The sequence below is a fragment of the Oncorhynchus gorbuscha genome, linkage group LG02, assembly GCF_021184085.1.
Source record: "Oncorhynchus gorbuscha isolate QuinsamMale2020 ecotype Even-year linkage group LG02, OgorEven_v1.0, whole genome shotgun sequence".
Classification (NCBI taxonomy): Eukaryota; Metazoa; Chordata; class Actinopteri; order Salmoniformes; family Salmonidae; genus Oncorhynchus; species Oncorhynchus gorbuscha.
In genome coordinates, this window is record NC_060174.1 from 99,073,185 (window position 1) to 99,145,273 (window position 72,089).

General features: G+C 44.8%; 1 protein-coding gene across 1 annotated transcript; it reads right to left on the bottom strand.

Moving 5' to 3' along the window:
* Positions 1–30,913: 30,913 nt before the first annotated feature.
* LOC124014123 (protein sprouty homolog 4-like) lies at positions 30,914–39,103 on the bottom strand. The gene is made up of 2 exons (XM_046328852.1): positions 38,943–39,103; positions 30,914–36,191 (listed from the first exon to the last, which is right to left on the bottom strand). Exon 2 carries the CDS (start codon positions 36,157–36,159, stop codon positions 35,200–35,202), a length of 960 nt encoding a protein of 319 aa, XP_046184808.1. The 5' UTR covers positions 36,160–36,191; positions 38,943–39,103; the 3' UTR covers positions 30,914–35,199.
* Between the last annotated feature and the right edge of the window lie 32,986 nt (positions 39,104–72,089).

A 72,089-nucleotide genomic window follows, 5' to 3' on the forward strand; every position in this document is an offset into this window, starting at 1 on the left:
GTCTTGAATGAAAAGGTCATATTTTGAAATCTCCCAAAGTAAAAGTGATCTCTGATGAGAGAAAGGCTCTCCTCGATCTTGCATTACGAACACTACACTTGTCAGTTCAGTTGCAAGGCAAGACTCAATGAAGATGACTGGTGTAATGAAATACATCACAATGTATACAGGGCATGAGTGTTTGCTCGCGCAATGATGATTCATCTTGCTCTCATGTGCCATCTCGCACCCATTCGACTTTTGAATTGGATTTTATTCCATACAAAGTGGGTGTGTCCATTAATTCACATTTTCAGCGTTTATTGGCTACATGTTCAGTTGGCCTAGCTACGTTTCTTGTAAATTCCACCATAAACTAAATAATTTCAGTATAATTTTTCAACAAATAGCTGGAAATAATTATTGAAAGGTGCGTAATTGGTGGGCTTCTCCCACATAGCCTGCTAGTTTGTCACTCTCTTTTAGGTGGGCTTCTCCCACATAGCCTGCTAGTTTGTCACTCTCTTTTAGGTGGGCTTCTCCCACATAGCCTGCTAGTTTGTCACTCTCTTTTAGGTGGGCTTCTCCCACATAGCCTGCTAGTTTGTCACTCTCTTTTAGGTGGGCTTCTCCCACATAGCCTGCTAGTTTGTCACTCTCTTTTAGGTGGGCTTCTCCCACATAACCTGCTAGTTTGTCACTCTCTTTCAGGTGGGCTTCTCCCACATAGCCTGCTAGTTTGTCACTCTCTTTTAGGTGGGCTTCTCCCACATAACCTGCTAGTTTGTCACTCTCTTTCAGGTGGGCTTCTCCCACATAGCCTGCTAGTTTATCTCTCTCTTTTAGGTGGGCTTCTCCCACATAGCCTGCTAGTTTATCTCTCTCTTTTAGGTGCGCTTCTACCACATAGCCTGCTAGTATATCTCTCTCTTTAAGGTGGGCTTCTACCACATAGCCTGCTAGTATATCTCTCTCTTTAAGGTGGGCTTCTACCACATAGCCTGCTAGTTTATCTCTCTCTTTTAGGTGCGCTTCTACCACATAGCCTGCTAGTATATCTCTCTCTTTAAGGTGGGCTTCTCCCACATAGCCTGCTAGTTTATCTCTCTCTTTTAGGTGGGCTTCTCCCACATAGCCTGCTACTTTATCTCTCTCTTTTATAAACTCAGCAGTTGCCCATATTTCTTCAACGTTCATTCAACCAATTCATTATTCATTGTACTTTCTATAGGAGAATAAAAAGAAAATGATAATTGACGCGTGATGATATCATGTTGCCCACATTGATAACACTTTTATAAATCTACGTAGCTTCTGTTTTACCACAGAAACTTGTGTGTTATTTTCACCCGGTGTTACTTTCATCCTGGCTCTCCCCTAATAGTCCATCGTTGACCTATTTTCCTCAGCCCAGTTCAATAGTCCAGTCCTACATCTGATGTACATCGTCTGTCGGGAGGCTGTCCTGTCCTGTAGTCTATAAAGTTCATTCATTGCAATTTCCATCGTTCTCCTTGTCCAGGATGTCCAGGAATCTGGTAGCTTCTTTTGCTGATTTCAGTGTGATATCTACTTCCTTCCGTTTGACCCATAGTTGTGCTGGGTACACCAGAGAGAACGGGATTTGTTTTTCCCATTTTCTTTGTCCCCTGCGATGATGCCTCTTGGTTTGTTGCTCGTGTCCCCCCTCGGGCCTCCTGTTCGATGTGCTTGTGGGAGCCCGTGTGAAGTTCTCCTGACCCAGTAGTTGTGGTATTACCTTTTCCAGTAATTCTTCCATTCCGGTTGTATCCTGCTTTTATCTTTCACTAAGCCCCGTAATTATGTATTTAATGTTCAGCCACGGTTTTCTGGAGCTTTTCCCCTGCGATTATCTCCAAGGTTTACCTGGTTTTGGCCTCCACACATTTGGCCAGTTCGGTGATATCAGTTAAGATTTTTTGGATATCATCAAATATTTTCTTCAGCTGCTTACACAGTTTCTCATTGCCAGTGCGAATGTCTATTAGTTGGATCTCCATACTCACTTTAGTCGAGTCAGCAGCTACTTGGTCCATGGTTTCGCTGTGTTTGTTTTTCTCTGTTTCCCGATCTAGTATTTGCCATAACACGCAGTTGCCAACATTATGTTTTAGTTGTTTCTTTAATTTAGAGTCAAGTTCATTTCTATTTAAGAAGCATATTTTAGTAAATAAAGAGAATGTGAAATGGACCAATTAACAAGCTAGAAGATAGAAGGAGTTTAGTTGACACTGAGAACCAGTGGTGCCTAGAATTTCGCAAACAGCCCGCACAGCAAAGGAAAGGTGCCCAGTGTACATAAAAATGTTTAAAAAAAAGAGAAACAGTGACATACACTCTGAATGACAATTATGAATCCAATATTGTTTTTTCACAGTCAGGTGAACCCAACTGTACTGTACATGTTGGCCTACAATTGAAACAGATATTTGAGGCTGTCAACTGAGTCAGAAATTCACAGGTTTTCGCTCTCAAAGTCAGACATTTAAAAAAAAATTAAAAAATAACTTGGATGTTCTAAGTCCACAAAAATGCTTAAACCACATCAGGAGACCACTTTTGAGTTTTGGGCAAAATCTAAGAAATTAGTGTAGTAATTCAAGTTTGCAGGTACCTAGCACTGTTGTTTGATTAGTGTTTTTTATGTAGCACATACGATGGAGTTTACAAAACAAATCTCCACTGGATTGATGCAAATAAATAATCATGATATCATTCTGCCAGGTAGGCATAGACTACTTTGTAGCTAGTTAACATTTATTTGACAAAATTTTGAGAATGCCTTTCCATCTACCAGAATATTGTTTCCTGTTCTTTAATAGCTTGAAACCTGGACATTTTACTTCATATTATGAGGCATGTCTTACCTTGCCTCAAAGTTGCCTATGGCCAAAATCCCACCATAGAAATGTGGAGGCAGTTTTTACAGACTTCCTGAAATGCATTCTCTTGTTCTATTGGTTTTCTTTCTATTTCACCATTGTCTAGCAGCCAAAGGCATTATCCTAGTCATATTAGCAACCCATGATCATTACTGCATCTTTAGATCTCCCCTCTCTACATTTCTAACAGATATTTCCATCTTTGTCCATGAAACCGCTCGCATGTGGGGTGCACATTTTGGAACTGTGTTGCACCATTCTAGGCCTACCGCCGTGTCCACATTGCTGCACTGAGCATTTGGAGGCAAACATTCTAATCTGTTCCATTAGCCTTATTAATTGATACAGTGTATCCCTCTGCTACACTACTTTGATACACATCCTGGCTGTTAATAAGTGGGTATACAACATATTCCTGCATATACCATCCACTACACCACTGCTGAGAATGGAATGGAAATGTTTTTAAATAACATTCTTTGAACGTTACCAATGTTTTCTTTTGTTTTTTTTTATGGAAAGTTTTCTTAATGTTCTTGAGGACATGACTTCAAAGAAAACCATGAGGAAACCTGCAGAAAACGTTATGCTGAAGTACTGAAATTCCCACCTAAGAAACATGTGGTCCTCAGAGCGTTATATGCTAGCTGGGAAGTAAATGCTGTCTCCTCCTCTCCTTTCTCATCCTCCCCCTAATTCTCCCCCACCTCCTCCTCCGTAGGCATTGCTGAAAATGTGTCCATTTGAAATCAGTTTAATAGATCTAGTCTAGGGAATTACATTATGACACTGTAAATCCATTACCTGAGGAAAATTATTTCTGATTGCCACATCACCCGTGAAACATGTTCCAATCCTTATCCCCAGGAAGAGAGAGACAGACCGTTGGTGCTTATCAGACCCACTCTTGAGGATGTACAACTGGCTTTAATGACTGAAGAACGGCTTGGCTCCAATCAGCACTGCATGGCCTCCTGGCTTTTATTTTCCAAAATCCATTTCAATCATATCTCTCACCCCAAAAAACATCATGATCTGAACTTTAGAATTCTGGACAGTGTTCTGCTGCATGTAAAATAAGACGATCTGCAGGGACCAGATTCTGACTGCGGAAATTATTCATTATCAAAGGTTTTATGGTCATATTTTTCTCATATAAGCTGTGGGAGAGAGGGATTGCCAGAGGAAACATCTTGGCTCTGCTTGTGTTCCCACTGAAAGGGTTGGATGGTTTAAAGAGGAGATGACCTGCTTGGACAGTTCTCTCTCTCCCCATTTCTTTATCTATCTATCTATCTATCTATCTATCTATCTATCTATCTATCTATCTATCTATCTATCTATCTATCTATCTATCTATCTATCTATCTATCTATCTGTCTATCTATCTATCTATCTATATGTCTGTCGTTCTCTCTGTCTCTCTATCTCTATCTCTGTCTCTATCTGTCTCTGTCCCTCTCTGTCTCTATCTCTATATCTGTCTCTATCTCTATCTCTGTCTCTATCTCTCTTTGTCTCTATATCTATCTCTGTCTCTGTCTCTGTCTCTCTCTGTCTCTGTCTATATCTGTCTCTATCTCTATATCTGTCTCTATCTCTATCTCTGTCTCTCTCTCTCTGTCTCTATCTCTATCTCTATCTCTGTCTCTCTCTATCTCTATCTCTGTCTCTATCTGTCTCTGTCTCTATCTCTATCTCTATCTCTATCTCTATCTCTATCTCTATATCTGTCTCTATCTGTCTCTGTCTCTCTCTGTCTCTCTCTGTCTCTATCTCTATCTCTGTTTTCTGTCTCTGTCTCTCTATCTCTGTCTCTGTCTCTGTCTCTGTCTCTGTCTCTGTCTCTGTCTCCGTTTCTGTCTCTGTCTCTCTGTAGCAGCAACAGGATAAGGTTAAAAAGGGAATAGTACAAATTGCACAATGAAACATCTCTTTGTGTGATGGAGTGGCTACATGGTGTTTATGCCTAGTGAGGGAGGCCTCTTCTCCGCTGCTCGGCTCTTGCCTGACCGTGTTTGTCCTGGTCCAGAACCCGCCCCTTCTGGGACCACAGCCATGTGCTTTGGAGGCCCTCAGTAAGGAAACCACACAAGAGAGACATAGCAGGGGGCAGAAGGTTCCCCCAAAATCCCTGCTGCTCCCATCCAAGACACCAGCAAGAAAACCAAACTGGATGTGGTGAAAATGTCAAATTACTAAAGGAAACTAAAGGGAAACCTCAGGCAAGTTAAAAAATACGGACGTTTGTGTTTTACAACATACTGTTCAAAGCAATGGAGGAGAAGTAAGCAAGAGCGGGTGAGACTGATATGGGGAAAAATAAGATGCTATGATGGTATGGATAGAAATTCAATTGCAATATGAGCTTGTATATTCATACCATATTGAGTGTTTCAGTGCTGAAAATGGAAGTGTTAAAAGAGGCTGGTGTTTGCTGGGTGTGTTTGAAGAAAACAGTGTCTGCCTCTGCACTGGGCTGTCTCCACAAAGGCTCCATCCCCAGCAGTTATGGAGGACAGAGACCGCTAACAGCTTCCTGCTCAGTCCATAACAAACAGCGAGAGGCCAGGCCCCCGAGGCTTCCTGTGTCCCACACACAGCCCACAAATAAACACAATCACGTTATTTCACCGCTTGTCTCAAACCCCCCCCCCCTCCATACACACACACACACACACACACAACCCCTCGCTCCACGCTGCTGCACGGAAAAAGAGCTAAGCCCAAATTGGTAAACACTATTTATTCTCTCGTTAAAAGGGAAACGTTACATGCTGATCCTCTAACAAAACTCTAGGTGGACTCTACATGTCCCAGTGTTTTATGTAGCTGGTCCTATCAGGGAAGTAGTGTTTCTTTCTTCTTCCAAAGATAGAGAGAAGATAGAGAGAAGATAGAGAAAACAGCGATGATGATCTGTGATTATGTTCTGTTTCATATACATATATACTGTATATAAAAATAAAATCTGTGAGAAGTAGGCTGTCACGCCCTGACCTTAGAGAGACTATTTTTTTACCCCTTTTTCTCCCTCATTTCATGGTATCCAATTGTCTCATCACTACAACTCCCGTACGGGTTCAGGAGAGACAAAGGTTGAAAGTCATGCGTCCTCCGATACACAACCCAACCAGCCGCACTGCTTCTTAACACAGCGCCCTCCAACCCAGAAGCACCAATGTGTCGGAGGAAACACCGTGCATCTGGCAACCTTGGTTAGCGCGCACTGCGCCTGGCCCACCACAGGAGTCGCTGGTGGGCGATGAGACAAGGATTTCCCTACCAGCCAAACCCGGACAACACTAGGCCAATTGTGCGTCGCCCCACGGACCTCCCGGTCACGACCGGTTACGACCGAGCCTGGGCGCGAACCCAGAGTCTCTGCTGGCGCTGCAGTACAGCGCCCATAACCACTGTGCCACCCGGGAGGCCCTAGAGAGCCTTTTTAAGTCTCTATTTGGTTTGGTCAGGGTGTGATTTGGGTGGGCATTCTATGTTCTTTATTTCTATGTTTTGTGTTTCTATGTTTTGTGTTACTATGTTTTGGCCGGGTATGGTTCTCAATCAAGGACAGCTGTCTAACATTGTCTCTGATTGGGAATCATACTTAGGCAGCCTGTTTTGCCACCTTAGGTTGTGGGATGTTTTTTTTGTTAGCTCTGCGTAGCCTACGGAACTTGATGGTTGTTTTGTTTGGTGTTTGGATTTAATAAAGAATCATGAACACGTACGACGCTGCACCTTGGTCCACTTCTTCCGATGAGCATTACATAGGCATTGGCCCATAGTTGAAAAATAAATTAAATTCACGAGCACAACAATGCCTACTCCACCCATGCTCTACCAAGGTTTTCCAGCACACAGCTTTGATCTACTACAGTAGCTATGTTGGTCTATTGTCCTTCAAACAATGTGCATGCAATTCATACTCTTAGAGGAGTTACTCCCACAATAATGTGATTTGTACCGAATACAAGTTCATGTATTTGCTACGTCACACACCACACTAGTCCTATTCCACTACCATTTAAAACTTGTTTTTGATTATGTGAATGCAAGCTTTGCTTTTATATTTACAAGACCATCATGCTTGTAAGTCGCTCTGGATAAGAGCGTCTGCTAAATGACTTAAATGTAAATGTAAATGTAAGTTGTTTTGTTTTGTGGTGCCTGCCTGTATTTCCTTAAACCTTTATTTTAGCGATACGTGTCATTGAGAAAAACATGTTTTTTTGTCAGTATTTGCCCAACATAACAACAGGTGATCACTCATATATAGAGGTCTTTAGAGCCTGTCTGTATTCCTGATTTCTGTAACCATTAGTTTGCCTGTGTAATATTGACATGAGCTCAGAAACACTTGTTTTGCCAACATGGTCCTGTTTTATCAATTTTTGTGCTGATCAACGGGCAGTTTATTACCTCTGTCAAATAAATATGTCGCTTAAAGTTACGTTTGTATTTGTATTTATTTTTGCAATAAAGATGACGACGCTACAATAATACATTTACAATAGGCCTATATCTTAAAATACATATAGCCTAATGGTATATACACTATATATAAATGTATGTAGACACCCCTTCAAATGAGTGGTTTGGACTATTTCAACCACACCCGTTGCTGACAGGTGTATAAAATCAAGCACACAGCCATGCCATCTCCATAGACAAACATTGGCAGTAGAATGGCCTTACTGAAGAGCTCAGTGATTTTCAACGTGGCACCGCCATAGAATGCCACCTTTCCAACAAATCAGTTTGTCAAATTTATGCCCTGCTAGAGCTGCCCCGGTCAACTGTAAGTGCTGTTATTGTGAAATGGAAACGTCTAGGAGCAACTACGGCTCAGCCGCAAAGTGCTGGGCCACACAAGCTCACATAAGCTTAAGGTCACCATGCACAATGCCAAGTGTCACCTGGAGGAGTGTAAAGCTCGCTGCCATTGGACTCTGGAGCAGTGGAACCATGTTCTCTGGAGTGATGAATCATGCTTCACCATCTGGCAGTCCGAAGGATGAATCTGGGTTTGGCAGATGCCAGGAAAACACTACCTACCCAAATGCAACTATAAAGTTTTGTGGAGGAGGATAATGGTCTCGGGATGTTTTTAGTTAGTTCCAGAGAAGGCAAACGTTAATGCTACAGCGTACAATGACATTCTAGACCATTCTGTGCTTCCAACTTTGTGGCAGCAGTTTGGGGAAGGCCCTTTCTTGTTTCAGCATGACAATGCCCCAGTGCACAAAGTGAGGTCCATACAGAAATGGTTTGTTGAGATCAGTGTGGAAGAACTTAACTGGCCTGCACAGAGCCCTGACCTCAACCCCATCGAACACCTTTGTGATTAATTGGAATTCCGAATGTGAACCAGACCTAATCGCCCAACATCAGTGTCCGACCTCACTAATGCTCTTGTGGCATTCCTGGGTCAGATGAATAACACAGAGGCACCGGTGGAGGAAACCTGGCAAGTGCATAATTAGCAGACAAAATCAAACACTGTTTACAATCACTCCCCCGATTAGCAATTGCAATGTATATACGCCTCTGCTAATTTAAGCCAATCATTTGGCATGTCCATGTAGTGTTCACTTCCTTGTATCCGTTCGCTATTCATTTCCAGCTGGCCCTCATCGGGGTGCCATTAGAGCAGGCAGGGGGAGAGTTTCACCCACCGCATGGGGAAAGCAGAGAGAGAGGCTAATAAGAAGTCATTAGGAAGACAATCACTCACTCTCTTTCTCTCTCTCTCCCTCTCCCTCTCTCTCTCTCTCTCTCTCTGTCTCTGCCAAAGAACCCTTTTGGAACTAAAAAGTTCTTAAAACATTCGTATTAGGTCTTCCCTGTTTTCTGGGTGTATTTTGTGTAAGTGCTGCCCAACCTTTCCTCTATCTCAGTGGACCATCCTAATAACATCTGTACATGTGTGTATGTCTTTATGCATGGCCAGTGCTGTTTGTCCTGCTGAATGTGTTTTTCATCTTGATCTGGTTAACCTGCGACCTGCCTCTTTTTACCCATTGAAAAAAACATCCTGTCTAAATATTTGAGCAGGCTCTCTGTGTGTGTGGGCATTTGTGTGTGTGTGTGAGCGTGCATCCGGGCGTGTGTGCGTTTGTGTGTGTGTGTGTGTGTGTATGCGCGTGTCCCTGTGTGTGTGTGTGCATTCAGAGCTCTTCCTGGACCATGTCAGCTGAGATTAATGTAGATTCACTAATGCATAGAGTGGGAAGCATCCAGGCACACATATGAAACCTTGAACAGGAGCTCCAGTGAGAGGCAGACCTCAGCTGAGTGGAAATTCCTTCATGCATTATTAGGAGCTGCTGCTCAAGAAGTAGTTTCACCACCACTTCAAAACTAGAATCAGTGGCCAGAAATCTGTTCCCTGGTCTGCTTCTGCCCAGCAGAGTCTTTGAATCCAAACAAGGGGGGGTCAGACATCGAGACAGAGGGGTCTGACAGAGAGACAGGGAGACGGAGAGACGGAGGTGTCAGACAGAGGGACGGAGGGGTCAGACAGAGACACAGAGGGGTCAGACAGAGAGACAGAGGGGTCAGACAGAGAGACAAACAGAGAAACAGAAAGACAGAGAGAGAGGGGTCAGACAGAGAGCTAGACGGGTTAGACAGAGTGACAGATAGACAGAGGCGTCAGACAGAGAGACAGAGGGTCAGACAGAGAGACAGAGGGGTCAGACAGAGGGGTCAGACAGAGATACAGACAGAGAAACAGAAAGGGACGGAGGATCAGACAGAGGGACGGAGGGGTCAGACAAAGACACAGAGGGGTCAGACAGAGGGGTCAGACAGAGAGCTAGACGGGTTAGACAGAGTGACAGATAGACAGAGGGGTCAGACAGAGAGACAGAGGGGTCAGACAGAGGGGTCAGACAGAGAGACAAACAGAGAAACAGAAAGACAGAGGGGTCAGACAGAGAGATAAACAGAGAAACAGAAAGACAGAGGGGTCAAATAGAGATACAGACAGAGAAACAGAAAGACAGAGGGGTCAGACAGAGGTGTCAGACAGAGAAACAGAAAGACAGAGGGGTCAGACAGAGATACAGACAGAGAAACAGAAAGACAGAGGGGTCAGACAGAGGTGTCAGACAGAGGGACGGAGGTGTCAGACAGAGGGACGGAGGGGTCAGACAGAGACACAGAGGGGTCAGACAGAGATACAGAGGGGTCAGACAGAGGGGTCAGACAGAGGGGTCAGACAGAGATACAGACAGAGAAACAGAAAGACAGAGGGGTCAGACAGAAGTGTCAGACAGAGGGACGGAGGGGTCAGACTGAGAGACAGAGGGGTCAGACAGAGGGGTCAGACTGATAGACAGACAGAGAAACCGAGAAACAGAGAGACAGAGGGGTCAGACAGAGAGCTAGACGGGTTAGACAGAGTGACAGATAGACAGAGGCGTCAGACAGAGAGACAGAGGGGTCAGACAGAGGGGTCAGACAGAGATACAGACAGAGAAACAGAAAGGCAGAGGGGTCAGACAGAGAGACAAACAGAGAGACAGAGGGGTCAGACAGAGGGGTCAGAGATAGAGAAACAGAGAAACAGAGAGACAGAGGGGTCAGACAGAGAGACAAACAGAGAGACACTCTATGCCAGTCAATCAGACCATCAGCTCTCTCTCATGCCGGCCCCGGGCTCCAGCCAAACTGCGTGGGGTCACCACCAACCATTCACATGACAGTCTCCACCAGTAATAAGCCTTTTCTCTACCATGAAGAAAGGGGGTTTTTGGGCCAAATATGGGGGACCCTGGGAACAACAGTCAGCCATTGTGTGGGAACTGTGGAGGGGAGTATACACTCAGACTGTAAGGACAGCTTGCTGTGGGGCTGCCAGAGTAGGCAGGCAGGGGGAAAGGACCCTGGCCACCATTGTGCGGCCTGGACAGAGGTGTCTTTGTCTGGGGCATCGTCGCCTAGCAGGTGCTCTTTCCCCCCCCCCTCCTCTCACTATGGGGAGCTCCTGTGTCCAGCACCCTGGGGGCAGGAAAGAGCCATGCGGGTGGGCGGATGAGCGCCCCCTCTCTCCCAGCTGGCCCCCCTCTCCCATGGGATAGAGCGAGAGATGGGGGAGGGGGGTAGAGCGAAAGATAAAATAAGATAGAAAGATGGAGAGAGCATGACAAAGAATATAGGAGATCGAAAGAGAGAGAGATGCTCTGACCGTCAGACAGGAAGGGCATTATTGATCGTCTCTCTTCCGCAAAGGAAGGAAATCCTCCATTAACTAAACTTTATAAAACTGATCTCCCTTTGCATTCTATGAGAAAGGGAGGAGGGACAGGGATATGGAGTGAGGGAGAGAGAGACAGAGAGAGAGCGAAAGAGAGGGAGCAAAGGATGGGTTAAGGAGAGAGAAAGACACAGAAATAGAACGTGAGAAAACTGTGAGGGAGAGATTAACACACTAATCCAATATCCGATGCTCCTGGACGACAGGGTGGGCGCTGAAGGATGTGTGTCGTAAGCATTTCACCGTGACCCACCACATCCTATACACGGCGCCACAGCAGCCCGGGCCAGGGAAACATGCTGCCAGCCGGCCCTCCGACCAGCTCCAGCTCCAGCTCCAGACCTGACCTGACCACCACTTGCTCATACACAACACCTCCCCTCCCCTACTCATGTCCTGGCTTTACAAACCTCTCTGTGTTCTCTGGAAACCAAGCATCTCTCTCTCTCTCTCTCTCTCTCTCTCTCTCTCTCTCTCTCTCTCTCTCTCTCTCTCTCTCTCTCTCTCTCTCTCTCTCTCTCTCTCTCTCTCTCTCTCTCTCTCTCTCTCTCTCTCTCTCTCTCTCTCTCTCTCTCTCTCTCTCTCTCTCTGTGTCTGAGCAATGACCACTCCCACACTCAAACAGGGCCGGGGCTATTTTTAGACATGTTATGTTATGAGACTTCAGGAAGATTTGTCGTCACAGACCCAGTTATTTTAACAGTGGTGAGAAAGACAGACAATCACCACTATAACAGGGGGGATGAGGCCATAAGACAGGAGCGCTGGGAGTACATAGGAATCCACATTAAAGAGGCTCACGTCTAAAAGCAGACTTAGACCCATGATGAGACATGCCAAGTTAGCCCTCTCCTAGGTGCCATAGCCCCACACGCTGTCGCTGCTGGCAGAGATCTCATGGATCTGAGGTTGGAGAAGATGAAGTGTGGTATTATGCTCAGGGAACGTCTGGGAAGTCTTCTCGTGGTATAGTTGTGTTACCGAGGTGTGTTGGGTCTTAAAAGGGCTGTTGGCATGGCGATGATCATTGTAGCTTGTGATATTCTGCATCCTAACAATGTACCCACTCTTGTGCTTCATTCTATACCCATTCCATTACACTTCAATGTTGTGGGGTAAAACCAAAAGGAAGCATACTAACTAACCGATGATCATTCATCAGAGAGCAAGTAGAAAACTATCCCACATGAACGGGAACTGACTAGGCAGGTGTGTGTTGTGTGTGTGTGTGTTCAGCTGCTCCATGAGTCCTCTTAAGTGGTGTTATCAAAAGCTAGGTTTACCTAACATCCAGCCCTCATGCCAGGTTATCCTTATTGTAGGGTAAATCCATTTCAATTCAATCATTTTTTGACCGGACCTCAAATCAAATCAAATTTTATTGGTCACATACACATGATCAGCAGATGTTAATGCGAGTGTAGTGAAATGCTTGTGCATCTCTTTTAATTTGAATGAAATCTTTCTTACATATTTGGCAGGTTGACATTTATTGTTATGAGTATTTTCCTGGTTGCAGAACTGAGCAATTTCCCCTTAGATAGGCCAGCTGCAAAGTCCAAATTGGCTATATTGTAAAACTTTATGAAAACAACAACGTGCTTTGGTCTTAATGTAGGGTTAGGTATTAGGGTTACGAGTGTGGTTAAGGGTTAGGATCAGGATTAGGTTCAGTGGAGGCTGCTTAGGGGAGGACGGCTTATAATAATGTCTGCAACCGAGCAAATGGAATCATCAAACACATGGAAACCTTTCCACCCATTCCTCTCTAGCCACGAGCCCCTTCTCCCTAATTAAAGCACCACCAACCTCCTGTGGTTGTAGAAGTGCTCAGAAAGGGACTTTTTAGACCTGAATGCCAAACCATTCAAGAGATAAATGTGCTGAAAGTTAACCCCCACCATACCATGAGACATTTTACATCACTGTAAAAGATAAACAGTTGAGATTGATATCATTTAAAAGCTTATGAACAGGGTTGTCAAACTCATTTCTTATTTATTTATTTTTTAGTATTTTTTATTTTAAACTTTATACATCAATTATCTTAAAATGTGTAAAAACTTTGAAAAAATCCGATACACATATGTTGCAGCTTAGACTATTTTACATTGTCTGTAGTTTTTGTGTTGTGCCCACTATTGGTTGTGATTGTGGTAGTAATGGAATGTAGAAATGCCAATTCAATTGAAATGTAAATGGTGTACCAGCCTAATTTCAGTGGTCTGAAGGGTTGAGTTCATTCTATGAATTCTATTTCTATGATTGAAATAAGAATTTGCATGCTGTGTCTCAACTGATGGTACAAACACCTCAGATGATTTCAATCATGGTCTAAGCTGCAACATGCCCTGAATATATTCTACCATGCCCAGAAACCGGCTCCTCTTATTCTCTGTCCCCAACGCTCTAGGCGACCAGTTTTGATAGCCCTTAGCCGCACCCTCATACTACTCCTTCTCTGTTCCGCGGGTGATGTGGAGGTAAACCCAGGCCCTGCATGTCCCCAGGCACCCTCATTTGTTGACTTCTGTGATCGAAAAAGCCTTGGTTTCATGCATGTCAACATTAGAAGCCTCCTCCCTAAGTTTGTTTTACTCACTGCTAGAGTACACTCTGCTAACGCTTATGTCCTTGCCGTGTCTGAATCCTGGCTCAGGAAGGCCACCAAAAATTCAGAGATTTCCATACCCAACTATAACATCTTCCGTCAAGATAGAACTGCCAAAGGGGGAGGAGTCGCAGTCTACTGCAGAGATAGCCTGCAAAGTAATGTCATACTTTCCAGGTCCATACCCAAACAGTTCGAACTACTAATTCTGAAAATTACTCTCTCCAGAAATAAGTCTCTCACTGTTGCCACCTGCTACCTACCACCCTCAGCTCCCAGCTGTGCCCTGGACACCATTTGTGAATTGATTGCCCCCCATCTAGCTTCTGAGTTTGTTCTGTTAGGTGACCTAAACTGGGATATGCTTAACACCCCGGCAGTCCTACAATCTAAGCTAGATGCCCTCATTCTCACACAAATCATCAAGGAACCCACCAGGTACAACCCTAACTCTGTAAGCAAGGGCACCCTCATAGACGTCATCCTGACCAACTGGCCCTCCAAATACACCTCCGCTGTCTTCAACCAGGATGTCAGCGACCACTGCCTCATTGCCTGTATCCGCTACGGTGCCGCAGTCAAACGACCACCCCTCATCACTGTCAAATGGTCCCTAAAACACTTCTGTGAGCAGGCCTTTCTAATCGACCTGGCCCGGGTATCCTGGAAGGACATTGACCTCATCCCGTCAGTTGAGGATGCCTGGTCATTCTTTAAGAGTAACTTCCTCACCATATTAGATAAGCATGCTCCGTTCAAAAAATGCAGAACTAAGAACAGATACAGCCCTTGGTTCACTCCAGACCTGACTGCCCTCGACCAGCACAAAAACATCCTGTGGCGGACTGCAATAGCATCGAACAGTCCCCGCGATATGCAACTGTTCAGGGAAGTCAGGAACCAATACACGCAGTCAGTCAGGAAAGCTAAGGCCAGCTTCTTCAGGCAGAAGTTTGCATCCTGTAGCTCCAACTCCAAAAAGTTCTGGGACACTGTGAAGTCCATGGAGAACAAGAGCACCACCTCCCAGCTGCCCACTGCACTGAGGCTAGGGAACACGGTCACCACCGACAAATCCATGATTATCGAAAACTTCAACAAGCATTTCTCAACGGCTGGCCATGCCTTCCGCCTGGCTACTCCTACCTCGGCCAACAGCTCCGGCCCCCCCGCAGCTCCTCGCCCAAGCCTCTCCAGGTTCTCCTTTACCCAAATCCAGATAGCAGATGTTCTGAAAGAGCTGCAAAACCTGGACCCGTATAAATCAGCTGGGCTTGACAATCTGGACCCTCTATTTCTGAAACTATCCGCCACCATTGTCACAACCCCTATTACCAGCCTGTTCAACCTCTCTTTCATATCGTCTGAGATCCCCAAGGATTGGAAAGCTGCCGCAGTCATCCCCCTCTTCAAAGGGGGAGACACCCTGGACCCAAACTGTTACAGACCTATATCCATTCTGCCCTGCCTATCTAAGGTCTTCGAAAGCCAAGTCAGTGGACCATCTCGAATCCCACCGTACCTTCTCCGCTATGCAATCTGGTTTCCGAGCCGGTCACGGGTGCACCTCAGCCACACTCAAGGTACTAAACGACATCATAACCGCCATCGATAAAAGACAGTACTGTGCAGCCGTCTTCATCGACCTTGCCAAGGCTTTCGACTCTGTCAATCACCATATTCTTATCGGCAGACTCAGTAGCCTCGGTTTTTCGGATGACTGCCTTGCCTGGTTCACCAATTACTTTGCAGACAGTGTTCAGTGTGTCAAATCGAGGGCATGTTGTCCGGTCCTCTGGCAGTCTCTATGGGGGTGCCACAGGGTTCAATTCTCGGGCCGACTCTTTTCTCTGTGTATATCAATGATGTTGCTCTTGCTGCGGGCGTTTCCCTGATCCAACTCTACGCAGACGACACCATTCTGTACACTTTCGGCCCGTCATTGGACACTGTGCTATCTAACCTCCAATCGAGCTTCAATGCCATACAACACTCCTTCCGTGGCCTCCAACTGCTCTTAAACGCTAGTAAAACCAAATGCATGCTTTTCAACCGATCGCTGCCTGCACCCGCTTGCCCGACTAGCATCACCACACTGGATGGTTCCGACCTTGAATATGTGGACACCTATAAGTACCTAGGTGTCTGGCTAGACTGCAAACTCTCCTTCCAGACCCATATCAAACATATCCAATCGAAAATCAAATCAAGAGTCGGCTTTCTATTCCGCAACAAAGCCTCCTTCACTCACGCTGCCAAGCTTACCCTAGTAAAACTGACTATCCTACCGATCCTCGACTTCGGCGATGTCATCTACAAAATTGCTTCCAACACTCTTCTCAGCAAACTGGATGCAGTTTATCACAGTGCCATCCGTTTTGTCACTAAAGCACCTTATACTACCCACCACTGCGTCTTGTATGCTCTAGTCGGCTGGCCCTCGCTACATATTCGTCACCAGACCCACTGGCTCCAGGTCATCTACAAGGCCATGCTTGGCAAAGCTCCGCCTTATCTGAGCTCACTGGTCACGATGGCAACACCCATCCATAGCACGCGCTCCAGCAGGTGTATCTCATTGATCATCCCTAAAGCCAACACCTCATTCGGCCGCCTTTTGTTCCAGTACTCTGCTGCCTGTGACTGGAACGAATTGCAAAAATCGCTGAAGTTGGAGACTTTTATCTCCCTCACCAACTTCAAACATCAGCTATCTGAGCAGCTAACCGATCGCTGCAGCTGTACATAATCTATTGGTAAATAGCCCACCTACATTTTCACCTACCTCATCCCCACAGTTTTTATTTATTTACTTTTCTGCTCTTTTGCACACCAATATCTCTACCTGTACATGATCATCTGATCATTTATCACTCCAGTGTTAATCTGCAATATTGTAATTATTCGCCTACCTCCTCATGCATTTTGCACACATTGTATATAAACTCCCCTTTTTTCTCTACTGTGTTATTGACTTGTTAATTGTTTACTCCATGTGTAACTCTGTGTTGTCTGTTCACACTGCTATGCTTTATCTTGGCCAGGTCGCAGTTGCAAATGAGAACCTGTTCTCAACTAGCCTACCTGGTTAAATAAAGGTGAAAAAATAAATAAATAAATAAACATACGAGAATGTGAAAAAAATCTGAGTTTACGCATTAATGGTTTAAAAATGATGAAAAGGTTTAAAAATTGTTATTAAAAATCTTTTTTAATTACATTATAAAATATTTTGAGACAACCCTGTTCATCAGCTTTTAAATGATATCAATCTCAACCGTTTATCTTTTCTAGTAATTAAGACATGGATGGTGCCGGAAGAAATGGCAGCAGTTTTACAGGCGCCCAACACACCAAATGTGTTTTTTGTGTGTTATTTGTAACTTATTTTGTACATAATGTTTCTACCACCATATCTTACTGGAAAAAGAGCTTCTGGATATCAGGACAGCGATCACTCACCTCGGATAAGACAAAGATTTTTTCTTCAACAAGCAGGACGCACAGGACATACTCCGAACACCAGACAAGGCCAACATCCCAGTAATTGGATAAAGGAAGAGATGCAGGTACAGAAGACACAGAGCGGTGTGCCTCGTAAGGATCCGCAGAAGGTGAGTGGGAAATCTGCCGTTACCGTCAATATTACTCGCCAACGTGCAATCAATGGAAAATAAACTAGACGAGGTACGATCACGGATATCCTACCAAGGGGACATCAAAAACTGCAACATCTTGTGTTTCACGGAATCGTGGCTGAATGGTGACATGGATATTCAGCTAGCGGGATATACGCTGCACCGGCTAGATAGAACAGTACACTCCGGTAAGACAAGGGGGGGTGGTCTGTGCATATTTGTAAACAACAGCTGGTGCACAAAATCTAAGGAAGTCTCTAGATTTTGCTCGCCTGAAGTAGAGTATCTTGTGATACTCTCTTTGCCAAGAGAGTTTATCTATACTTTTTTTGTGGCTGTTTATTTACCACCACAGATGGATTCTGGCACTAAGACCACACTCAGTCAGCTATATAAGGAAATAAGCAAACAGGAAGCCCAAAGGCAGCGCTCCTAGTGGCCAGAGACTTTAATGCAGGGAAACTTCAAATCAGTTTTACCTCATTTCTATCAACATGTTAAACGTGCAACCAGAGGGAAAAAGATTCTAGATCACCTGTACTCCACACACAAAGATGCGTACAGCGCTCTCCCTCGCCCTCCATTTGGTAAATGTGACCACAATTCTATCCTCCTGATTCCTGCTTACAACCAAAAATTAAAGCAGGAACCACCAGTGACTCCAGTCTATTAAAAAAATGATCAGATGAAGCAGATGCTAAGCTACAGGACTGTTTTGCTATCACAGACTGGAACATGTTCCGGGATTTTTCCTATGGCATTGAGGAGTACACCACATCAGTCACTGGCTTTATCAATATGTGCATCGAGGACGTCGTCCCCACAGTGACTGTACGTACATACCCCAACCAGAAGCCATGGATTACAGGCAACATTTTCACTGAGCTAAAGAGTAGAGCTTCTGCTTTCAAGGTGTGTGACTCTAACCCGGAAGCGGGGCGGCAGGGTAGCCTAGTGGTTAGAGCGTTGGACTAGTAACCGAAAGGTTGCAAGTTCGAATCCCTGAGCTGACAAGGTACAAATCTGTTGTTCTGCCCCTGAACAGGCAGTTAACCCTAGGCTGTCATTGAAAATAAGAATTTGTTCTTAACTAACTTGCCTAGTAAAATAAAGGTAAAATAAAAAATATAAAAATTAAAAAGCTTATAAGAAATCCTGCTATGCCCTCCGATGAACCATCAAACAGGCAAAGCATAATAATAATAATAATAATCAATACAGGGCTAAGATTGAATCGTACTACTCCAGCAGCAACGTTTGTCTTATGTGGCAGGGCTTGCAAACTATTACAGACTACAAAGGGAAGCACAGCCGCAAGCTGCCCAGTCACACGAGCCTACAAGACAAGCTAAATTAATTCTATGCTCGCTTTAAGGCAAGCAATACTAAGGCATGCATGAGAGCATCAGCTGTTCCGGATGACTGTGTGATCACACTCTCCGTAGCCGACGTGAGTAAGACCTTAAACAGGTCAACATTCACAAGGCTGCGGGGCCAGACGGATTACCAGGATGTGTGCTCTGGGCATGTGCTGACCAACTGGCAGGTGTCTTCACTGACATTTTCAACATGTCCCTGATTGAGTCTGTAATACCAACATGTTTCAAGCAGGCCACCATAGACCCTGTGCCCAAGAACACTAAGGCAACCTGCTTAAATGACTATAGACCCGTCCGTAGCCATGAAGTGCTTTGAAAGGCTGGTAATGGCTCACATCAACACCATTATCCCCTATTCCCGCTCCAATTTGCATAACGTCCAAACAGATCCACAGATGATGCAATCTCTATTGCACTCCACACTGCCCTTTCCCACCTGGACAAAAGGAACACCTACGTGTGTCACGGCTGGCTGAAGGACTGGACCAAGGTGCAGCATGGTAAGCGTACATTTTCTCTTTATTAAAAATGACGCCGACCTAACAAAGAACAAAACCAAACTGTGAGGCTTTGGGCTATGTGCCCTGAACAAAGTCAAAGTTAACTTCCCACAAAACAGGTGGGGGAAAAGGGTACCTAAGTATGGTTCTCAATCAGAGACAACGATAGACGGCTGCCTCTGATTGAGAACCACACCCGGCCAAAAACATAGAACATAAAACATAGACTGCGCACACCCTGACCAAACCAAAATAGAGACATAAAACGCTCTCTACGGTCAGGGCGTGACAACGGGAGAATGCTATTCATTGACTACAGCTCAGCGTTCAACACCATAGTACCCTCAAAGCTCACTAAGCTAAGGATCCTGGGACTAAACACCTCCCTCTGCAACTGGATCCTGGACTTCCTGACGGGCCGCCCCCAGGTGGTGAGGGTAGGTAGCAACACATCTGCCACGCTGATCCTCAACACTGGAGCCCCTTAGGGGTGCGTGCTCAGTCCCCTCCTGTACTCCCTGTTCACCCATGACTGCGTGGCCAGGCACGACTCCAACACCATTAAGTTTGCAGATGACACAACGGTGGTTGTGGGTCCATAAGGGTCCCCTCCTGTACTCATTGTACTCAACAGCATTGCTTGCTGTTTGGGGTTTTAGGCTGGGTTTCTGTACAGCACTTTGAGATATCAGCTGATGTACGAAGGGCTATATAAATACATTTGATTTGATTTGATTTGGTAGGCCTGATCACCGACAACGGCGAGACAGCCTACAGGGTTGGGCAAACATGTATGGAATGTTTGGTTCAGATCAAAAGGGATGCTGTCAAAAATGGATTTACCCTGTAGCCTATGTTACAAATCCCCTCCAGCCAGAGCGGTCGCCTCCCCTCCCCAGCCTACCCCCTTCAGGTTGGGGGACACAAATCACCATCAGGCCCCCGGGTGAATCTCTGTCCTGTGTGGATCGACCCTGCTTTGGCCGTTTATCAGATGGGCCGTGTGCCCGCTGCTAGCCCACGCAAGGTAAACTAAGGGGACAAATGATACATGCGCTTGTCCCTTCTTTCCTGATCATGGCAACAAAGCGTCATTGTAACTCGGAGGCAGCAGACACACAGTGGATCTTTATCTGTGGGTCCTGTGCATCCGAGCCTTTGTTCCCCTGGCTTCCTGTGAAGTCATACCTGTTACATAAGGGTCCGCTTCCTGTTTCACTGAACTGATGCGTTTGTGTAGCCATTGTGTTGGCTCTTTAATAACTTACATAGACCGTTCCGAAGACGGAAGAAGGCACAGCAGCTGTGTTGTGATGAGGAGAGAAGGCACAGGGACAACTGATCCTGTTACGCACATGCATACGCACACATACACACACTTAAAAAAAATTGGGAGTAAAATGTTTTACGATTAAAAATCCTACTTTCACTAACCCCTAACCTTACCCTACCCCTCGTAACCTAACCCTAATCCTAACCCTGACCCTACCCCTAACTCTTAACCTAATCATAACTCTTAAACTAACTCTACCCCTAACTCTTAAACTAACTCTACCCCTAACTCTTAACCTAACTCTACCCCTAACTCTTAAACTAACTCTACCCCTAACTCTTAACCTAACTCTACCCCTAACTCTTAACCTAACCCTACCCCTAACTCTTAACCTAACCCTACCCCTAACTCTTAAGCTAACTCTACCCCTAACTCTTAACCTAACCCTACCCCTAACTCTTAACCTAACCCTACCCCTAACTCTTAACCTAACCCTACCCCTAACTCTTAACCTAACCCTACCCCTAACTCTTAAGCTAACTCTACCCCTAACTCTTAACCTAACTCTACCCCTAACTCTTAACCTAACCCTACCCCTAACTCTTAACCTAACCCTACCCCTAACTCTTAACCTAACCCTACCCCTAACTCTTAAGCTAATTCTACCCCTAACTCTTAAGCTAACTCTACCCCTAACTCTTAACCTAACCCTACCCCTAAGTCTTAACCTAACCCTACCCCTAACTCTTAACCTAACTCTACCCCTAACTCTTAACCTAACCCTACCCCTAACTCTTAACCTAACTCTACCCCTAACTCTTAATCTAACCCTACCCTTAACTCTTAACCTAACCCTACCCCTAACTCTTAAGCTAACTCTACCCCTAACGCTTAACCTAATCCTACCCTTAACTCTTAACCTAACCCTACCCTTAAACTCTTAACCTAACCCTAACTCTTAACCTAACCCTACCCCTAACTCTTAACCTTACCCCTAACTCTTAATCTAATTCTACACCTAACCTTCACCCTAACCTTAACCCGAACCTTAACCCCAAAACCCTAAACCTAACCCTTAAGTTTAAAATAGCATTGAATAAATTTAGGACATGAAAATGTCCTTTTTATCTACGTTGTCAAGACATTCGGGTGAATTGTTGGACATTGGGGTCCTGATAAGGTAGGCAAACAAGTGCAAACACACACACACACACACACACACACACACACACACACACACACACACACACACACACACACACACACACACACACACACACACACACACACACACACACACACACACACACACACACACACACACACACACACACACACACACACACAGCAAAGCCTTTGATAAAATCACCACTGCAAACACATCCTTAGTACTAATCCCCCAGCAGTACACATCTCAGCCAACAGCAGAGTTCTATCTATCTAGGACAGTCACACCAATGTGGAGCATACACCTCGGAAGTCCTCTCTCTTTTGTGTCCTTTTCACAATGCGATCGCAGCAGCCTGGTAACAGCTCCCCACACAGGTTTGGTAAAAAGAGGAAACACAATAGAGAGCAAGAGATATTAGTAGTGAAGACAATGTGGCTGAGGACCCATAGTGCAACTACTGGCTGGCTGAGGAGAGGAGCCACAGAGGGCTGCGGAAATAGCGGCTCATATTCTCTGACTGGTTGTCCTTCTGGGCCTCCTACAGATGTAGGATTTTAATTTGAGCCAGCAGGAAAATAATTCTGCAGCAACAGGAAATGTGATTATGTGGATTATAATTAGTGGACATTTTTGTAGGTGTTGATAAAATCAAGTCTGAAATTGCAGTGGAAATTATAAAGTTCAGAAGTGTTTCAAACCTCAAATACACTGCAAGTTTTACATTTCCTGCATTGCAGAAAAGTTATCCTGCAACAGGTTGATCAAATTAAGACATACATATCTGTATACTATACTGTACTATACTATACTAGAAAACTACTCTTCCCATACTCTCTCAGGGCCTACAGGAAGCAGCTTCCTGAGTCTATAGCCTAGGAGTCTGGCCTACTGCTACTGTGGTAGAACGGCAGGGCAGCGGTACGAGAAGAAAGATCCCACTGGGCACAGACATCAGTTCAATGTCTAGTTTTGATTTACATTTGGTTGAGTTGTCAACTAAAGTGAATTGAATGTGAAATCAACAAAACAATTCACCATGTCATTGAATTTAGGTTCAAAGTTGGGTGAATAAAAGACGAAATGCCCTGACATTGATTACTTTTTGAAAATTCAATCAGTTTTCCAAGTTGATTCAACTTCATCGTATAGATCTTTTTGGTTGAAATGACGTGGAAACAACGTTGATTCAAACAGTTTTTGCCCAGTGGGATGAGATAATAAACTGATTTGCATAATTGAGCCAGGTACCTACGTTGCTTTAGATACTGGCTGTCACTAGACTGATGTCATCACTCCCTATGTAAAAAAAGTCATTTTTCCATGTTCCCAAACATGGGTTCAGAGTAGCTACCAATTTTAAAAAGACTGGAGCTAACAACACCTGGAAACAACAGAAGAAGAAGTAAGTGAGAGTTGAACTGTGGGAGAGGAGAGGAGAGGAGTGGAGAGGAGAGGAGAGGGGAGAAGAGAAGAGAAGAGAAGAGAGGAGAGGAGAGGAGAGGAGAGGAGAGGAGAGGAGAGGAGAGGAGAGGAGAGGAGAGGAGAGGAGAGGAGAGGAGAGGGGAGGGGAGGGGAGGGGATGTTTTGCAACAGTGTTCTCTGTGAGAGATAAATGTATAAAATGTTATTGCGGTTGTGTTGGCTGAGCTCCAGAGGAAGTGTTGGGCTTTGACAATGCGCTCACTAGGAATGCACTGCAGCTGAGTCCAAGTGGGTGTGTCAGCGCTGTGGGGTCGGAAGCCAAGTTTGGTAGGCTCTGGCCCCTCGGCGCCTCAGGGGACTGCTGTGCTGTTATTCACCCAGCACAGAGAGAGCATAAGCAGGAGAATTGTGTGTGTGTGTATGTCACAGGAATGCTCTTTCACATGTACTTAGGCATAAGACATTCAAGTTGAAAGATCCATCCACATGAAATATACAACAGCTGATCAGTCTCAAGTTTAAAAGTATCAAATTACACGGCCTGAATACTGAATACTTATAATGGTGGTGAGTCGTGGAGCCTCATTAAGATTCCTGTCCCCTCTACCATTCACCTCAGTTCACTTTTGTTGCCATTCCTTGAGCCATTTAAAAATAAAGGAAAACAATCCAGTTTGCTGAGCCACATTTACATTTCATCAGACACTCTTATCCAGAGTGACTTACAGGAGCATATAGGGTTATGTGCCTTGCTCAAGGGTACATCGACAGATTTATCACCTAGTTGGCTCGGGGATTCAAACCAGCTGCCTTTCATAAACTGGCCCAATGCTCCTAACCGCTAGGCTACCTGCTGTCCCACAGCTATGACTGATCCACCAGTTTATAGGCTTTGTGTATGAATATGCTGCATGTCTTAATGTGCCTTCTGCACAAAGTAGTGCATGGAAGAAAATCATTGAATAGGAACAAGATTAACCGGTGCCCCCACACATTGACTCTGTACTGGTACCCCCCTGTATATAGTCTCCACATTGACTCTGTACTGGTACCCCCTGTATATAGTCTCCACATTGACTCTGTACTGGTACCCCCTGTATATAGTCTCCACATTGACTCTGTACCGGTACCCCCTGTATATAGTCTCCACATTGACTCTGTACTGGTACCCCCTGTATATAGTCTCCACATTGACTCTGTACCGGTACCCCCTGTATATAGTCTCCACATTGACTCTGTACCGGTACCCCCTATATAGTCTCCACATTGACTCTGTACCGGTACCCCCTGTATATAGTCTCCACATTGACTCTGTACCGGTACCCCCCCTGTATATAGTCTCCACATTGACTCTGTACCGGTACCCCCCCTGTATATACTAGTCTCGCTTTTGTTATTTTACTGCTGCTCTTTAATTACTTGTTCCTTCTATTTCTTATTCTTATTCGTATTTTGTAAACTGCATTGTTGGTTAGGGGCTTGTAATTAAGAATTTCACTGTTGTATTCGGCGTATGTGACTAATAAAATGTGATAAAAAATGTGATTTGAGATGACATAGTGTCACTAGTGAAAGTCTACATACCCCGTTGCAGTCTTCACATTTTGATACTTCAAATTTGATCTCAAAAGGGAATAAATCCTACCGATCTACACAACCTACTCCACATTTCCAAAGTCAAAGAAAAATGTATAGAAAATAGTCCAAATGAATCAAATCAAATAAATCAAGTGTTTTGATTGCGTATGTCTTCACAGCCCAGAGTTAATACCTGGGGGAAGCACCTTTGGCAGCTGTTACAGATGTAAACCATATTGAATAACATTCAATTTCGCACAATTCTTAGGGCAACATATTTACATAGTTTTTTTCAAAATTGCTCAAGCTCAGTACATTTGGTTTGGAGTCATTGATGGACAGCAATATTCAAACCTGGTCTTTGCTTTTCAACGCAATTTAAGTCAGGACTGAGACTGGACCATTCAGGAGCACTCAACACATATTGGAAAGCCATTCTGGTGTGCCTTTGGTATTAACATCTGTGTAAAATAAAACTCTATCCCACGGTTAGGTATTCAGAAGACTGTGTCAAGGTTTCCTCAAACTTTTTATCCTGGCTTTGCTCCTTTCATTTGAATTTTGATCCTGACAGTCCCTGCCTGTGACAAGCATACCCATAACATGAGACTGCCACCACAGTACTTGACAACACAGAGAACCAACAACATTGCATTCACTCCACATTACTGGCCTGTATGACAGTGAAAAGAATTAAGCCTGTATAAAAAAGAATCCACTCCAAATCATCCATTTTGTTTTCAAAAAGGCTGTTTGGTAATACAGCACGACAAAGAAATTAACTTTTTGACCTAAATTAAAAACGACAGGCTTCGGTCGTATCTAATAAAACACAACACAGAGTGATTCTTTATTTTCAAGTATTGTGGTGGCAGCATCATGTTATGGGTATGCTTGTCACCGACAGGGACTGGGGAGTGTGTCAGGATCGAAAGAAATATGAATGGAACAAAGCCCAGGTAAAAAGTTAGAGGGAAACCGGCCTCAGTCATCCAAAAACTTAACCCAAGGTTAGAGTTGTATTTTTCAGCAGGGCAATTACACATATTTTAATGCTAAAAGACAAGTCAGAATTGCTTTCCAAGAGGTGTTGAGTGTTCCTGAGTGGTGCAGTCTCAGTTTAAATTGGCTTGAAAAATCAGTGACAAGGTTTTTGACTGCCAACCACATTTACTATGGTGTATATATAATATAAAATGCTCTTTCAAGACACCAGTGCTATACTTTTTACAGCTGTCTGAGCTTTGACCAATGCAAATCTATTTGGCCTAGGTGTTAGCAGAGTCAACGCGAGCAGCAGGCCTGAGTAGCCTCAGGCATTTGCGTCCTTTGCCTTTGCAACCATGAAAAGCACTTAGAAATGACAAATAGTCATACATCATACATGTTTTTTAAATATATTTAACTGTTTAATAAAACAGAATGCAAGTCCTTTGTACTGCAAAACTGGTTCTGCACCATTTAAAGTGCTATGGGTAAGAACATTGGCTTGACCCAGTAGTGATGTAGTTGTCCCAGAGTTCTAGTGACATGTTCTGGGGATTTAGATGTATATGTCTATTATTTTGAAAGCTAAATGTTGAACAATACGATTTAATATATTGTATAGATCAATAAAAACAAAGAAGGCTATTAAAATAGTTTTTTTTCTTATAGTATAGCTCTAATGTGTGTCCCCTCTAATTGTACCTTTATTTAACTAGGCATGTTAGTTAAGAACAAATTCTTATTTTCAATGACATCCTCGGAACATTGGGATAACTGCCTTATTCAGGGGCAGAACTACAGATGTTTACCTTGTCAGCTCAGGATTTAGGCTTGCAAACTTTCGGTTACTAGTCCAACGCGCTAACCACTAGGCTACCTGCCACCCATTAAAAAGATATACTTACTATACAAGGTCCTTGAGCATTCTCTTCAGGGGAAAACTGTTATTGGGGAAGGGGTCTGTATTAATGAAAATTATTAGCTAATCACACCTTTTTAGTATGTCATAAATTTGAGGATTCCATTGATCATTCGGTGAGTCTGAATCCAAAGTGTCATTTAGTTTTAGTCAATTTAAATGAAGGGAAATTACGTTGTGAGCAAAATTATTAATTATATCACTTTAATGGATTGACAACCTTGGATCTGAGCATTTGTGGTCTCCATTTCAGAAAATCCTAATTTACAGTACCAGAATGTCTCATCGGTGTTACCATCATTGGTGCAACTACTCCTACTGGTCGCACAATGTTATTATAAGGGTAAACAAAAAGTTATTAAAGCTACCATATTAGTCGATTTAGTATGGAAAGATGTACCCAAATACAGTATATATATAAAAAATACAAATTAAAAAATCTTCCCAGAATGGCATGTCCAAATGTCACCGTAATTCAAGAACGACCCAGGCAAGACAGTAGCTCTTTGTTTAAAGTTGCTGCTTGGTCAGATGCCATGGAGTTCGGAGAACGAAGGATTCTGGCTGGTGCACTCTGAAACTTTTGGCAAACTCTCAATTCCATCTCCCTTTCTCTCTATCTCCCCTGCTCTCACCCCACCTCCCTTTCTCTCACCCCACCTCCCTTTCTCTCTATCTCGCCTGCTCTCACCCCACCTCCCTTTCTCTCTAATGCCTCTGCTCTCACCCCACCTCCCTTTCTCTCACCCCACCTCCCTTTCTCTCTATTTCGCCTGCTCTCACCCCACCTCCCTTTCTCTCTAATGCCTCCGCTCTCACCCCACCTCCCTTTCTCTCACCCCACCTCCCTTTCTCTCTAATGCCTCCGCTCTCACCCCACCTCCCTTTCTCTCTAATGCCTCCGCTCTCACCCCACCTCCCTTTCTCTCACCCCACCTCCCTTTCTCTCTATCTCGCCTGCTCTCACCCCACCTCCCTTTCTCTCACCCCACCTCCCTTTCTCTCACCCCACCTCCCTTTCTCTCACCCCACCTCCCTTTCTCTCACCCCACCTCCCTTTCTCTCACCCACCTCCCTTTCTCTCACCCCACCTCCCTTTCTCTCACACCACCTCCCTTTCTCTCTAATGCCTCCGCTCTCACCCCACCTCACTTTCTCTCACCCCATCTCCCTTTCTCTCACCCAACCTCCCTTTCTCTCACCCCACCTCCCTTTCTCTCACACCACCTCCCTTTCTCTCAAATGCCTCCGCTCTCACCCCACCTCACTTTCTCTCACCCCACCTCCCTTTCTCTCACCCAACCTCCCTTTCTCTCACCCCACCTCCCTTTCTCTCAACCCAACTCCCTTTCTCTCACCCCACCTCCCTTTCTCTCACACCACCTCCCTTTCTCTCTAATGCCTCCGCTCTCACCCCACCTCACTTTCTCTCACCCCAACTCCCTTTCTCTCACCCAACCTCCCTTTCTCTCACCCCACCTCCCTTTCTCTCAAACCAACTCCCTTTCTCTCACCCCACCTCCCTTTTCTCTAACTTAAAGTGTTGAAGTGTGTGTTTCTCTTGCGTTGAAGTCTTCCTGTCACACTTGGATCGCTGGGCCCTGAAATACCAGTGCAGGATGGCTTTCGCAATCTCCAGGTCTAAATGTCAGGGTCACATTTCTAAACAACGTGCACTTGCCATTTCCGCCCATCTGAGCGTGCATTCCTGCAGACCTGCACATGTCCCGTAGGAAAACACAGAATGATCTCTCTTCCAATCCCCTGACCTCACAAATCGTTGAGGCACTTTTGTTTGACTCTCTCTCTCCAGTCCATGTCATTTGTATGCACAACTAGTAGAGAGGGGAAGAGGGAGAGGGGGATGAGTACTGCACCAGATGTGGAAAGGACTTTTGCAATATGTCATCCAAACTGCAAGGGGACGTTTACTTCAACCAAATCAACATGGATGAGTTTACTTGGGAAATGTGCAGACAGGTCTGTTCCAGTCACAGCATGGACTGACTGACTGGACAAAATGGCTGCTGAACATGAGAAACACCAAGCAAAGAAAAAAGCAACAAACAAATAGAAGGATCAACGGATGTTATGTCGAAGTTGGACAAGGTGATGGGTATCTGTTTGATGGTCCAACTGTGTGTCTGCTGTGGCTGTGACTCCCAGAATGGTGTGGCCTTACTTTGGCATGCACAGAACAATGTCCTCTATAGCTGGAGGGCTGGTAACACACTTCTGTTGAAAGAAGGGCTTTGCTATCACCAGCAGGCACTACAGCATAATAGTAAGAACATTTCAATTATAGACTTGTAACACTATAAACAAGATTACAGATAATTACAAGGACAATCATATTATTGTTGATGATAATATATTAGCTAGATAATAATATTAAGCCATAAGGCTTAGGGGAGGGGTGTGGAATATTGACAATATACCACAGCTAAGTAAAAACAAAACTAGTATATTGGCCATATACCACAAACCCCTGAGGTACCTTGTTGCTATTATAAACTGGTTACCAACATAATTACAAAAGTAAAACATGTTTTTGGGGGGTCATAACTGTGGTATATATCACAGCTTTCAGCCAATCAGAATCCAGGAGCCAAAGTACCCAGTTTATAATAGAGTATATAGTATGAGAATGATACTACCAGAGTAAGGATAAACCTGAATCAAAGCTATAGGAACCGGTACTGTACACAATGTAGTCAGAGCCATAAGTGTTCTTTTCTTCTTCTTCGTTTCGTCATGTCACTTATACAGATATTTTCACAGCTTTGATCATAATGGGATTTAGGAAGTCCTGTACATGGGAGCTATCGGCAACAAAGCACAGCCATTCCAACCTGCAGAGTGAGAATATGCTGTTTGACGGAGTGTGACGACCTTACTCTCAACATTGTGCATTGACTGACACTTCCTAAGAACTCAGCCATGAAACAGTGTGGTTAGCTAAGATAATACGACACCTACCAGCGACAGCATTACCTTTTCCCATATCCTATGTCTGTGAGAGGGGTGTTTTTTTCACTTGCTGCCATATAAAATTCCTGAGCTGATGTGTAGTTTTGGGCCTGGCAGAGCGGGGGGGGGGGGGGGGGGGGGGGTGACAGCAGTGGTGTGGAATACACACATGGTGGTGGTGTGGGAGGGAGCGCAGTGCAGGGTGGGGAGATGACAAACAGGCAGGTTTGTCTCAGATCTCACCTACTCTAACAGACAGGCCCCAGTGCCACAGGCTGCAGCGGAAGCCCCAGCTCAGCCAGAAGTCAACTCAGCTTCTCACTCATCTCCCCCAGGTGCTTACAGGTAACACTCAGGACACAGGGCCCTGCCTTGCCTGGAGGGGAAACGACACAGGTGGGCCTGGGGGGGGGTGTTCACACACACAATTTACAAGGACAACAACCTTTCACGTTGCCTTTTCTTTTCCAAATAGAGGAAAACATTTTCTCAGCATGGGTTTTTCTTACTTACAGTAACTCACTGCCAAGACTAATCCTTGGCTTTAATTGGTTGAGGATATTATTCATTGCATTTGACCAGTGCATGCTTCTGTCTAAGTAGATGAAGGAAATATCTGAATATTTATTTTATTTAACCTTTATTTAACTAGGCAATTCAGTTTAGAACAAATTCTTATTTACAATGATGACCTACCCCAGCCAAACCCAGACAACACTGGGCTAATTGTGTACTACCCTACGGGACTCCCAATCACAGCCAGAATTGAACCAGGGTCCATAGTGACACATTGAGATACAGTGCCTTAGACCAATGCGCCACTCGGGAGCCCCAGTGTTACTTACTGTAATATGTTATGTCAGTAAATGTAGGGTCAGGCTGCTTCTTCTGGCCTGAATTGGAGTGTGGCTTACCACTGTTCCATAGGAGAATAATACAATTTAAACTAAAAGGAAGGGAATTCATTCAAATGAAACAGTGAAAACCACTAACTGTCCTGATTTAACATGATTAACAGTTTTAATTTGGTCCTCTGCGAGCGAACGGGAAACAGGCTATTTCTGGCCCACTTTTTCATTTTTTTAAACTTTCAACCATAGCTCTCCCGCCCCAGATCAACAAAATGACAAACTAAGTCTTGTAACTATGGAAACAGAACTCTCATTGGTAGCTTTAACACTTAACCATGTTCCACCAAGCTGAAAGGACATGGCAGAAAGACAGAGAATGTACTGATATGTGTCCTGTCTGTCTAAGAGTTTGGTTTGTGTATGATTCAAGTAGAGGACAATCAGTAAAATAAGACACCACAACATGTTTATATTTAACAATATATATTTCCAATGTCAATGTACATTCCATTTCGACATGAGCTTTCTTCACAAACACAGGTTGGCATCTAAATAAATACTATATAAAATAGAACTTCAAAATAAATATATCTATAAAGGGAAACTTTTATATGGGAGATTTGTTCATTTTGTTATAGTTAAACAAAACAAAAGCACAGAGCTAATATTTCTGCAACATTGACATTGCAAAGGCAAAGACATTGAATAGCAGGAGCCAGCAGTTTTGAAGGTTATTTTGATTGAGTTGAAGATAATTCTAGTGGCCACAAGTGTAACACAAAATGGACTTTAAGTCACAGCATTCTACCAAAATAAAAGGATTCATTATTGAGTTGTCATGGTTGGTGATTATTCAATACCTTAACAGGCCACCAAACAATGTAGTTTGGGGCTAAGGATTTTACCCAAGCCACAGTGTGACAGAGCAGAAAAAGACAGAGAAGCAAAAGACATCCACTATTAAACGAGATGGAATGGAACATAGCTTTACAGTTCTCTTTTCCTCATGGTGCTTTTGACACGTTTATGGACAGCAGCTGTACTTGTAAATCAAGACCAGGGTACTTGTCAATCAAGACCAGGGTATTTGTTAATCAAGGCCGGGGTATTTGTCAATCAAGACCAGGGTATTTGTCAATCAAGGCCAGGGTATTTGTCAATCAAGACCAGGGTACTTGTCAATCAAGACCAGGGTATTTGTTAATCAAGACCAGGGTATTTGTCAATCAAGGCCAGGGTATTTGTCAATCAAGGCCAGGGTATTTGTCATTCAAGGCCAGGGTATTTGTCAATCAAGGCCAGGGTATTTGTCATTCAAGGCCAGGGTATTTGTCAATCAAGGCCAGGGTATTTGTTAATTAAGGCCAGGGTATTTGTCAATTAAGGCCAGGGTATTTGTCAATCAAGGCCAGGGTATTTGTCAATCAAGGCCAGGGTATTTGTCAATCAAGGCCAGGGTATTTGTCAGTCAAGGCCAGGGTATTTGTCAATCAAGGCCAGGGTATTTGTCAATCGAGGCCAGGATATTTGTTAATCGAGGCCAGGGTATTTGTCAATCAAGGCCAGTGTATTTGTCAATCAAGGCCAGGGTATTTGTCAATCAAGGCCAGGGTATTTGTCAATCAAGGCCAGGGTATTTGTCAATCAAGGCCAGGGTATTTGTCAATCAAGGCCAGGGTATTTGTTAATCAAGGCCAGGGTATTTGTCAATCAAGGCCAAGGTATTTGTTAATCAAGGCCAAGGTATTTGTCAATCAAGGCCAGTGTATTTGTCAATCAAGGCCAGGGTATTTGTCAATCAAGGCCAGGGTATTTGTTAACCAAGGCCAGGGTATTTGTCAATCAAGGCCAGGGTATTTGTTAATCAAGGCCAGGGTATTTGTTAATCAAGGCCAGGGTATTTGTCAATCAAGGCCAGGGTATTTGTTAATCAAGGCCAGGGTATTTGTCAATCAAGGCCAGGGTATTTGTTAATCAAGGCCAGGGTATTTGTCAATCAAGGCCAGGGTATTTCTCAATCAAGGCCAGGGTATTTGTCAATCAAGGCCAGGGTATTTGTTAATCAAGGCCAGGGTATTTGTCAATCAAGGCCAGGGTATTTGTTAATCAAGGCCAGGGTATTTGTTAATCAAGGCCAGGGTATTTGTTAATCAAGGCCAGGGTATTTGTTAGTCAAGGCCAGGGTATTTGTTAATCAAGGCCAGGGTATTTGTTAATCAAGGCCAGGGTATTTGTCGGCCAAATTGGGGAGGGAAAAAAAGTTGTGACACTGTGTAAGTACAAACAGGGGGAAATGGGTTGATCCGGATAGGCCAACAATTGTATTCCTTCAGTGGATTCAATGATTGTTTCCACAGTTGCAGGGGCACTGAAGAACTGGGAATTAACTTCGCCTCTATCCGCTAAAGAGGCATGAATAGCATAAACAGAGGTATTTTTTACTGAGGGGCACACTTTTCTAAATCAAGTGCTTATGATAATAAGACCTGTCTTCCCCCCTCCCTCTTCCCCTCAAACTCAAATCTTTACCCTCAAAATATATATCTATATATCTATCTATGTTTTGTATTGTAGTTATAATGTACCATGCAGTTTTTCAAGGACATTTAAAACTATGTACAACAACATATCACCTGCATAGGTCTATTTCTATAAAATAGGTCTATTTCTATAACATAGGTCTATTTCTATAACATAGGTCTATTTCTATAATATATTGTCACCACATCAACAAATATTCCCTGGCTTTGTCAGTCAGAACATAATTCCCCATTTTGGCACCTTCCCTTGGATTGAATTGCAAACATTTGAAAATAATATTGCCTTATACATTCAAGACTAAGAACAGTGTTTTTTTCCTGTATGTTTTCTGCTTTGTGCAACAAGACAAGTACAAAAATGTAAAAGAGGCGGGCCCTAATGTTAGTGGGGGACCTCAGAACCGACGTGACAGAAATGTGTAGATTATGCAACGATGGCATCCCTTTATGCCAAACTGAAGCATAAAAAAGGACACAGCACCTTTAAGAGCAATTGCCCTCTGACAATTTGGCGAGTGCATAACAAATATGATCCCTAAGACAGCTAAACAAGCTATACTAAACTCCTTTGGCAAAGTCATTGGTACTCCATGCAAGCCGCAAAAATAGATTGAGAAAATAAAGATAAATAATATTTCTAACAGACGAAAAACTCAACACTGCAGCAAAAATTATGAGAATTTCTTAATTCCATTATTTTACTTTTAGATGTGTGTGTATTGTTAGATTTTGCTGCACTGTTGGAGCTAGGAACACAAGTATTTTGCTAAACCCGCAATAACATCTGCTAGATATGTGTATGCGACCAATAAAATTTGATTTGATACAATGTGGACTCAAAGTAGTTCACAGGGTAATGTAAAATACATTAAGCATTGATACTTAATACTGTGCTTCAGTACATCATAAGGGGTTTGCGTCATCTAAAAAGGTTGTTCAAGTGGCAGGTTTGATTTAACTAAGGCTGGCTAGATATGCTACAGCTTCACTTGACCTCTTTCTGAAAACGCTACACTCCAGAAAATTTTCAAAACGGTTTTTCAGCTATCCCCATAAGATAACTATTTTTGGTCCCAGGGAGAACCCTTTTGGTTCCACGTAAAACCCTTTGGTTCCATGTAAAACCCACTGTGGAAAGGGTCCTACATGGAACCCAACATGTTTCTACCTTGAACCAAAAAGGGTTCTTCAAAGGGTTCTCCTTTGGGGACAGCCCAAAAAAAAAAACGTTTAGGTTCTGGATAGCACCTTTTTTTCTAAGACTGTATTTTCCCTCCATTTCCTCTCTTAACTTACTCTTCCTAAATAATTCACAATTGCCCTTTTGCCCTTTTGAAACTGTTCTTTGCCTATTGTGCAAAGTGAAGTCAACTAGGCTAATGGCAGTTTTTACGTGCTAGACCAAATTCTCCTGATGAGGAACGATCCCTGAGGAGGTTTTTCTACAACACATCCACGTCGAGCACTGGGGTTAACCACTACGTCACATCATGCAGGGCATGACGTGCAATTATTCTGAAGTGATTGGTAAAAGCTGGGTTTAAAAAATCCCCTCAAAGAAATGGAAAGTGATCAAGTCAGGCAATCCTAAACACTATTTTTCTCTCAGTTGTGGTATGACCTTACATATCAGACGGGCAAAGACACACGACTTTACCTCTCACTTTTCCACCTTGACATAACGAGCTCAACATCAAGCTAGCAACAGGAAGGCTTGTATGGGAATGAAACATTTCATATATGGGGGAGAGTGGGTGGCTGTTTCAGTTGAAGTATCCTTTACTACCCAAAAGGAAATCAACAGTTTGCATAAACAGAGGGAAACTGCTTTGGAGCAGGCTTCTTTTTTGTGTGTTTTTTTTTGGAGAACAACAACTGGGGTCCAATGTGTCATAGAGTAGCTAGCTATGATGAAGCTGGAAATTCAGAGCAGTATAGAGGGATAATGAATTGTGCCTTCAGCCGTTTTAGAAACAAAATCTGCCAGTCTGTTATACTTATAAAGATGGGTTCTGAGGCAAGCAGTTGTCTAGGACAACCAATTGAGCTGACAGACCTATTCTGACTTGTGTGGAATAACATCACTCGAACCAAGAAGGACAAGTGTAAACCCTTTCGTAAGTACCATGGTTTTCTGGAAGTCCTCCAGTGGGTAGGGGTTGGTGGGATTGTCCTATCCAGAGGGTATTGATAAGGCAACAGCCAATGACTATCATGAGGCCTGTTTCTCTTGGTCTGCAGCCTTGGCCTCCATGCTCTTACAGGCCTGCTGGAAGTTCTTGCAGCGGCAGCCCGGACGGCTGGTTTTGTCATAGCACTTCTGCGACAGTTTGACACAGCCCATGGTGGGCAGGTAGCACACCAGACAGGGCAGCACCAGGGACATGGCTGCCATGAAGGACCAGCGCGCACAGCAGTTAGACTGGTGGCAGGAGCACGGGCGGTCGGCGCAAGATCCCTCATCATCCTCATCCTCTGTGCAGTGGTAGAAAATGGCCTTGACCAGGCACATGCAGGTGGCTGAGTCCACCAGGCTCTGCACTGAGCACAGGCACTCCTGGTTACACACCCAGCACGAGGGCAGGGTCCGGGGCAGGGTGCACTCCGTACAGCGGCACTTCCCACAAATCTCACACAGCAACATGTGCTTCTTGTCAACCGTTGCAGCCCCCAGGGCAGCAGTTTTTAGATCCAGGGGCTTTGAGGTGAGCACCTTGGGCCCGCAGCAGGGGGTCCTGGTGGTGACTACCGTGGAGTTGTGGTCCACCACAGGGGTGGGGGCTGCGTGGTCCAGCAGCCTCTGCTCTGACGAGGTGCTGCTGCTGCTGCTGATGGAGCTGGGCCGCCCGCTGAAGGTTATCCAGGGGTGTGTGGTGGCGTTGTGAGGGTTGCAGCGCGCCAGTTGGGGGAGGTGGGGGGCCCCTAGCAGTGCCTCGTGGGGCACCCTGTTGACAGCCTTCTGGTTGAGGGGTTGCTGGGAGACCACAGCGGGACTGTCAATATAGTCATTTTCCACATGAGAGGACTTCATCTGGTCGATTGGGAAGATGGTGAGCGGGTGCTGTAGCCTTCCATACGGAACCATACGCAATGGCTGGGATATAATGGAGGAAGACACTCCAGGGATGTGGTGGGGAACCCTCGACTCCATCTGTGTGGTTGTGTCCCTCATACAGAAAACAGAGAGCTCAACATCTAGCAGTCCTGCAGAAACATAGAGACAACAGTCAGCCTCCTGGAATGGCTACCCTACTTACAGATGTAGGATCTTAATTTGAGCAGTTTGCTACAGCAGGAAAATAATCCTGCAGCAACAGGAAATGTGAATTATTATGTGGATTATAATTAATGGACATTTTTGTAGTTGTTGATAGATGTTTTGTTAGGGCAAATCAAGTGGAAATGACAAACTTTAGATGTATTTTTACATTGCTTTGCAGGCAAATTCTCAGCAACAAAAAAGTGATCAAATGATGAACCTACAGCTGTACCCATCTAACACAAGGCTCTTAGTCAGTGGTTGTCCAAGACGTGAGTCAGCATAGAGTATATATTCTCAACAATGACTCATAGCAACCGATTGTACTGATGACAGTTACATTCAGAGAACGTCCTGTATCAGTTTATAATGAATATTAACAAGCACATTATTTATATATTTATATATAAACATTCTAATAATACCTGGTATTCAAATGCAATAAAATCCACATTATGTTGCGCATTAATATGTCATTTACCCAATTCATGTTCAACACTTTCTCAAACGACAAAATACCACAACGTCAACATTAATTGCAAGACATGAATGCAATAACAAATAAAGCAGATGTCAAATTATATTCAGAAGAAGGGGGGCCCTATAGACCAGAATGAGTCTTTAACACATGACTTCAAGTGCTATAAACACATTCACCAAAGAACCATTGATGAAATAGATATAGCTTTTTTTATGTTTGATGACTAGACAAAAATGTAATGTATCGCATTGTTGATTTTATTGCATTTGGTCGGTGTTAATTTCTCCTTAAAGGTTGTAGGGCACGGTTCCCCAATAGGTGGCATGCGGGACAAAATCAACTCTCGCTGTTGATTTTATTTGCTGCCCCAAGTTTTCTGAGCAAAATATATGTACTTTTTTTTGATGGGCATAAAAGACTGTAAAATCATCAGGAAATTTCCTCAATGTGATTTCAATTTAGATAATCTGTTCCCAAGTATTCCGACGTATAAATATAGACATGTGTGATCGTATCCTAATGTAATCAATGTTGGACAGTATTCTGTTTTTGTCAAATTATATATCTGTTTGGAATTATTGTGGTCAATTTGCAGCGTAAAAATGATTCATAACTATGATGCTGTGAGTAGAAAACTAACAAGTATTCTCCATAGTGACAAATAACATGTTCCTCTTTACCCATCCTATCTTTACAAGAATCGGACACTAGTTTTGGGATATTACTCTGCATGCGCCAAAAGAGACATAGTTCCATGCCCCATCATCACTCTTAAAAAGGAAGAAACCCAGAATTAGTAGGTAGACTATAATGGCACCAAGTAAGCAGGTTGACGTTTCTTGGGATGAATCCTGTCCTGGAGGCAGAGATGAGCGGTTTGAGCCAGGTGCGAAGTCAAAATTGGCTATTTCGTTTTTTTTTAATCATGAAAACAAAAGTGAGCTTGTCGGTCTTAATTTAATTTAAGGTTAAGCATGAAGTTAGCAGTGTGGTTAAGTTTAGGTTTAAAACTATGACTTCGTGGCTGTGCCAGCTAGTGACCACGCTGCAGAGCTGCTTCCAGGACAAGATTCGTCCCAATAAATGCCAACATGCCCTATTTAATGACCCAATAGTCATACAGGGCACAACAGTTACTACTTAGTAGTTACTTTATAGTAGACACTATAATGTAGTGTGGTAGACTACATACCTACCACTCTAGCTGGCAGACATGATAAATTATAAAGAAATTCATTACATTTTTGATAAGATTATCAGGTAATTTGCCACAGTAATAATCACGGAACCTGAAAATAGTGAGCAAAATGCTGCGTCTCTCCGACCTGCAAATACTCCTGATCACCAGAACCAGTGAATCCAGAGACCGTAGGTAGGTAGGTTACAGTGTCTCCCTCCTCCCTCCCCTCAGCGTCTGTGAATTAAGTTAATATAGCCGGAGGCGACACGTCATTGGAAATAGAAAATAAACGTAAAATCTGACTAAATATTTATCGAGACATGATGATAACATTTCATTCGACAAGTGATTCACAATAGCAAATTCTACAGAACATATAGGCTATGGCGTCTTAAAATGATATATATTTTTACGCGCAAGTGGCTATAGTGTGGGCTATTGGTTTATGAAAGGAGGGTGGCAGTTTAGACCAAAACGCTACTTATTTTTATTGGACAAACGGTTTATTTTAAAACGGAGAGTTATTTAAAGGAACAGATGACAAAACCACCTGGCATATGCATATAATGTGCCAGCTCAAACGCTGCAGAGAAGCGTCACGCAACCAGCCCCGATAATGCGAATGATCACCAGCAAGAGGCAAAGACACAACGAGTCCGTAACTAATAGCCTACGTTAGGCTGTTGTTTTTAACCGCAACATAGATGTGTATAAACGGCTTATAACGCTTTAAAAATGAACGAGGTAAAACAAAAATCAGCATTTAGGCTCTTTTATTTAATCTGCTCTCATTATTACTTCTCTCTTGTCCACAACCTTGCTACAGTAGCATCCATGGTTAAATATTGACACAAAGTACAAATACGGGAACAGCTTGGTTGCAAGAGAGAAAAATAAATGTTCAGCGCACCCAAGCAATCCACAAAATTGATGTGCACACCAGTATTCGAAATTATTTAACCAAAAATGTGAGGCTACTAGGGTTTATGTATCCCATGTCGAAAACGTCATTATAAATCCGATAGAATAACTTACTTTTCCAGACTAGCAGCGCATTTCTCCGTTGAGCTCGAAGACTGCATGTATATTCCAAAGATATTTCTCCCAAGTAAAGAAAAAACACTAAGTCCAAAAATTATTGAACACTATCCACTCGATGCTTACTGCAGTGAGGACACGGTCTTTTTGATACGATGTTGCAACTACATGGGGAAATTGGTTTTTATGAATGGGAGGGTAAAGAACGTACTGCGCAGATGCCTTGACATGTTTTTTTTGTGAATGGGAGGGCACAACGTCTCAGAGCTCAAATGCGGGGGTTACGTTTTTATGAATGGGAGGACTCAGAATTTCATTGCGCAAGCGTGATACCAAGAGTTCATGAATGGAAGAATTGGGAGGTTTTTGTCACAAGGGCGATGTCAGAGAGGATTACATGAATGAGCCGTCTATGGGCCTCACACCATGCTGCTTCTTTATTCAACGAGTCACTCATTCATGATTCCGACCTGAAAATGAATGCTAATTTCCGAATATGTAAACCTCGTGTCAGGGGCATCTTGACCATTTTGAATTGTGCAATGGGAAATAATAACATTAAGAACATAAATATTTGATGTAGGTATATGCCTCGTCTTTATATGGTAAACTATTGTTGTGTAAAGAAGGTAAAGCTAAATGAAAGAACTATTAGCATATGGAGAGCCGCCTGGCCTAAAATGTAAGTAAAATGCTATGTAGAATCAAAGCTTTGCTCCAAACTGAAAACATGTAGGCTAAATGACTGTTTGCTCAACCTAGATCGTGGCATATCGGCTACTAACAGGGTATTATATTATTACACACTTGTAGTCCTATATTGTGGATCACGATTCAAAGAAGATCGAAATGGTGGCATTTGCTGTTGTTTTACCTCTTGTGTTTATATGTATTTACATTTACGAATAATAGGGTGTTGCTTTCTCCATTTGCTGCAGTTTGAGTCGAGTCCTTGCACAGTAAAATGCAGTTTTGATTTGAGTTTATGACACCAAACTGAAACACAACCAGCGTGATGGCAGGCATGATTCACAAAATAGTAGGATGTTGTTGATTTGTACCGAAACCACAAGAAGGAAAATTAGTGTGAATTTCCCTTTTAACAACCCACTGTCTGCCCTTCCCCCACGGATAGCGTTCAGCTCCCAACTTGTGTATTCAATGCTGTCAAAGGTTAAACGTCTCCCACTACATTAGCACATATTTCAATGACAACCTCACCTTCACTTTAACACTACCAAATTGTAATTGTTTGTAAGGAAGTGTTCAAGGGCACATAATTAGGCAATGGTTTGTATTTCTTTAATGCAACTGAGACCATGCGGCATTTGGGAAATAGCTGCAGTTTCTGTAAGATGTGAATACACACTTAGATAAATCTCCTGCCCAGTCTGCAATCTTTTCTATTCAGTGCTGATGACCACACATTGCAACAAGGATGAACACTTAGGAAATAAGGGATGGCCGTAAGCTTGGCCCCTGGGACGTACAGAGGGCAGTGCGTATGGCCCAGTACATCACTGGGGACAAGCTTCCTGGCATCCTGTACCTATGTACCAGGCGGTGTCAGAGGAAGCCCCTAAAAATTGTCAATGACTCCAGCCACCCCAGTCATAGACTGTTCTCTCTGCTACCGCACGGCAAGCGGTACCAGAGATCCAAGTCTAGGTCCAAAAGGCTTCTAAAACAGCTTCTACCCTCAAGCCATAAGACTCCTGAACATCTAATCTAATGGCTACCCAGACTATTTCCATTGCTGCCCCCCCCCTCCATGCTGCTGCTATTCTCTGTTATTTTCTATGCATTACCACTTTAACAACTACCTACATGTACTTAATTACATCAACACCGGTGTCCCTGCACATTGACACATTGACTCTGTACCGGTACCCGTGTATATAGCCCTGCTATAGTTATTTACTGCTGCTCTTTAATTATTTGTTATTCTTATCTCTTACTTCTTTAGGTATTTTCTTAAAACTGCATTGTTGGTTAAGGGTTTGTAAGTAAGCATGTCACTGTAAGGTTGTATTCGGCGCATGCGACTAATACGATTTGATTTGAGTTTATGACACCAAACTGTGAAACACAACCCGCGTGATGGCGGGCATGATTCACAAAAGAACAGGATGTTGTTGATTTGTACCGAAACCACAAGAAGGAAAATGAGTGTGAATTTCCCTTTTAACATCCCACTGTCTGCCCTTCCCCCACGGATAGCGTTCAGCTCCTCCCAACTTGTGTATTTAATGCTGTCAAAGGTTAAAAATCTCCACTACATTAGCACAGACTTCGATGACAACTTCACCTTCACTTTAACACTACCAAATTTTAATTGTTTGTAAGGACATGTTCAAGGGCACATATGTAGGCAATGGTTTGTATTTCTTTAATGCAACTGAGACCATGCGGCATTTGGGAAATAGCTGCAGTTTCTGTAAGATGTGAATACACATTTAGATAAATCTCCTGCCCAGTCTGCAATCTTTTCTATTCAGTGCTAATGACCACATTGCAACAAGGATGAACACTTAGGAAATAAGGGTCCTTCAGAGCCTCAATTGTTTCTTTGGGCAGCAGTGGTCACAATCACACATGGAAATCCCTTCCTGCATGGTGGCACCCACAGAGCTCTCTCTCTCTCTCTGCAGCTTTGTGGTTTGCAGGCATGGGTTGCAAAAGCTGCCTGTCTAATTGCAGATTTTTTTTTGCAGCATAATCGTCAAGGCAGTACATGCACAAAATAATATTTCTGCCCTGTTCTTTATGGTCCCTCCCACATCCACATCAAATCAAATCAAATTTTATTTGTCACACATACACATGGTTAGCAGATGTTAATGCGAGTGTAGCGAAATGCTTGTGCTTCTAGTTCCGACAATGCAGTGATAACCAACAAGTAATCTAACTAACAATTCCAAAACTACAGTCTTATACACAGTGTAAGGGGATAAGGAACATGTACATAAGGATATATGAATGAGTGATGGTACAGAGCAGCATACAGTAGATGGTATCGAGTACAGTATATACATATGAGATGAGTGTGTAGACAAAGTAAACAAAGTGGCATAGTTAAAGTGGCTAGTGATACATGTGTTACATAAGGATGCAGTCGATGTTGTAGAGTACAGTATATACATATGTATATGAGATGAATAATGTAGGGTAAGTAACATTATATAAGGTAGCATTGTTTAAAGTGGCTAGTGATATATTTACATCATTTCCCATCAATTCCCATTATTAAAATGGCTGGAGTTGGGTCAGTGTCAATGACAGTGTGTTGGCAGCAGCCACTCAATGTTAGTGGTGGCTATTTAACAGTCTGATGGCCTTGAGATAGAAGCTGTTTTTCAGTCTCTCGGTCCCAGCTTTGATGCACCTGTACTGACCTCGCCTTCTGGATGATAGCGGGGTGAACAGGCAGTGGTTCGGGTGGTTGATGTCCTTGATGATCTTTATGGCCTTCCTGTAACAACGGGTGGTGTAGGTGTCCTGGAGGGCAGGTAGTTTGCCCCCGGTGATGCGTTGTGCAGTCCTCACTACCCTCTGGAGAGCCTTACGGTTGAGGGCGGAGCAGTTGCCGTACCAGGCGGTGATACAGCCCGCCAGGATGCTCTCGATTGTGCATCTGTAGAAGTTTGTGAGTGCTTTTGGTGACAAGCCGAATTTCTTCAGCCTCCTGAGGTTGAATAGGCGCTGCTGCGCCTTCTTCACGACGCTGTCAGTGTGAGTGGACCAATTCAGTTTGTCTGTGATGTGTATGCCGAGGAACTTAAAACTAGCTACCCTCTCCACTACTGTTCCATCGATGTGGATAGGGGGTGTTCCCTCTGCTGTTTCCTGAAGTCCACAATCATCTCCTTAGTTTTGTTGACGTTGAGTGTGAGGTTATTTTCCTGACACCACACTCCAAGGGCCCTCACCTCCTCCCTGTAGGCCGTCTCGTCGTTGTTGGTAATCAAGCCTACCACTGTTGTGTCGTCCTCAAACTTGATGATTGAGTTGGAGGCGTGCGTGGCCACGCAGTCGTGGGTGAACAGGGAGTACAGGAGAGGGCTCAGAACGCACCCTTGTGGGGCCCCCGTGTTGAGGATCAGCGGGGAGGAGATGTTGTTGCCTACCCTCACCACCTGGGGCGGCCCGTCAGGAAGTCCAGTACCCAGTTGCACAGGGCGGGGTCGAGACCCAGGGTCTCGAGCTTGATGACGAGCTTGGAGGGTACTATGGTGTTGAATGCCGAGCTGTAGTCGATGAACAGCATTCTCACATAGGTATTCCTCTTGTCCAGGTGGGTTAGGGCAGTGTGCAGTGTGGTTGAGATTGCATCGTCTGTGGACCTATTTGGGCGGTAAGCAAATTGGAGTGGGTCTAGGGTGTCAGGTAGGGTGGAGGTGATATGGTCCTTGACTAGTCTCTCAAAGCACTTCATGATGACGGAAGTGAGTGCTACGGGGCGGTAGTCGTTTAGCTCAGTTACCTTAGCTTTCTTGGGAACAGGAACAATGGTGGCCCTCTTGAAGCATGTGGGAACAGCAGACTGGTATAGGGATTGATTGAATATGTCCGTAAACACACCGGCCAGCTGGTCTGCGCATGCTCGGAGGGCGCGGCTGGGGATGCCGTCTGGGCCTGCAGCCTTGCGAGGGTTAACACGTTTAAATGTCTTAATCACCTCGGCTGCAGTGAAGGAGAGACTGCATGTTTCCGTTGCAGGCCGTGTCAGTGGCACTGTATTGTCCTCAAAGCGGGCAAAAAAGTTATTTAGTCTGCCTGGGAGCAAGACATCCTGGTCCGTGACTGGGCTGGATTTCATCTTGTAGTCCGTGATTGACTGTAGACCCTGCCACATGCCTCTTGTGTCTGAGCCGTTGAATTGAGATTCCACTTTGTCTCTGTACTGACGCTTAGCTTGTTTGATAGCCTTACGGAGGGAATAGCTGCACTGTTTGTATTCAGTCATGTTGCCAGACACCTTGCCCTGATTAAAAGCAGTGGTTCGCGCTTTCAGTTTCACGCGAATGCTGCCATCAATCCACGGTTTCTGGTTAGGGAATGTTTTTATCGTTGCTATGGGAACGACATCTTCGACGCACGTTCTAATGAACTCGCACACCGAATCAGCGTATTCGTCAATATTCCCATCTGACGCAATACGAAACATGTCCCAATCCACGTGATGGAAGCAGTCTTGGAGTGTAGAGTCAGCTTGGTCTGACCAGCGTTGGACAGACCTCAGCGTGGGAGCCTCTTGTTTTAATTTCTGCCTGTAGGCAGGGATCAGCAAAATGGAGTCGTGGTCAGCTTTTCCGAAAGGGGGCGGGGCAGGGCCTTATATGCGTCGCGGAAGTTAGAGTAACAGTGATCCAAGGTTTTACCACCCCTGGTTGCGCAATCGATATGCTGATAAAATTTAGGGAGTCTTGTTTTCAGATTGGCTTTGTTAAAATCCCCAGCTACAATGAATGCAGCCTCCGGATAAATGTTTTCCAGTTTGCAAAGAGTTAAATAAAGTTCGTTCAGAGCCATCGATGTGTCTGCTTGGGGGGGATATATACGGCTGTGATTATAATCGAAGAGAATTCTCTTGGAAGATAATGCGGTCTACATTTGATTGTGAGGAATTCTAAATCAGGTGAACAGAAGGATTTGAGTTCCTGTATGTTTCCTTCATCACACCATGTCCCGTTAGTCATGAGGCATACGCCCCCTCCACTCTTCTTACCAGAGAGATGTTTGTTTCTGTCGGCGCGATGCGTGGAGAAACCCGTTGGCTGTACCGCCCTGGATAGCGTTTTCCCAGTAAGCCATGTCTCCGTAAAGCAGAGAACGTTGCAGTCTCTGATATCCCTCTGGAATGCCACCCTTGCTCGGATTTCATCAACCTTGTTGTCGAGAGACTGGACATTGGCAAGAAGAATACTGGGAAGTGGTGCGCGATGTGCCCTTTTTCGGAGTCTGACCAGAACACCGCCGCGTTTCCCTCTTTTTCGGAGTAATGGTACCTCTGTGGATGTGAGGCCAACATCTGTTGTACAGGATAAATTATTTTAATTCATAAACAATGTCAGGGTGTTCCAGTTCGGACCCAATGACAACATGAGAGTAATGATGAATTCCGCAATAGGTTTCTAGAGTAAGGCAGATCTCAAACATGGAGCCAGGTAGTTTCAACTTCTCAAATATTGACATCCTGAATCTGCAGAAACATGGTTTTTAGAAGGTGTGTTTGTGTGCTTTGGAGTTGAGAAAGGTCTGAGGTGAGAAGTAGGAAGGGGAGGAGCATGTGTATGTATTTTTGGATTGTGTGTTGTGTGTGTGTGTGTCTGTTGTGTGTACCTGCCTTTCTGCCTCTGTATGTGTAGCCATCATAATTGTGTCTCACTTGAGATTGATTACTTTGGCCAATATTAATTTATTCTAAATCTGAATTCAACAAATATAAATATTCCCATTTTGAAAGTAAAGCTGAATATATTACCTCATGGTAGTATGGAGAATGATGTATTATCTTTACTTCAATATCTTTAATCATAGAGCACTGGATAGCTCTTGTAAAACATTGTGGTCTACACACATTTTAGAGACAGTTGTACTCTACCCTAGAAATCGCTCAAAATGTAATCGTAATTACCCATCTAGATGTGAACATAGGTAATTAGCGAAGAAAAATATAATGAGGGTTTAATATGGGTTTTGACCAAAGCCCAAGTCATTGACTGGAATTACCATGTAAAAAGTAAGGTATGTTTATTAGTTTTATAGTTAGAACACACAGCTGACAAACTATCGTCTCTCACTTAAAATTTAACACATCTTAGTCCACCTGCAGAAACCTAACAACTAGGTATTTCTGATGGCCTCTGTGGTCATTGACATAGCCCACAGGAAGAGGGGCTGTTATTACGGACAACTAATGTGAGGAATGTGGGCCTTTGGTGAGCTGTGGGCGATGTGGGAAGACTGGAGGCAGCATCCCTCAACCCCCTTGCCTTGACAGAGGGGAAAACCGAGCCCCTGGTTGAAGCCGACCCCTAACCTCTCTTGAGGAGGGTGACAGGACCCTGCCTGAACCCTCACCCAGGGGACCAACCGGCGCTGAAGTGTGACCTTCTGCTAGGGGTGTGGTGTAGCGCCCTTCACACCACTCACATTCTGGGCATTCCACGTGTCGCTCCGTGCACATAACATCCTTGTCTCCTGAGACCCCACACCACTACCCCCTCATCTACAACACAAAGATACCCTGGCACAGGGGTCCCTTCTCTCACCCTAGAAGAGGGACGTCTCGCACAGCATTCTCCACTGAATGGGACTCCTGATTCATACCGGCACATCCCACTGAGAGGAATAGAAACCTATGAACTTTGATCTGCCCTATTATCAGGGCCTACATAGACATGGTGGATGCTTTCCCTCTTTGACATACACATCCAGACTGTTTCACTGCTTCAGACAGCTTGGTTTGTGTGAGGGCTGTACTCGCCTGTGGTTGTCTGGTAAAGCCTGTTGGCCTGTGTCTGTGCGGTGTGTGTGGTTTGTATGTATCCTCCATGTGTGGCTCAGCCCACTCAGCCCAGCCCAAAGTGGTCCTCTTCACTTTCCATCTTGTGGCGCTGGATAGACTGTCCAACAATGGGGAAGGCCCACCTAACAGCCCAGACCAGGCAGTAATCACATGACTGGAGTTATACGTCATATCGAACAGTCATTAGACATTGGAAAATGGGCAGCCCAATCAGGGCAGTATGGCTGTCCTAATGCCTGGTTAATGCAATGAGGATTACGTTTGTTTTATCAGACAAGAGAAGCAAGACTGCTTTCAGTGCTCACATTTTAAGGATTGGTTCACTATTTTTGAACCAAGTCTATTTGCTCGCTCTGCAATATGGGGGCCAACGGAAACCATGAACAAAGGATCCCAAAACACCCACATTTATTCTTTTAGAAATGTCAAAGTACTCAGTATAGTGATGCAGGTTTTTTGTGTAATTCCAAACTTTATCCTCAACATTCTATTATATTCCATTTTGTTGGACTCGAGTGATACATTTCCATGTGTGTGCTTTCTCGTTCCAATTGTGGTGACTTGCCTAGTTAAATAAAGGTGATTTATTTTTTAAATAAACAAAAGATACAAGAAACAAGAATGTGTATAGTTCAAGTCAGCACGTTCAACTAAGAAGTCCTCCTGAAACCTCATTCACTCCAAACCTGTTGGATGACTATATCAAGGCAAAGGGTCTCTGAGTTTGTCCATCCTGTGACTCATCCCTGTTGTCAGCCATTTAAATATTTGGAGTGTCCACGTTAGACTTGGTAGAGTATGTGTGATTATAGTACCCTGTGTCTCACAGAGGAAGGGAAGTGGAGGAGGGTTCTAGAGCTTGGGCAGAGTTTGGAAGGGGGAAGGTGAGGTAGAGCTGGGTGTGGGAGGGGGAAGGTGAGGTAGAGCTGGGTGTGGGAGAGGGAAGGTGAGGTAGGGCTGGGTGTGGGTAGGGGGTGTGGGAAGGTGAGGTAGAGCTGGGTGTGGGTAGGAGGTATGGGAGGGGGAAGGTGAGGTAGGGCTGGGTGTGGGTAGGGGGAGGTGGGGATGGGTGTGGGTAGGAGAGGTGGGAGGGGAAGGTGAGGTAGAGCTGGGTGTGGGAGGGGGAAGGTGAGGTAGAGCTGGGTGTGGGTAGGAGGTGTGGGAGGGGAAGGTGAGGTAGGGATGGGGGGGTTGGTGGTGTGGGAGGGAGAAAGTGAGGTAGAGCTGGGTGTGGGTAGGAAGTGTGGGAGGGAGAAGGTGAGGTAGAGCTGGGTGTGGGTAGGAGGTGTAAGGGGGCAAGGTGAGGTAGAGCTGGGTGTGGGTAGGAGGTGTAAGGGGGCAAGGTGAGGTAGAGCTGGGTGTGGGTAGGAAGTGTGGGAGGGAGAAGGTGAGGTAGAGCTGGGTGTGGGTAGGAAGTGTAGGAGGGAGAAGGTGAGGTAGAGCTGGGTGTGGGTAGGAGGTGTAAGGGGAAAGGTGAGGTAGAGCTGGGTGTGGGAGGGGGAAGGTGTGAGGTAGGGCAGGGTGTGTTGGAGGGGGTGGGTAGGAAGTGTGGGAGGGAGAAGGTGAGGTAGAGCTGGGTGTGGGAGGGGGAAGGTGTGAGGTAGGGCAGGGTGTGTGGGAGGGGGTGGGTAGGAAGTGTGGGAGGGAGAAGGTGAGGTAGAGCAAGGTGTGTGTGGGTAGAAGGCAGGCAGTCAGAAGACAGGAAGTGACAGTTCAGTGCGCACCTCAGCAGTCAGTCAGTGAGTCAGTCAGTCAGCCAGCCAGTTTCCGAGACATGATACGTGCTGACCTTCATTAAGCCCAACAGCAGGAACAGTATCATGGAATCACCACCACCAGCTAGGCTATATTTAAGGGGCTAGGCTATATTTAAGGGGCTAGGCTATATTTAAGACCTGATTCAGCAGCGCAGGCCTGGCTCACGTACAGAGCATCAGCTCTATCCATCCTCTGAGCGCATCTGTTGACAGGCTAATGGCTAAAATAAGCTCCAGCTGGGAAGAGTACACTTCAACATCCGCAACTAGCCCACTTTCTGTGAGGCAGTCGATTGAGGATGGTGAGGGGGCGAGGTTCTCCACTCTCGAATGTGACAGGCTACTCTCTTCATCTGTGGCTGATTCACAATAAATAAAAGCAGATCATGTGTTTCTGAATGGTAATAAAGAGTTTGAGAGGGGACCATATATTATGAGGAATAGATGGACTGACTCAGAGTTATTTTGTTAATATGTGTTCTGTTCTGTATCATCATTGGTATGTTGTTAATTGAAACCCCATTGCCTGTATATCAATCAGATGGTCTGGGTGAGGAAGGTAAAGGGCAGTGTGTGGGAGCTGGTTTACCCAGGGAGAAGTTGCCCCTTTGATCTGAGCTAATGAGCTGCCAATACTGCTTCCAAGACCACTTCCTGGGGCCAGCTAGGGGACTGTGAGTTTGGCCACCTGAAAAAACAAGTGTCACACCCCCACCTAGGCCCATTCTTCCCTGCCTGCCTGCTTTTGCCACCCGCCCCCATCCCACCCGCTGTGACACTGTGTAATTATGGGTGGTGACAGTCGGAGATGTGCTACTGTGAGGAGTGCAGTCAGCCGGTGACCATTTGTCCTCCTCTGTGGACAGTGGCTGTGTGACCCAGTGACCTGAAACTTGATTTCTCAATGAAATCCTGCTAGGGGGATGTCAATCCAGTCATGTGCTTTGTCTGTGCATTTATTCAAAAAGGTCAACTCATAACTTCCGGTTATAATGGAAAAGGGTTGTCATGGAAAAAGGTTGAGAGGCGATATTGTTTTTTACCTTCATATTGTGATTTCAGCTATGTTTGGATTAATATTTTCTATATCTGTAAGTAATGTGTTTTATGACGTACATTATTACTAAATGAGAAGTAGGCTAACTTCGTGAACCACATGCATCAGGAGCTGAAGTGAGTTTCTAATGTCCTTACTTGTGTTTTGCTGTAAGGCAATAGTCTCCACTCAGTCACAACTAACTAAACTGTTCATTTCCCCCTGGTCTAGAAATACACAGATGACATTGTGGACATCAGGGCGAGATGGCCATCTCAGGATTTTTTTCTGAATGTGGCTGTGTGATTGACTGTCATCTGAGACTGACGATGCCTCACAGCCTTCATATGGAGAAAACATAGACAAAGCAGCAAAGAAAAGGAATCCACCCACCCAGCAAAAAGATGGGTTGCTCATCAAAATGTAGTTTATGAAAGTTCAATCAGGAAGGCTGGTCTGAACGTTTGTTTATCTTCATCCAGTAAGCATAACATAATTCATTTAGTTTCCTATTCTAGGGGCATAGTGGGAGTGAATAGTGACGCATCATCATCAGCATAGCGTCCTGTTTCTTCTCCTCTTTCCTATTAGCCATGTGTCATTCACCTATTTACCTTATACCCTATAACCACAGCAACAATAATACACATTCCTCACATTTGCTCTTTAACCTATTTGTATTTGTTTTTATTATGGATCCCCATTAGCTTCTGCTAAGGTAGCAGCTACTCTTCCTGGGATCCAGCAAAATTAAGGCAGTTATATATTTTAAAAACATTACAATACATTAATAACATATGTCACAACATATTAAGTGTGTGCTTCTACTCTACTACCACATATCTCTAACACAAAAGCCATGTGTACAGGGGTGTGTAGTGCATATGTTATTGTGTGTTTGTATGCATGTCTCTATGGGGTGAATCTGGCAATTATCACCTACTTCTCTCTTAACCAATGGACGTAAATCCTAGGATGGACTGTATTTATATGTCAACTTACCCAAGTTCTCTCACTTGTTGTTTTTCAGCAACAGTTTTCAACAACCATACACCTCCCCATCACCACCAGCTACTATGAGAACTGTAAGGTCTGACATTGGAAGTGTCAGGGTTTACCAGAAATGAACCCAGAAGCAGACCAGGACAAGGTGAGTATAAAGATGGTGAGTATTTATTAATCAATGAGAACGTGGAGGTAGATAGTTCCGGGTGGAGGAGCGGGCAGCGGAGGTGGGTTGATGGGAGTGGATAGGCAGAACCAATGGATAACAACACACTGGCGACGAGCAGACAGGGATGGGGTATGGGTTCCGGGTGAATGGCTGTACACAAAACAAACGGCGGTAAGTTAAAGGCAAGCAAGACGTACAAAACAATAAAACAAAACAAAACAAACTCTATAAACTGGAGGCTGGTTCGTGGGCACAACATACTTTTCATGGCTAACGATCCGGCAGGGAATGGATGTCAGGTCAGAGCTTTTGAAGGGGAGAGGTGATGATCAGGACAGGTGTGCTGATTACTGATGGGATACAGGTGCGGGTGAACATCGATCGCCCAACAAGCTAATTCGCCCGGCAACCAGACAGGGTGTGTTCCAGGACACCGGAAACACACTCCAGGACAGAAACACAGGCAAACACAGACTCAGGAAGCGGGATTCGTGACAGTACCCCCCCCTCCGACGAACGCCACCGGGCGTACTACTTGGAGCGCCAGGGTGGAGGCGGTAGAAGTCACGAAGTAGGTCGTCATCAAGGATCTGACGCTGAGGAATCCAACTCCTCTCCTCTGGACCATATCCTTCCCAATCCATGAGATATTGGAAACCTCGACCCCGCCGTCTGGAATCCATTATGCGGTGCACCGTGTAGGCAGGACCACCTCCGATCATCCGACGAGGAGGAGGACGAGGAGGAGGGGGCAACAGAGGACTGAGGAGAACCGGCTTGAGGCAGGAGACATGAAAGGTGGGGTGTACTCGAAGCGTTGCCGGCAATTTGAGTCGGACCACAACAGTGTTAATGATTCTCTCCACCACAAACGGACCAATGAACTTTGGTGACAGTTTCCTCGACTCAGTCCGTAGAAGAAGATCCCATGTAGCCAACCAAACCTTATCTCCGATGGTATAAGCGGGAGCAGGAATACGGCGACGATTCGCCTGGATCTGATACCGGTCAGAAACTCTAAGGAGGACCTTCCTGGCCCGATGCCAGGTCCGGTGGCAACGACGAATGTGGGCCTGGACAGAAGGAACCGAAAGATCCCTCTCCTGAGAAGGAAACAAGGGAGGTTGGTATCCGTACAGGCATTGGAAGGGGGACATCCCAGTGGCAGATGAAGGAAGGGTATTATGGGCATACTCAACCCAGGGTAATTGAGATGACCAAGAGGTGGGATCAGAGGAGACAAGACATCGCAGCGTGGACTCCATCTTCTGGTTGGCTCTCTCCGCCTGACCATTAGATTGTGGGTGAAATCCAGAAGTGAGACTGACTGTAGCTCCAATGGCCAAACAGAAGGATCTTCAGACAGCAGAGGTAAACTGAGGACCACGGTCAGAAACAATGCCACTGGGCAATCCGTGGACCCTGAAAACCTCCCTAACCAGGATCTCGGACGTCTCCGTGGCAGATGGAAGCTTGGAGAGAGGGACAAAATGAGGAAACTTGCTGAATCTGTCCACAATGGTCAGAATGACCGTGTTCCCAACAGAAGGGGGCAATCCCGTGACAAAATCCAGGGCCAGATGCGACCACGGTCACCGAGGAATAGGTAGGGGGTGAAGAAGCCCAGAGCTGGGCCGATTGGTACTTTTGTTCTGAGCACAAACAGGACATGCGGCAACAAACCTCCGGGTATCTTCTCCCATGGCAGGACACCAAAATCGTCTGCGCAGTAGCGCCATAGTCCGAGCAACGCCAGGGTGACAAGCTATCTTGCTGGCGTGGGACCACTGAAGAACAGCAGAACTGACCGACTCAGGCACGAACAACCGACCGGGTGGACCGTTACCGGGGCCGGGCTGCGTCCGAAGGGCTGCCATCACATCCTCCTCAATCCTCCATGTAACGGCTCCCACGACAAGGTTCTGGGGAAGAATCGTCTCAGTCTTGGCCCCACTCTCATCCATCTTGGAGAACATCCGGGACAAGGCGTCCGCTTTGCCGTTCTTCGACCCAGGTCGGAACAGCAGGGAAAAATTGAAGCGTCCAAAAAACAAAGCCCACCTGGCCTGACGGGAGTTGAGACGTTTAGCCGATTGCACGTAAGCCAGATTCTTGTGGTCAGTGCAGACCACAAACGGTTGCTCTGCTCCCTCCAACCAGTGACGCCACTCCTCCAAGGCAAGCTTCACAGCGAGAAGCTCCCGATTACCCACATCGTAGTTTCTCTCAGCTGGTGAAAGACGACAAGAGTAGAAGGCGCAGGGATGGAGTTTACCGTCAGTGGAGCTACGCTGGGACAGGATGGCGCCCACCCCCACATCAGACGCGTCCTTACCTCGGACTGGATGGTCAAAAAGCTTTCTCATGTCTGCCGTGAAACCCTGGTATGACGTCATGCACGTGTCCCGTCGTTCCCAAACAGCTGAAGCCCATTCCAGAGCTCTACCACGCAGCAGCTCAATAACAAAAGCTATCCTAGCCTTATCTGTGGCGTAAGAGTAGGGCTGCAGATCAAAAACTAACCCACACTGTAAAAGAAATGAACGGCATCCTCCCAGATCTCCCTCGTACTTCTCCGGTGTCGGAACCTTGGCCTCACGGAAGGAACCCGCTCCCGAATCGGCAGGTGATATGGGTGAAACAGGTGGTGGATGATCCGCCGGCAACCTAAGCTGATCCTGAATACTCGTTAATCTATCCGATAAGTTCTGGATTGAACCCGCTATCTCGTGTAGCGCCGTGTTGTGTTGTCCCAACATCTTCTCCTGCTGGGTAATTGTATGGCAAACGGAGTCCAGGTCCGCTGGGTTCATCACTGGCCGGATCGTTCTGTCAGGTTTTACCAGAATTGGACCCAGAAGCAGACCAGGACAAGGTGAGTATAAAGATGGTGATTATTTATTAATCAATGAGAACGTGGAGGTAGATAGTTCCGGGTGGAGGATCGGGCAGCGGAGGTGGGTTGATGGGAGTGGATAGGCAGATCCAATGGATAACAACACACTGGCGACGAGCAGACAGGGATGGGGTATGGGTTCCGGGTGAATGGCTGTAGACAAAACAAACGACGGTAAGTTAAATGCAAGCAAGACGTACAATAAAACAAAACAAAACAAAACAAGGGAATGGATGTCAGGTCAGAGCTTTTGAAGGGGAGAGGTGATGATCAGGACAGGTGTGCAGATTACTGATGGGATACAGGTGCGGGTGAACATCGATCTCCCAACAAGCTAATTCGCCCGGCAACCAGACAGGGTACTTTCCAGGACACCGGAAACACACTCCAGGACAGAAACACAGGCAAACACAGACTCAGGAAGCGGGATTCGTGACAGGAAGTCCTTTCCCCCAGTGGGGGGGGGGTTCGATGCCAGATGTCCCGCATAGGGTTACCTGCCATCACATCATCTGGCTCCGAGGATCTTCAATCAGAGATGATGCCATTTCCCAAACGAGTTAATAAAATGTCATATTACATTCCATCTTTGTTGTTCATTTAACAGAAAAATCTGCAGTACCTTTTTATTTTACCAATCTGTTTAGCATACTCTTGGAGTCCTGATAGCTCCTGAGTGTCCCTCTGTCTGAACTAGAGATCAACCGATTAATCGGAATGGCCGATTAATTAGGGCAGAACGACAGATTTTCACCTTGTCAGCTCCCTTGTAAACTTGTAAACTTATCTTATAAAAAACAATCAATCATAATCACTAGTTAACTACACATGGTTGATGATATTATCTAGCGTGTCCTGCATTGCATATAATCTGACTGAGCATACAAGTATCTAATTATCTGACTGAGCGGTGGTAGGCAGAAGCAGGCGTGTAAACATTCATTCAAACAGCACTTTCGTACATTTTGCCAGCAGCTCTTCATTGTGCGTCAAGCATTGCGCTGTTTATGACTTCAAGCTTATTAACTCCCGAGATGAGGCTGGTGTAACATGGCTAGCTAGTTAGCGCGCTAACTAGAGGGACGGAAGCCATACTGTTACACTGGCAATACTAAAGTGCCTATAAGAACATCCAATAGTCAAAGGTTAATGAAATACAAATGGTATCGAGGGAAATAGTCCTATAATTCCTATAATAACTACAACCTAAAACTTCTTACCTGGGAATATTGAAGATTCCCTCATGTAAGTCGCTCTGGATAAGAGCGTCTGCTAAATGACTTAAATGTAAATGTAAAAGGAACCACCAGCTCTCATATGTTCTCATGTTCTGAGCAAGGAACTGAAACGTTAGCTTTCTTACATAGCACATATTGTACTTTTACCTTCTTCTCCAACACTTTATTTTTGCATTATTTAAACCAAATTGAACATGTTTCCTTATTTACTTGAGGCTAAATTGATTTTATTGATGTATTATATTAAGTTAAAATTTGTGTTCATTCAGTATTGTTGTAATTGTAATTATTACAAATAGTTTTTTAATCGGCCGATTAATCGGTATCAGCCCTTTTGGTCCGCCAATAATCGGTACCGGTATTGGCATTGAAAAATCATAATCGGTCGACCTCTAGTCTGAACATGAAAGTAATGTGATTTTCAGCCGTGAAGATGTATCTTTCAAGCATGGATACTGTTATGCAGGTGAATGAGGACCCAAAAGCGACTTGGCGAAAACAGAGTTTTTAATCCAGTAAAGTTACTTTACAAACAAAAGGCATAATACTACTCGTAATGACGAGAACAGACTGGAGACTTGATCAAGAACTGCAGGTTGCCTCGGGAAGGCACTTGAACGTAGCAGACTCAGACACCTGCTCACCACGCAGCATCTGAGGGAAACACGACACGACAGGGCGATACATAGACACAGCACGGTGAACAATAGACAAGGATCCGACAGGACAGGAACGGAAAACAAGGGAAGAAATAGGGACTCTAATCAGGGGAAAAGATAAGGAACAGGTGTGGGAAGACTAAATGATGATTAGGGGAATAGGAACAGCTGGGAGCAGGAACGGAACGATAGAGAGAGGAGAGAGAGGGAGGGGGAGAGAGAGGGATAGAAAAAGGGAACAAACCTAATAAGACCAGCAGGGGGAAACGAACAGAAGGGAAAGCATAATGACAAGACAATCTAAGACAAAACATGACAGTACCCCCCCACTCACCGAGCGCCTCCTGGCGCACTCGAGGAGGAATCCTGGCGGCAACGGAGGAAATCATCAATAAGTGAACGGTCCAGCACGTCCCGAGACGGAACCCAACTCCTCTCCTCAGGACCGTAACCCTCCCAATCCACTAAGTATTGGTGACCCCGTCCCCGAGAACGCATGTCCATGATCTTACGTACCTTGTAAATAGGTGCGCTCTCGACAAGGACGGGAGGGGGGGAGGGAAGACGAACGGGGTGCGAAGAAAGGGCTTGACACAGGAGACATGGAAGACAGGATGGACGCGACGAAGATGTCGCGGAAGAAGCAGTCGCACAGCGACAGGATTGACGACCTGGGAGACACGGAACGGACCAATGAACCGCGGAGTCAACTTACGAGAAGCTGTCGTAAGAGGAAGGTTGCGAGTGGAAAGCCACACTCTCTGGCCGCAACAATACCTTGGACTCTTAATCCTGCGTTTATTGGCGGCTCTCACAGTCTGTGCCCTGTAACGGCAAAGTGCAGACCTCACCCTCCTCCAGGTGCGCTCACAACGTTGGACAAACGCTTGAGCGGAGGGAACGCTGGACTCGGCAAGCTGGGATGAGAACAGAGGAGGCTGGTAACCCAGACTACTCTGAAACGGAGATAACCCGGTAGCAGACGAAGGAAGCGAGTTGTGAGCGTATTCTGCCCAGGGGAGCTGTTCTGCCCAAGACGCAGGGTTTCTGAAAGAAAGGCTGCGTAGTATGCGACCAATCGTCTGATTGGCCCTCTCTGCTTGACCGTTAGACTGGGGATGAAACCCGGAAGAGAGACTGACGGACGCACCAATCAAACGACAGAACTCCCTCCAAAACTGTGACGTGAATTGCGGGCCTCTGTCTGAAACGGCGTCTAACGGGAGGCCATGAATTCTGAACACATTCTCGATGATGATTTGTGCCGTCTCCTTAGCGGAAGGAAGTTTAGCGAGGGGAATGAAATGTGCCGCCTTAGAGAACCTATCGACAACCGTAAGAATCACAGTCTTCCCCGCAGACAAAGGCAGACCGGTAATGAAGTCTAGGGCGATGTGAGACCATGGTCGAGAAGGAATGGGGAGCGGTCTGAGACGACCGGCAGGAGGAGAGTTACCCGACTTAGTCTGCGCGCAGTCCGAACAAGCAGCCACGAAACGGCGCGTGTCACGCTCCTGAGTCGGCCACCAAAAGCGCTGGCGAGTAGACGCAAGAGTGCCTCGAACACCGGGATGACCAGCTAACTTGGCAGAGTGAGCCCACTGAAGAACAGCCAGACGAGTGGAAACAGGAACGAAAAGGAGGTTACTAGGACAAGCGCGCGGCGACGCAGTGTGCGTGAGTGCTTGCTTAACCTGTCTTTCAATTCCCCAGACTGTCAACCCGACAACACGCCCATAAGGAAGAATCCCCTCGGGATCAGTAGAAGCCACAGAAGAACTAAACAGACGGGATAAGGCATCAGGCTTGGTGTTTTTGCTACCCGGACGGTAAGAAATCACAAACTCGAAACGAGCGAAAAACAACGCCCAACGAGCTTGACGGGCATTAAGTCGTTTGGCAGAACGGATGTACTCAAGGTTCTTATGGTCTGTCCAAACGACAAAAGGAACGGTCGCCCCCTCCAACCACTGTCGCCATTCGCCTAGGGCTAAGCGGATGGCGAGCAGTTCACGGTTACCCACATCATAGTTGCGCTCAGATGGCGACAGGCGATGAGAAAAATAAGCGCAAGGATGAACCTTATCGTCAGACTGGAAGCGCTGGGATAGAATGGCTCCCACGCCTACCTCTGAAGCGTCAACCTCGACAATGAATTGTCTAGTGACGTCAGGAGTAACGAGGATAGGAGCGGACGTAAAACGTTCTTTTAGAAGATCAAAAGCTCCTGGGCGGAACCAGACCACTTAAAACACGTCTTGACAGAAGTAAGAGCTGTGAGAGGGGCAGCAACTTGACCGAAATTACGAATGAAACGCCGATAGAAATTAGCGAAACTAAAAAGCGCTGCAACTCGACACGTGACCTTGGAACGGGCCAATCACTGACAGCTTGGACCTTAGCGGAATCCATCTGAATGCCTTCAGCGGAAATAACGGAACCGAGAAAAGTAACGGAGGAGACATGAAAAGAGCACTTCTCAGCCTTTACGTAGAGACAATTCTCTAAAAGGCGCTGTAGAACACGTCGAACGTGCTGAACATGAATCTCGAGTGACGGTGAAAAAATCAGGATATCGTCAAGATAGACAAAAACAAAGATGTTCAGCATGTCTCTCAGAACATCATTAACTAATGCCTGAAAAACAGCTGGCGCATTGGCGAGACCAAACGGCAGAACCCGGTACTCAAAATGCCCTAACGGAGTGTTAAACGCCGTTTTCCACTCGTCCCCCTCTCTGATGCGCACGAGATGGTAAGCGTTACGAAGGTCCAACTTAGTAAAGCACCTGGCTCCCTGCAGAATCTCGAAGGCTGATGACATAAGGGGAAGCGGATAACGATTCTTAACCGTTATGTCATTCAGCCCTCGATAATCCACGCAGGGGCGCAGAGTACCGTCCTTCTTCTTAACAAAAAGAACCCCGCCCCGGCCGGAGAGGAAGAAGGCACTATGGTACCGGCGTCAAGAGACACAGATAAATAATCCTCGAGAGCCTTACGTTCGGGAGCCGACAGAGAGTATAGTCTACCCCGAGGAGGAGTGGTCCCTGGAAGGAGATCAATACTACAATCATACGACCGGTGAGGAGGAAGGGAGTTGGCTCGGGACCGACTGAAGACCGTGCGCAGATCATGATATTCCTCCGGCACTCCTGTCAAATCGCCAGGTTCCTCCTGAGAAGTGGGGACAGAAGAAATGGGAGGGATGGCAGACATTAAACACTTCACACATGACAAGAAACGTTCCAGGATAGGATAGAATTACTAGACCAATTAATAGAAGGATTATGACATACTAGCCAGGGATGACCCAAAACAACAGGTGTAAAAGGTGAACGAAAAATCAAAAAGAAATAGTCTCACTGTGGTTACCAGATACTGTGAGAGTTAAAGGTAGTGTCTCAAATCTGATACTGGGAAGATGACTACCATCTAAGGCAAACATGGGCGTAGGCTTGTCTAACTGTCTGAAAGGAATGTCATGTTTCCGAGCCCATGCTTCGTCCATGAAACAACCCTCAGCCCCAGAGTCAATCAAGGCACTGCATGTAGCACCCGAACCGGTCCAGCGTAGATGGACCGACATAGTAGTACAGGATCTAGATGAAGAGACCTGAGTAGTAGCGCTCACCAGTAGCCCTCCGCTTACTGATGAGCTCTGGCCTTTTACTGGACATGAATTGACAAAATGTCCATCAAATCCGCAATAGAGGCACAGGCGGTTGGTGATCCTCCGTTCCCTCTCCTTGGTCGAGATGCGAATACCTCCCAGCTGCATGGGCTCAGTCTCTGAGCCAGAGGAGGGAGATGGTTGCGATGCGGAGCAGGGAAACACCGTTGACGCGAGCTCTCTTCCACGAGCTTGGTGACGAAGATCTACCCGTCGTTCTATGCGGATGGCGAGAGCAATCAAAGAGTCCACACTGGAAGGAACCTCCCGAGAGAGAATCTCATCTTTGACCACTGCGTGGAGTCCCTCCAGAAAACGAGCGAGCAGCGCCGGCTCGTTCCAGTCACTAGAGGCAGCAAGAGTGCGCAACTCTATAGAGTAATCCGTTATGGATCGATCACCTTGGCATAGGGAAGCCAGGGCCCTAGAAGCCTCCCTACCAAAAACTGAACGGTCAAAAACCCGAATCATCTCCTCTTTAAAGTTCTGGTAATTGTTAGAACAATCAGCCCTTGCCTCCCAGATAGCTGTGCCCCACTCTCGAGCCCGGCCAGTAAGGAGTGAAATGACGTAAGCAACCCGAGCTCTCTCGCTAGAGTATGTGTTGGGTTGGAGAGAGAACACAATATCACACTGGGTGAGAAAGGAGCGGCACTCCGTGGGCTGCCCGGAGTAGCAAGGTGGGTTATTAACCCTAGGTTCCGGAGGCTCGGCAGGCCAGGAAGTAACAGGTGGCACGAGACGAAGACTCTGGAACTGTCCAGAGAGGTCGGAAACCTGAGCGGCCAGGTTCTCCACGGCATGGCGAGCAGCAGACAATTCCTGCTCGTGTCTGCCGAGCATGGCTCCTTGGATCTCGACGGCAGTGTTACGAGCATCTGTAGTCGCTGGGTCCATTCCTTGGTCGGATCCTTCTGTTATGCAGGTGAATGAGGACCCAAAAGCGACTTGGCGAAAACAGAGTTTTTAATCCAGTAAAGTTACTTTACAAACAAAAGGCATAATACTACTCGTAATGACGAGAACAGACTGGAGACTTGATCAAGAACTGCAGGTTGCCTCGGGAAGGCACTTGAACGTAGCAGACTCAGACACCTGCTCACCACGCAGCATCTGAGGGAAACACGACACGACAGGGCGATACATAGACACAGCACGGTGAACAATAGACAAGGATCCGACAGGACAGGAACGGAAAACAAGGGAAGAAATAGGGACTCTAATCAGGGGAAAAGATAAGGAACAGGTGTGGGAAGACTAAATGATGATTAGGGGAATAGGAACAGCTGGGAGCAGGAACGGAACGATAGAGAGAGGAGAGAGAGGGAGGGGGAGAGAGAGGGATAGAAAAAGGGAACGAACCTAATAAGACCAGCAGGGGGAAACGAACAGAAGGGAAAGCATAATGACAAGACAATCTAAGACAAAACATGACAGATACTTTTCTCTTTAGGGACCAGCTTTGTTTTTATGCCAAATCTGTTTTGAAAACCACTCAGAGAGATGGTCTGAGAGGTAATGTTCAGTACATCTTCTCGGTCTATGCTTTGGCTGTAAGTTACACCCTCAGAAACCAACGTATCCAACTGAGAGGAGTTTGTCCAACCATTGATGAAAATTTGTCTTGAATAACAAAATATCTTAAAAGTACCTTGTTCAAACCAAATTCTGGTGTAACACAGTCCTCCGGAAAGTCTATTCAAGAGACGTTATTTCTTGTCATCCATTTCCTTCCTCTCTGGGGGACAGGACAGAATAGGACAGGACAGGACAGAACAGGACAGAACAGGAGCCTGGGAACAAGCTGATTGCAGCAGGTAATGGCCCTCTCTCGGCGGGCCTGCCCGTGGGCCCCTGTCTGGCCTGGGCAGATGGAGAGTACACAGCAGACCCTTTGATGGGCCAGGGGACAGTGCGACATGGGACACTTCCTGGGCTGAATGGCGCCCCGTAACCCTACACCTGAGTCGGCGGGCTCCACCGCTGGCCCTGTGCCAGCTCAGCCTGCCACCTTTGTGTGGCAGGGACTCAGGAAGAGGAGAACCATCCGGACAGGTCCATACCTGGAGGTTCCCAGGCCCTCCTCCAAACCCATTCCACACCATCTTTGTTTTCTATCTGACCCGTTCCAGTTCTCTCACTTTATTACCAAGTCCAAACTTTTTCTTCCCTGCACAATTTCTCATTTCAAATGCCCCCCCCCCCAGTGCTGCTTAAATTACATACCATGTATCTACATCTAAAGACAGAGGCAATGCTTACTTTTAAGCTTGTATTTATTTGTATTATATTTACTTTACAGTTCTGTTTACATTGAAGTTATAAAATTATAATTCTGTGTGTTATGTCCACCTACGTATTATTTAAGCTCATATCCTGGCTTTTTCATGCAGTTGTTCAGACCCATTTTAAAACTGCATTGTTGGAGCTAGGAACACCCGCAATAATATCTACTAAATATGTATATGTGACCAATATTAGATTTTTAAAAACGGCACGTTTTTGAATATAAGTTAACATGTAGGGTTGTGAAGGAAAGGAATGTTACCGGTAACTTTATAAATGTACCAGTACATTTTTGGGGCTAATTTTCAGAACATGTCAAATATATAAAATAATAATATAAGATGTTTTAAACATGAAAAATTAAATGTCATAGATGTAAAACATTATCTTAAATATATCCCACCAACAGACTGTTTACAACAGGGCATTGAGCCAGTAACAAAAAGGCCACCGATTCGATTGTCTGAGCTGACAAGCTGAAAAATCTGTACTACTATGGTTGACCCTGTAAAACACATTTCACCTCACCTATCCAGTGTATGTCACCAAAAGAAGAACCCAAATACATTTTTAAAAATCCAAATCCAACCTTTTTTCACTCTGATGTAGCCTCTGGAGTAGCACACAGATGCAATGAAGACACACATTCATGAAAATGGTTTTCATGTATGATTGAAATCATCTGCTATCTTTTTTTCATTCTCCTTCCTCCTGTCTTTGTTAATTTGTTTGTACTTTTATTTTATGATGTGAAGCACTTTGCTCTATACAAATAAAGTTATTATTATTATTAATGCTCATTTCCTGTCACTGTTCCTTTACATTTTGAGGTAATTGATGCTGTAATGACAGATCATGTGCAAAAACCCCACTTCAGAGCATAAAAAACAAACAACAGATGTGAGAATTCAGACTGAGGTCACATATTGAGCTTCAGAATTGTATTATTATTGAGATCCACATATGAATGTGGTGTAAATCTGAACTCAAAAGATCAGATTCCTTTCGTTTTTTTGCTGTTTACACATTAGAGAAAATGTGAGAAAGGTATCGGATATGCCAAATAATGACTGGCCGTTCTAAAATTGGGCTGCCTATGTAAAAGCAGCCTTAGTGAATACTATTGGGTTTCATTGTTGATTAGATTATTTTTTCATTAATTAGGACGTTTTCTATTGAACCATCTGGTCTATCAACCAGCTAGAAATCTATGGAAAATATGGACACAGATATAAAGATGAAGCATTTTTTAAATATTTTATATGAATATATTTCAAATGATTTAATTATAAATCACCACACTTTCCATAGATTGACAAAAATGACCTGTTAAAGGGATATTTCACCAAACTTCCAAAATGACATATTGGTCTCTCTGTAAGCAAGGCATGACAACAATCCATGCTTTGGTTTTGTTTACCTCGCTACTGTTCCAAATGTTAACTTATTAGCATTTGTGGCACGAATCCAATGCAAGTCAATGGTACCTATATTGGTATTTTCGCACCTGATGTCCTAATCATCCTAAACGATATAAAAATGTATTGTTTAACTCAATGAAATTACTTATAGATGATTTGGACATGAAGCTTGAAAATGCTAATATAGGTACAATTGACTTGCATTGGATTTGAAACAGTGGCCAGGTAAACGAAACCAAATCAAATCAGTTTATTTGTCATGTTCGCCAAATTCAACAGGTGTAGACCTTACAGTGAAATGCTTACTTACAGGCTCTAACTAATAGTGCAAAAAAAGTATTAGGTGAACAATAGGTAAGTAAAGAAATAAAAACAACAGTAAAAAAGTAAGTGAAAAATAACAGTAGCGAGGCTATATACAGTAGTGAGGCTATATACAGTAGCGAGGCTATATACAGTAGTGAGGCTATATACAGTAGAGAGGCTATATACAGTAGTGAGGCTATATACAGTAGAGAGGCTATATACAGTAGCGAGGCTATATACAGTAGTGAGGCTATATACAGTAGCATGTCTATAAAAGTAGCGAGGCACCGGTTAGTCGGGCTGATTGAGGTAGTATGTACATGTAGATATGGGTAAGTGACTATGCATATATGATGAACAGAGAGTAGCAGTAAAAGAGGAGTTGGTGGATGGTGGGTGGCGGGTGGTGGGACACAGTGCAGATAGCCTGGTTAGCCAATGTGTGGGGGCACTGGTTGGTCGGGCTAATTGAGGTAGTATGTACATGAATGTATAGATAAAGTGACTATGCATATATGATAAACAGTGAGTAGCAGCACAGGGGGGGGGTCAATGCAAATAGTCCGGGTAGCCATTTGATTAGCTGTTCAGCAGTCTTATGGTGTGGGGGTAGAAGCTGTTGAGAAGCCTTTTGGACCTAGACTTGGTGCTCCGGTACCGCTTGCCATGCGGTACCAGAGAGAACAGTTTATGACTAGGGTGGCTGGAGTCTTTGGCAATTTTTAGGGCCTTCCTCTGCCTGGTATAGAGGTCCTGGATGGCAGGAAGCTTTGCCCCAGTGATGTACCGGGCCGTACGCACTACCCTCCTTCTAGGCTGTCTCATTGTTGTCGGTGATCAGGTGTACCACCGTTGTGTCGTCGGCAAACTTAATGATGGTGTTGGAGTTGTGTCTGGCCACGCATTCATGGTTGAACAGGGAGTACAGGAGGGGACTAAGCACGCACCCCTGAGGGGCCCTTGTGTTGTGGATCAGCATGGCAGATGTGCTGTTGCCTACCCTTACCAACTGGGGGCGGATCTGTTGGGACGGTATGCAAATTGGAGTGGGTCTAGGGTTTCTGGGATGATGGCGTTGATGTGAGCCATGACTAGCACTTCATGGCTACAGACATGAGTTTTACGGGTCGCAAGTCATTTAGGCAGGTTACCTCGATATTCTTGGGCACTATGGTGGTCTGCTTGAAACATGTTGGTGTAACAGACTCGGCCAGGGACAGGATGAAAATGTCTGTGAAGACACTTGCCAGTGGGTCAGCACAAACTCAGAGTACACGTCTTGCGGCCTTGTGAATGTTGAACTGTTTTACCTTTTTGGAATAGAGGGCAGCATTTTCATTTTTGGATGAATAGCGTGCCCAGAGTGAACTGCCTCCTACTCTGTCCCAGATGCTAATATATGCATATCATTATTAGTATTGGATAGAAAACACTCTGAAGTGTCTAAAACTGTTTGAACGATGTCTGTGAGTATAACAGAACTCATATGGCAGACAAAAACCTGAGAAGAAATCCAAACAGGAAGTGAGAAATCGATTTTCAAAACATTGCCTATTCAAATCCCTGATAGTTATGGATGTGCTTGCACTTCCTAGGGCTTCCACTAGATGTCACCGTCTTTAGATCCTAGTTTTAGGATTCTACTATAAAGGAGGTGCACATAGGAGCTCTTTTAGTGAGTGGACTGGCAGAGAGCCTCAGTCTCATGACGCGCGCTCCCGACAGAGTATGCTCTCATTCCAGTGCTTTTCTGCAAACATCATTTGACTTGTTTCTACGACCTGCAACATAACTTTTTGAGTTTTTGTCCGGAGGAAGTGCTCGCTCCTCATGAAGATGGATTACTGGCGGCTATTTCTTTGGCTGAATTGGGTACTGAGCGCCGTTCTCAGGTGATGCTTTTTCCGTAAAGTTTTTTGGAAATCTGACACAGCGGTTGCATAGAGGATTCTGTGAATAACACTTGCATCTTTTATCAATGTTATTTATGAGTATTTCTGCAAAATCACCAGATGTTTTGGAATGAAAACATTACTGCACGTTACTGCACGTAATGTTCAGATTTTTGGATATAAATATGCACATTATCGAAGAAAACATACATGTATTGTGCAACATGATGTCATATGAGAGTCATCTGATGAAGATCATCAAAAGTTAGTGATTCATTTGATCTATATTTCTGCTTTTTGTGACTCCTATCTTTGGCTGGGAAAAAGGCTGTGTTTTTTTGACTCTGCTATGACCTAACATAATCATATGTTGTGCTTTCACTGTAAATACATTTTGAAATCGGACACCATGGGTACATTAACAAGATGTATATCTTTCATTTGCTATATTGGACTTGTTAACGTGTGAAAGTAGCATAGTTAAAAAATATATTTTTGAATTTTGCGCGCTGCCTTTTCAGCGGAATGTTGTCGAGGGGTTCCATTGCGGAAAGCCTGTGCTAGAAAGGTTAAAGGTCTTACTCACATCAGCTATGGCGAGCGTGATCACAAAGTCGTCTAGAACAGCTGATCCTCTCATGCATATTTCAATGTTGTTCTCCTCGAAGCGTGCATAGAAGTCATTTAGCTTGTCTGGTAGGCTTATGTCACTTGGCAACTCATGGCTGGGCTTCCCTTTGTAGTCCGTAATAGTTTTACAAGCCCTGCCACTTCCAACGAGCATTGGAGCCGGTGTAGTAGTCCTGTATTTACGCATTGCCTGTTTGATGGTTCGTCTGAGGGAATAGCAGGATTTCTTATAAGCGTCCGGTTAAAGTCCCACTCCTTGAATGCGGCAGCTCTACCCTTTAGCTCAGTGCAGATGTTACCTGTTGTCACGCTGGTGTAAAGGATTTGGAGACAGGTGCAGGAATACATCATCTGGATGTTTAATACACCCAAAACAAACACATATACAAAACACTGGGATGTACCCAAACAAAAGGAACAGGGAACGAGATCCGTAATACATAAAGCACAAAACACGCAGCACAGGCTGAGACAAAGCATAGGTACTCATACGACCAACGTACATGGGAACAATAATGGGCAGCCCAACGGGGAAACAAAGGGCACATTTATACATGTCACATCTGCTCCTGCTACGCCCTCTGGTGGTCATCTGGTGTATTCTTGACCTGCAGTTACCCCTGCACTCTCCCTCTCCCTCTCCCTCTCCCTCTCCCTCTCCCTCTCCCTCTCCCTCTCCCTCTCCCTCTCCCTCTCCCTCTCCCTCTCCCCCACTGTGTGATTGTGTGTTTGGAGACTGGTGTGCTGGAGTCAAAGCAAATCCCTACCAGCTGCAACTTGTTCCATAATCAAGACCCCTACAAATACTCAGTCCTGCCACTTCCACTCTGCCAGATCGTAATCTCTGCTCAGTCAGTTTATGATTCTATGAGATTTATGATTAGTCAAGATTCTGTTACTCTGATGTGCCTGTTTCCCTGCCTGACACCATTTATCCTCTCATTGCAGTTACCGCTCTGTCTCTGGCTCCAACTACCTTGCTCTGGATTTTACTCACCTCCACTACCTTGGATTCCCCTCAGGACCTGTTTACCCTGTTCTACTCCAACCTCAGTCTCCACATCTGTTTTTTCTGCAACTCATCCGAGCTTCCCTGGATCTGCACTCCATATTTCCCTGTGTAACAATAAATATTTTGTTTTATTCATCCCTGTTTCCTCATCTGAGTCTGCTCTTGGGTTCCCCTGTGTTGCTCCGCTTAACAATACAAACACAATCAGTGAGGAATTGGAACCAGGTGTGTAATGACACAGGTCTGTGCAGCCTTGAAGGCCGGTGACGTCGACCTCCGGAACTGGTGAACAGAATGAGCACCAGTATCGTGGGATCCGTGACACCTGTAATCCATGGCTTCTGGTTGGGGTATGTACACACAATCACTTCGGGGACAACATATTGATGAAGCCGGTGACCCATGTGGTATACTCCTCAATGCCACAGGATGAGTCACGGAACATATTCCAGTCTGTGCTAGCAAAGGGGCTGAGGTTGTAATACCTACAGCTTCCACACGATGTCAACAGTCTTGTCATTTGCCTAGGCTTTGTTTCTTGGTCAAACGAAGAAGAGACAAGCCATTTCTTCAGGTCTCCGACCGGATATTTCGGTTGAGATTTACCCGGACATTATTTCCAGATGGACAGCTAAAGAATATACATCGCCTCGTGATCAATTTGGTCGCTTATTAACGTGTACTAATACCTAAAGTTGCATTACAAAAGTATTTTGAAGTGTTTTGTGAAAGTTTATCGTCAACTTTTTTATTAAAAAAAAAATGACATTACGTTATAAGACGCTATTTTTTTCCGTTTATCACACAGTCTTCATAGATCGATATCTAGGCTATATATGGACCGATTTAATCGAAAAAATGACCCAATAGTGATTATGGGACATCTAGGAGTGCCAACAAAGAAGATGGTCAAAAGTAATGAATGTTTTATATTTTATTTGTGCCGTTTGTGTAGCGACGACTATGCTAATTATTTTGTTTACGTCCCCTGCGGGTCTTTTGGGGTGTTACATTCTATCAGATAATAGCTTCTCATGCTTTCGCCGAAAAGCATTTTAAAAATCTGACTTGTTGCCTGGATTCACAACGAGTGTAGCTTTAATTCAATACCCTGCATGTGTATTTTAATGAACGTTTGAGTTTTAACTAGTACTATTAGCATTTAGCGTAGCGCATTTACATTTCCAGATGTCTAGATGGGACGCCTGTGTGTCAGGTAGGAGCAAGAGGTTAAGTTTTTGCTTGTAAGCAGGAATCAGGAGGAGAGAATTATGGTCAGATTGGCAAAATGGAGGGCAAGGGAGAGCTTTGCATGCATCTCTGTGTGTGGAGTTAAGGTGGTCTAGAGTTTTTTTCCCTCTGGTTGCACATGTAATATGCTGGTAGAAATGAGGTCAAACGGATTTAAGTTTCCCTGCATTAAAGACCCCGGCCACTAGGAGTGCCACTTCTGGATGAGCATTTTCTTGCTTGATTATGGCTTTATACAGCTTGTTGAGTGCCAGCATCGGTTTGAGTTGGTATATAGACAGCTACGAAAAATATAGATGAAAACTTTTGGTAAATAGTGTGGTCTAACGCTTATCATGAGATACTTTACCTCAGGCGAGCAAAACCTCAAGACTTCCTTAATATTTGATTTCGTACACCAGCTGTTATTGACAAATAGACACAGCAACAGCAACCCCTTGTCTTACCGGAGGCAGTGGTTCTGTCTTGCGGATGCACGGAAAAACCAGTCAACTGTACATTTACCATGTCATCATTCAGCCACGACTCAGTGAAACACAAGATATTACCATTTTTAATGTCCCGTTGGTAGAATAGTTTTGAACGGAGCTCATCCAGTTTATTCTCCAATTATTGCACGTTGGCCAATATGACAGATGGTAGAGACGGGTTACCCCCTTGCCTATGAATTCTCACAAGGCACCAGGACCTGCGTCCCCCTGTATCAGCGTGATTTCTTCATATGAATGACGGGGATTTGGGCATGGTCTGGTATCTGGAGTAAATCCTTTGCATCCGACTCGTTAAAGAAATAAATCTTTGTCCAGTTCGAGGTGAGTAATCCTTCTGATATCCAGAAGCTCTTTTCGGTCGAGAAACGAGACGATGGCAGAAACATTATGTACAAAATAAGTTACAAACAATGCAAAAAACACACACAATAGAACAATTGGTTAGGATTCCGTAAACCGGCAGCCATTCCATAGGAGTGCACTAAAATGCACTTCTAACATCTTTATGTCCCAAAACAGACTGGTCAGCTGACAAGATGTGGGAAGAATTTTGAATCATTCTGTTCCAGAAATGTCAACAGGCGCATAGTATTAGAGGTTCATTCAGGAAAAATCTATTCCTCCAACTCAGTCTACTCTAGACTGAGAAAAGATAAGAGAGAATAAAAACAAGAGTATAAAAATGAGTGAAAATTAATAGCAAGCAGGTGAAGAGAGACACATGAGGTATAATTTACAGTGAGCAACCACAACACAGGGTTCAATGGTAAGCATGTGTGCTGGTGGAGGGTGGTGCTGTCTCCTGCCTCTAACCCAGGATGGGCTGTCATTTCCTGGGTTTGGCTCGCTGTGCCTCTGGGGCCTGGGTTGGTTGATTGGTCCCACTCCGAACCCATCGGCCTGTCTGGTCTGCTGTGCCAGACACAGAGGCCTGTCTTACCCTGCATGTGAAAGAAGGTTCAGAGCATTGTACAAAGTGGCAAACCCATCAAAGAGGCTGGGCCTGAATAAAAGGGCTTTTTATGACTTTCCTTCAAAGAGCAGTTCAAAGCACACACAGAGAGCGAGTGGATGGAAAGTTCAGAATCATAGCGAGAGAGTCAGAGAGAGACAGAGAGAGAGGGAGAGAGGAGGGACCCTCAAAGGGTATTCAATATCTCTCATGAAAGGCTTGGCCTAACCTGCCACACTTTGTCTTCACATCTACCATACAGATGTACAGATTTTACGAACATGGCACACCACCTTCTGGCCATATACAAAGCACCATAGACAGTAGAAAGGAAATATCCGCTTTGATTTACACTATTAGACAACAAATTCAAACTAGAAAGGATCGTTTTTCAGAATAAATATTGTGTGTGTGTGCTTCAGCTGTCCAAAAGCATTATACATTGTCAAAGAAGAATGCTAATTATGCAGGCTAATTAAGAATCAGATGGGGGCCGTATCTTTCCACTATATATATGAAAAGGAGAAGAATGCAGCCAGTGCTGCAGAGAAACTGGTGCAGATGTTCAACAATAACACTCCAGATAACAAAGCAGACCCTCAAGACATTGTCTAATGTCCAAAGAATCCAACAACACCTCCTATACAACTCAGGTCTCTGTGTAGCTGTAGTACTCGTAATTACTTTTATTTACAGTATTTTATTTCATCATAATCCCTCTCCATCTTGACAAAAAGTTAAATGTATTTTTGGATTCCTAAAGTGCTGTAGTGCAGAGCTGCTCAGTTCCCAGGGGATAGAATCAACTGATTGCTGGATGAATCAGCGTAGAGAGAGAGAAGAGAGAACTGACTGAACTTTAGAAAAAGTGCAAATATAATGCACTGAAATGATTACAACAGTTTGTATTATAAGGATGACAAATCCTATCTGTTGGACTCAAACTGGTATGTCAGTGTGCTGTTGTCAGATAGTGTCACACTCAGAGAACAAAACAACAACTCTCCCAAGTATTCTTTACCTTGTTGACAGCTTACTGATAATGACAGATCTATTTCATATTTAGATCCACATTAAAATAATGGTTCAATCTGATCTATTATTTTACATGATGAGGTCATTTGACCGTAGCGTTGGAGAAACCAGAGTGTACGCATGCATCCTATTAATCACAAATCAGTGTATGTTTCCATTGGGTGAACAGGCATGCAGATGACAGCCTGATCCATTAGCCAGCTGAAGACATGGCCTGTGTCCCAAATCACATTCACATTTTAGTCATTTAGCAGAGCGAATTACAGTAGTGAGTGCATACATTTTTCATACTATTTTGTACTGGTCCCCCATGGGAATCGAGCCCACAACTATGGCGCCATGGAAGTGCCGTGCTCTACCAACTGAGCCAAATGGCACATTATTCACTATGTAGTGTGAGCGCGAGTGGATGGAATGTTCAGAAACAGAGTGAGAGAGAAAGAGAGTCAGAGAGAGAGACCGAGAGGGAGCGAGGAGGTACCCTCAAATGGTATTCAATATCTCTCATGAAAGGCTTGGCATGCTCTACCAACTGAGCCAAATGGCACATTATTCACTGAATGGTGCACTACTTTTGAGCAGGGCCCATAGGGAATAGGGCCCATAGGTCCTGGTCAAAAGTAGTGCACTATGAATGGAATAGAGTGCCAATTGGGATGCATTAATGGACATGCATCCCAGTGTTTTGGCTTTGGTGTCACCAGTCTCAACAAAACCTGACCTTAGGCAATAGTGACTAGGGTCTGGTTTCAATAATGGTGTGTTTTGGCCTAGAGGAACTATTACACTGCCTACGTCCTTATCCGCTTGAAAAAAATACAAAATAATAGCTAGCAAGATGGAGATCACCAGATTATGTTTAATGAATGCATTTCCCAAGTGGCTAGTTTGCATCGACTACCTTCACGCACACCACTTCAAAGGTTTTCCTGCAAACTTCGGTTTTCAATCATGAAGTTCTGGCCTCGTGATTTGTTGGGAGAGTTCTCTGTCTGGAGAGGACCTGCCCCGGAACAATATTTCCCCCCTAATCGAAGTTGCAAAAAGAGTCCATCATTGAAACCAGACCCTAGTCACTGTTGCCTAGGGTTTGGTGTTCAAGACTAGGCTGTCACTGGGTCCACGTTACCCCTGCCACTGTATCAATAGGAAGGTATGATTTCTGCTCAGAAATGCATATATTATGCAAGTATCTCTTTACAAAGACTTCACTTCAGGCAGGCTGAATGCTTTTCTTCGCTCACAGAATGAAATCCCTCAACCCCCAAGCAACAAGGTTCTGGTTCTTTGTTTGGCATGAAGCAGGCCTCAGAGGCCTTGTGTATGCCTTGGCCTGTATAGGCCAAACGCCTCCTGTTTACAATTTCCCTATTCCTGTTCTTAATGTTGCTCTAACAGCAGCCACAAAGAGACAGTTTTGTCCAGCAGGAAGAAGGGAGCTATTAGAGGAGAGATGGAGGAAGGAAGGAATGGAGATTCAGGGAGGGAGGGGGAAGCCTAGGGAGGATTAGATAACCCAGCAAGCTGTTCCCCCAGGGTCAGGACATTTTATACTGGGATGGATGAAGAACTTTGAATGTAGGATGGATACTGCACTGGGAAAACACTGGTCACTTCTCTCTCCAGACGAAGGGCATGTTATATCACTTTGGTTCGGCCTGTCAATCACTCCACTATATTGAGATAAAATTAATACATTTAACCTGTTGCTGGGAGGAGATATGGGACACAGCTGGTCAATAAACATCCATTACACTGTAGTAACACGTCAGGGTATCCTTCCTGTGTGGCATGCAGGGTGGTGAATTTAACATGGCTGACTGCAGGGAGCCACCATTAGGAGACATGGCCTTTTGGAAGGGCTCAGGTCCTTGAGAGAACGCCACAACCAAGGGTAAAGGCTAT

Bases quoted from the DNA above. Each gene is read 5' to 3' on its own strand.
- LOC124014123 (XM_046328852.1), bottom strand. From the start codon at position 36,159: ATGAGGGACACAACCACACAGATGGAGTCGAGGGTTCCCCACCACATC.